This window comes from Typopeltis vanoorti, chromosome 19 (genome assembly GCF_054136105.1).
Source record: "Typopeltis vanoorti isolate ZY-2024b chromosome 19, IOZ_Tvanoo_1.0, whole genome shotgun sequence".
NCBI lineage: Eukaryota > Metazoa > Arthropoda > Arachnida > Uropygi > Thelyphonidae > Typopeltis > Typopeltis vanoorti.
The window spans coordinates 890298-962386 of NC_143567.1; the positions used below are offsets into that span (position 1 = coordinate 890298).

The following is a 72089-nucleotide window of genomic DNA, read 5'->3' on the forward strand; positions in this document are numbered from 1 at the left end:
TTCGTTTAATTCTTATTTCGCGGCCTGCTAGTCAACTCTTACATTGGGAGAGCATACGAAAACAAACTCCACTTACCAGCTTGGAAGAGGGATATTCCTCATGGCGTATGTGAGCGGCTTCTTTTCCTAATAATGCCTGCTTTCCATTGTTATCGAAGATGACCACTTTGGAAGAAAAAAAAAATAGCGTCCATGTAAAACTATTGAAACGTTTTAAACACCTAACCCCCCCCCCCGTGTAACTTTTCGCTCTTTCTCTCATTCCCCTTAGTCTTCTAAGCCGTCTGCTCAAACCTAACAGTATTCTTTCTGCCTGACTACCCAGCTGGAAAATAGCTCCTCAGCTCCCGTATTATGCTTACACTGTGGCGTCACGTTTCCATACTTGCGAGTGAGGGAGAAAGTGAAAATTTTACAAACGAAAGTATGTTTCAAAACATTTTGTATCCAGTGAAGATGGGATGAATAGTTGAAAATTCTTAAAAGTTGAATGTTATTGTACAAAACTGGAAATTTAGCATAACTGACCAATGCAGGCCTATACGTGTGGTGCCATCTATCGTAGGTCGTTAGATTTATAACGACCTAACGACCTACGATAGGTCGTTATAAATCTAACGACCTACGATAGATGGTCGTTAGATTTATAAAGTGAGATATATTAAAACCCCGCTACCTGCCAAGATGTCCATAGACGTCAAGGTTATCATGGATGCGAAGTGCATATTAAAATTGTAATACCATTGATATTACATTGAGATATGTGATGGATACGAAGCGTATGAGGATGCGTATATTTGATCCATAATGGCGGATAAGGTGGTTAAATAAACATACTACATCGCTAGAAAGGAATATTCAACTTTACTGCTGTAGTTCGAAGACTAAATACCAATATTTCTGGTCAACTCTGGTTTACAAACATATAGACAGCTCTCCAGCGACGCAAGAAACCGAGACTCCTGGAGGTTGTTGTGGAAACATGGAAGATTCAACCCGTCCCCGACGGAAGAGGACAGTAAGTAAGTAAGTAAATACCAACATCGACAAGTGTTTCGTAATGATCAACTCTAAATTAATGGGGGGGGGAATGGAAGTAGAATAGAGATAATTATATTTCAATAGATTTTATTAAACTCGATTCATCAATCCAAGAATCGATTTTAATTATCCTTCTAACTTTTCGTTTAAGCTTAAGAAAGTAAGATTTTGCGGTGTTAAAGGTTAAAGATTTCAGCAGTGACATTCGTCACTGCTGAAATAACGGAACAAGTGACATATGACACTTGTTCCGCTTTTTGCAGCTCAGTGACGAGCTCTATCCTTCTACTACATTGTGCGTTCGAGTCCGATTACGCCACAGAATATTATTTCGAACTGGGAGAGGAGAAGATGCGATGTTTTACCACTCTGTGCAAGCCACGGGCGGCTAGTTTCAGTTTCAAATAAAATGCGACACTTCCCAATTGAAATCCGACGAGGAACACAAATCATGACCAAACCTGAAATAGAAAACTCAGACAGCCGGCATTTGCCAAACGCACTCGGGTGGTTTGGTCGCCCGAATAGCTTTAGATTTAATTATGTAAGAAGCACGATTCAGATGATGAGTTTTCTCAATAATAATTTTTAGAGTAATTATAGTAGCATGAGCAGCTGCCCAACTTTCATTTAAAGTAGCAGCTAACCACAGAACCCCCTTCCCTAGCTCGGTATTCATTCTGTCTACAGTTGTTCTCTTGATCCTCTGGAATATTATTCCCCAAAGATCACAATCTCCGGCTCTCCAAAAACATGAACAGATTCGTTCTCTCTTACCTGCTGTTCCCTCTCCCCGACACACACTGCATTAATTTTCTACAAATTCTGAAAAGTCTCATGCTTGATAGTGATATACGATGGGAGGGGGGGGGGGGCTGAATAGTTCTGACATGATTCTACCGCAATTCTTTCATGGTGATTATCGCAACTTTTCAGCACGCCTGAAAATAGTACGTAGCTGAACTCTAGAAAGTTTTTAAAATAACAAAAAATAAAATAAAATAATTAATTTTTAAATTTACATTTTCACGGGATAACTGAAAAGGTAATGTCTTATCTTTTCCGTTTCACTTATTAGTTTCTTAAACTTTAAAATTTAGTTTATTATTTAATCATCTTTAATCATTGAATACCAAAACTGCACATTCTCGATGGATTTTTTTTTAATGTCTAAATTTTTAATGTTTAAATCAGTGCGAATAATTCGTCTTAAATAGTTGAATTTTTGCCTTCGTTACAATGAATTGTTGGCGAAGAGGTTGTTGAAGGAAGGAATGTGGAAGATAAGGAAATATATGCGCTAACATTGGTATAACATATGGACTTCCTTTGCCTTACTCCACTATTGAGTTACTTCAGATTCACGCTGTTGTGTTTTTTTGTTGTTGTTGTTTGTTTGTTTTTGTTTTAATATTTCCTTCTCCATCTTCTTAAATTGCATTATTCGTAGGGAATGGCGTCACATTGAATATTTCATTATACGAACGCTTTCATTCTGTTTCACTTTTTTTTTTCTTGAATGTTTAGTGTAAGGCTAGAAGTTGGTTCTTTTATTTATTTTTTTTTTCCTGTTAATTTAATACTTACTATAGTAAAATAGGTGAGAATATGGTTGTTAAGTAATTTCACAGAAAAACATTTGATCTGTTTTATCATTTTTCTTCGACGCCCTCTTAATTCCCGGTCCAAGTAATTTCATCAAAATATTTGACGACATTTTCATTGACTTGCATAATTTCCCGAACGGATCGCGACTGCGCCTAGAAAGATGGAAAGCGTGTTCATAATTTAAGGCACGCAAACAATGCGAGTATGTTGTAATTAGGTTTCCGAGCACTTTTCTTTTTCAAATCATGTTTAAAAAAAGGTTCGGGTGAACAATTCGAAATAACGAAGTTAGAAGAATGTCTCTGATTCGATTCGGCACGAATTATCTGTAAGTTACAGTAAAAACTCCTTAGTGACAGAATGCAACTCCTTAGTTGCATTTTGAATCAAGTAAAAAGATAAAATGTCTCAGTATTATAAAGGTTGGAGTTCGGGAAAATAAAATACGCTCTAAGAATTTTTGTTCTTCATTGTTTGTTTTTCAAAACGACAAAATTTCAGAGAGGGGATGCTGAAGTTCCCGTCTCTATCACTGCATCTATCGTACTTGGAATTAGCAACTTGTAAGAATAACTACTTTTATCTTAAGTATAAAGAGTTAATAAGCTTCATTTCGGCAATGAAAACATTACTTAAATTAATGGGATATTAAATCCCGCATAGTTTTAAAACCGCATAAGAAACTCAAAGATCGGAATCAGAGAGTTTCTTGCCGAATATAGTAAACTATAAAGTATCGGCGAACACTTAGCGTGAGCTAATGCAAGTGACCCTAGTACGTAGTACAATACCGGAAACTATAAAGTATCACCGATACTTTATAGTTTACTATATTCGGCAAGAAACTCTCTGATTCCAATCTTTGAGTTTCTTATTCGGTTTTAAAACTATGTGGGATTTAATATCTCCTTAATTTAAGTAATACTTTTATCTTGTTATAAAATTATACTCATAAAAGTATTGTTTGTAAGGGTTTGTAATGGTTCTGTTAAATTACTTAACAACCGAATTATCACCTATTTTACTATAGTAAGTATAAAGTTAACAGGAAAAAAAAGAAAAAATATTAAAGAACCTACTTCTAGTCTTATACTAAACATTCAAGGGGAAAAAAAAGTCAAGCAGAATGAAAGAGTTCGTATAATGAATAATTCCATTTTAATTAAAATTCAATGATAAACATCCAGCAGTAAATAAGAAAAGAGAGAACATCGAGGGAATTAGTTTATTACAGGTTGCTCCTCACATTAACTATTTACATCAATTCATTTACAGAACAGGTGCTTCGATAAAATGCCAAAGGTCCTCAGTCCCAAGGCTCACCGTACACAAAACTTATTATCTCCGTTCAAAATAGCTTCGAATTCGTTAACATCGGTTCACGCTGCTGCTGCAACTTGAAAAATGTCTGGGATTAAAGTTACATCGATACACAGCTGCCTTTCTTGTTGATGTTCATTCTCTCTCTCTCTCTCTCTCTCTCTCTCTCTCTCTCTTCAGTTCAGTTTAACGTCTGAATTTGAAAAAAAAAAAAAAAAATTCCCTCCAATGTAGTTTAAGGCAGAAATAGCCAGTCTTAGACAGAAGTAGGTGGATTTCTCTTCCGGCACTCATACAGATGGAAATGAAAGCAGGCCCAGCTGATCTAACCACTGAGGACTCCTCGCCAGGATTGCAGAATACTCGGTGTTAATTTAAAACCGACACAAGAGTAAACGTGTCTGTTTAAAATTTAAAACGTGTACTCATGGAGAAGGAGTCACATTTTTGATCTCAGTTTGCCGCCTAATCTGTTGCGAAATGCTGCTGCTTCTTTCTTTCAGCGTCCCGTCGATGGCATAACATCACTCGTGTCAGCTACCCATGAAGGCGTTGGAATCGATTTCAACGTCACCACAGTTTCCAGTCTCATCTTGCATCTAGTTTTGCACAGCATTCAGACCAACTGAGCAAATCCACGTTAATGTGGTGACTTGCACGCTTGCTCTCTGCTAGAATCGCAATATACGGATGGACGCAATAATAATTACAAACTGTACACTATACACATGAAACATCTATCTACGAATGACGTGCAACTGTTCTCCTGATCCATCTCACGAAACTGGATACCCTTGCGTAAATGCCGTACCTGTTTTTACGTCCGCATCCTTCCCCAAAACTCGTGATGCCATGGATTTCCCATCGTCCGTTCACCATATATAGCAAAGGACCCCCGCTGTCTCCGGCACAAGAATCCACGCGTCCCATCTTGTATCCCGCACACATCATGTTGTCCGTGATGGAATAAATGTCGTACACAGAGCGACACTCTTCGCTGTCGACGATCGGAACTTCTGCTTGATGAAGGACGTCCGTGCCGAACACAGCAGCATTCCTTCTCTTTCCCCATCCGAGTATCGTCCCCCTGCCAAATGTCGGCAGAATCGATCCTTGAGAAGGCAGACACGCGGGTCGTACATATTTACCGAGAGTTAGCGGAGCTTTGAGCTTCAGAAGTGCGACATCGCTATCTACTGTTACGGGATTGTAGTCGGGATGTACAAAAGAGTCCGCAATCCTCTCTTCTTGCTCGCTTCCGTCTCTGTCAGATAGATCATGCTCACCAGCCCTTACAAAGAGTTTACGCTTGACGCAGTGAGCAGCTGTCAGCACCCACTGTTCTGCTATCAGGGTCCCTCCGCAGAATGGCTCCTGGTGCTTCGTTAAAATAACTACCTGGAAAAAAATATATAATACATTAAGATGATGCTGAGAAACTAACATTCTTCTTAGTATCCTAACATTCATCAAATAACTTCATTCTTTACTGATATAACAAAACAAAATGATATGTAGAACATCCCCCACCTTTCCCGAGTGCAGGCAGCACAGATGATCGAATGCATGTCTCACCGTTCGATTTTTTTTTATTTCTGCTGAAAGTAGTCAAGGTCGAAAGAGCGAGTACAAATTGAGTCTCAACATCCAACACACCCAAAAATATTTCAGTTTGTTTTCTTTTTTTTTTTTAACTACATGAAAAATGTGAAGCGAAGCATTTCATTATCAGCACTGCTTATAAAAACTAGTAAATGTAGGAAGCCGTCCCACATTGGTCGATGCAGCGAAGAACACGAGGCTATATTTTTCTTTTCTTTCTTATTTACTTTAAATTACAACCACTTGTCAGAATAGTTTCAAGTCTTTTTTGGATTTTTTTGGTTTTGTTTTTGGCATGAAAATGTCAACTCATCCATTTTCTAATGGATGACTTGAATTTACTGCGGAAACTATTCGTAGAGAAACAAAGAAATCTAAAAGGTTGCCTCGGTGACCAAATGGATTGCTTACCAGCTTGCTGACCTAAGAGTTCGAATCACACTGCGAGATGGATACTTGTAAAAATCTTTAAATGGATACATCGTCCGATATGAGGCCACTACTTTGCTTATCGTAAGCCTGAAGTGGCTTAAAAAAATTTCATGTTTGGTCTCAAAAACAATTTTTGGAATAGCTTAGACACCAAATCATATGGTCCTTATGGTATCCTCCCACCATGTTAAAACCCGTGCTCAAGAATTAGCACCTAACCTATAACACCTCGACAATGTTTCCTGCTCCAGTAACCTCTGTCCTATAGCATAGAAACTATTCAGAAAAAAAAAGGGTCGCCTACATTGCGCTTACTTCTGTTCTTTTGAGAGACCGACAGAAAATCATCACAGCCGAAGTTTTCATTTGGAGTCTCACTAACTAATTAGCGACCAGAATACGTATTCGTGACTCCCAATCCACAGCCGATCTCCTAGCCATCGCCACCACCTTTGAACACAGGCTGAAAGGTTGATTTAGAGAAATTCCGGTAGCCGTTCCCGACATTTGTAGGGCACTAAATCGGTCTGGCACAGAGATCTGCTCAGCAAACATCTATCTTATGAACAAGGAAAAGAAGAGATGAGAAATATCTTTCATAGCCACGTAGCGAAACAAAACAGCGTTGACTTTTGAAAGTTGCAAACGTGACGGAAGAACTTGGAGTATTAAAAGACCTTCTGCATGACAGTTGTTTTCGGATGTACGGCTGTCAGGTCCCCAATAAAAAGCGCTAATAAATGTCGACTATACGGGCAGGGTTCATTTCATCATTGAAGTGGTACAATATAATGGCGACCCTCACGTCGAAGGCTTTATTCTCGTAAGCTCTTGGTCGCTGTGTGGGCTGCTTGGCTAAGAAACAAAGTGGGTTATCCTGTCTTTAAATTAATAATAATACTTACAATTAAAATTTTAAAAAGTTTTTTGTTATCGATTTGCCTTGAAGGTGTTTTGTGTTATTTATTCTTGCACAGCCTCTCGAGAAATCCTCACAAGTTTTCTTGTCCACCGAACGCAATTTGACATTGCATCTTCACTGCAAAGAGGCGCCATCAGCTGTACATTCCGATACTTGCACGCTTTCTTATATCGACAATTTTTAGGTTGTTGTCGTTGTAAGCGCGAATAGATCAGTAAAACAGATTGCATGGATATCCGATGAAATTAATCATTTCAACTCAATAGAAATCTGTAGATCTATCTATTAATAAATTGGTTACTGATTAGGGAAAAAATAATTTTTTTTATTTTTATTTTGTATAGGCAGCATCCCCACTAAAAATTCACTGGCCGCACTTGAAATTTTCAAGCCTAAAAGAACAAATCTGAACAAAAAAGTGCTTTCGACATGCAAAACATGATGATATTTATGTTAATCCAATCCATAAACCGTTGGAAGGTTTATAGAGCGTGAGACTAATGTGCTGTAAACCTTCTGCATAAGCCAAGATAAGCAGAGAATCTGTTCTAGAAAACAAGAGCACTTTCGACGTACACTTAAAACCTGCGACAAGCAACAAGGCAGTCACGTAAAAATCATTTTTGACCTAATGCTCGCAAAACAGCCGTGCGACAGGGAGATTCGAACCCACAGGTTGGCAAATGAGAGACACGCTACCACTAGAAGAATAAAAAAAAATAACGGAGAAGGAACTATTCTGGGTACTTAAGTGGCACATTAGCTCGTTCTACGACCTAATTTAGAGACCACTAACTGAGATTTGATTTCTAGAAAAGACAGCATTAAACATCACTATATCACTAACCGTTGCCTCATATTAAACATCAGATTCATTGTATTAATGGATGGTAGACTTTTAGGCAAAATTCTCATCATATATATATATATATATATATATATATATATATGTATATATATATATATGTGTGTGTGTGTGTGTGTGTGTGTGTGTGTTTTAAAGATACCAAGCAATTTTATAAACTTGGTTTTAATCATTTTTCCCAAGTAAGCAAACAAGTAGTAAGTAAAGGTTGCGCCTGAACATAGTTCAGGTCTGAGGCAACTCGTGGTAAAGGTGGAGTAAGCTCTGATCACTTTTCTTAGTAATATCCTTAGTACCAACCACAATGAAAAGCACATCTCCTTGCAAACATGTATGATGCTATGCTTATATGATTAAGGGAAGGACCACAACCCAGACCGGTTTCGGTCTTTATTGAGGTCTCGTCAGTGGGAGCCAGACCCTGAGATGCCAATGTTGAAGTAATGCAGAACTTATAAATTTTACCTATACAAGTTGCCACAAGGCGCTTTGACCTTATTAAATAAAAATCTCGGGATGAGAGAAAGATGTGGAAGGTTTTTTACCTTGGGTGTACTCTACGTCATGTGCTTTGTTTACTTACTTGGGAAATAGGATTAAAACTAAGTTTATAAAATTGCTTGATATCTTTAACGTATAATATACCCAAGGTAAAAATCTTTCTATACACACACATATATATGTGTGTGTGTGTGTGTGTATCTTAGGATTAAATGACTGGGAAACCGAGATGAGAAATAAAAAACATATTTTAATGGCACGACTAGTTTCGTCTTTAACAGACTTCTTCAGGTGCAATATATATATCTATATACACGATATCATTGACTTTCAGTTCATATTCTCCGACTGCATCTGCTTGCGTAAATTTTGGCATTCTTGGCCATTTTTTTTCACTTTTGGTACAAAAATAAGGTATTTTGTGTGGTACTTTTTAATCATTTACCCAGCGGTTATCCCTGGGAAGTGACTTTTAAACAATTCTTCAGCTACAATTCAATCGGTGCCTGATGATTTCCTTAAAGTTTCTATGAACACATAAAAGTATTAACGCAAAAATTAAGTTTTTTTTCTACTGAGATTTGTTACTCGATGGGCATTTTTTAATGTGTAATACTTACTTGCCACGGCCAACTTCCCTTAGCAGCTTCACGTCCGCCTATAATGCGAAGTGCCAACTGGACATCGATTTCAGGAACGCCGCACTTTTGCGAATCCAGAGGATTCGCGTTGGCTTCTTCCTTCTCACCTGCCAAACAAAACAGCAGAATTACTAACGCGAATTATCTTTTCTCTCTCCTCATAGAACAACCTTCCAGAATGCATTCAATGTGATTTGAAAGACTTATTTGTCGATCTCGCAACAGGGTGGTATGTTGTACTGAATAGCAGTTACCGCATTTCCCCAAGTGCGTGCTACTTAAATTACTCATATTCAGGTCGAGTCCTCTTCACCGACGGATCTTTTACCTCAAAAAACAGGGGGGAAAGAGCAGAATTTGAGTATTTTCTAAAATCAGAGATGTTGTTGCTCGCGTAAAATGACATCAAACCGAAATGAACCGCAATCGTTAATGAAGTAAATGAAAGTATGAAGACAGCAAGCAGGGAAGGAAATGTTGCTGCATTAAAATCAAGCATCCAGTGAGGCAGAAAAGAGGAAATTAGAAAGATAAAGAAAAGAAAAAGACGGAAAGATTTAAATCAGTAAAATTTCAAATAACTTAGCAAGAACTCGCGGATAATTTAAAAAAAAAAAAGTCAGCATCTTGAAAAGGAACAAAACGAATTAAATGAGCAGGAATCAAAGCAGCTCTCCACTGAAAGAATTAGAGGAAGGTTGTACAAAGATGCATCAAAGGCAAGGAAATGTTCTTATGTTGGTTGATTGTAAGAATGTTTATTTTTTCTGCTAGAATAAGAACCTGCCCTATGATAAGAGCCAAAGAAGAAGAAGAGCTTGTGTTCGTGATATTCTACATTTGCAGAGTAAAAGATAGAAATGCCCACACTCGGGATAATAATTTCCCCTAAATTATAAATTTGCAATTTATTTTCCCCGTGTGAGAGTGGAAGTGGCACAGAAAAGCGTAACCGATTCATAATTAGTAGTAATAATATTATTTTATTACTGCAAGGAGTGACTTAAAAAATGAGGGTTGAATTCAAAGTGCTCAACTTTCTAGAAGTATATGAATGTATTAGCACGTGGCATTCGTTTTTTTTTTTTTTTTTTACTTTATAAAGTTCTCCGCTTTAGCCTTATTAACCATCGTAAGAAGTTATTAATACGAATCAGAATGACTTCGGCGGTTTTTTTTTTTTTTTTTTTTTTTTTTTTTTTTTTTTTTTTGAATATCTCAAAAATGTTCAATTGGATTGACCGGTTCCCACAGCGAACTCGCATTGCAAGTAGAGATCGTATGCATTACTAACCACAGGCTGAATGAAGGGCGGCGGGGTGGTCGATAACGAAAGCCTGATGGTCTCCGAAAAGATCATTCCTGATATTGCACCGATGTGTTGAAGGTTTTTACTTTCACGGGGGTTACATTATCATTTTAGGGGGGAAAAATTCATTCAATTAGTGTGGAGACGAGCGGTGCTCTGAATAAAACTTCCTCTGCCGAGGCAACACTTTCGCTTGTTTTTTATACATTCTTTTCTTCTTCTTCTTTCCAAGCAAAGGAAAGGCAAGCATATTAGCCTTTTCCTTATCAAATATGCATTCGCTTCGAGACTTTTTTTTTTTTTTTTTTTGCGAGGCGAAAGTAAACCAATATTTCAATTTTATACTTCTATTCGCTGCTCACAAGCTTATTCGGATCAGTTGGGCTATTTTGCTCAAGTGGGTCCGTGAAACGAGTTGTTTTTGAACTTTAACGGGATTTTCTGACGATTGCTACAGTTCCTTGTGCCAAACGGAATGTGATGTTATTCGCAGAGGATCCACTATTCGAAATTTGAATACTAGATTACTAGATCACTGTTGAGAATGCAACATGAGAATGCCTGATCTTTTTAAAAAGACAAACGAAAAAAATCCCAGTCGGAAGAATGTAATGATGGTAAACCAAACAGAAACAGCAGCGCATTTTCTTCGTGATTTCAATCACGAAAGGACGTATATCTGGTGGCCTTCTATCGTATTTTTTAATTAATTGTATGTATTTTTTATTTTTATTTATTTCTTATTCATTTCCGAAATGCATCAAATGCGGGACATTTTCAAGTCAATTCAGGCCTCGAATAGTCTCGCGAGACACCAGACGGTGAAATTCATCTCCCACCTAAATATAGAGCATCACAAACATGTGATGCTCTACGTGGTGTTCGAATCCGCTGCCTGTTGATTGAATGACGGATACGTCAACCTGTCTGGGGGTCTGGTTGGCCGCAGTTAAAATTTCGATGCGTTTCTACTTTTAATATGCAATTAGAATACAGACTGAATATAATTTCATTACGCCAAATTACTCGCTATCCCGCTCGCCACCTATCACCCAATCAGGGCCGTTTCTACATTTTGCAGGGCCCTGTGCGAAATGGAAAAGCGGGGCCCCTGAAAGTTAGTAACAATTATGGAAATTTTGCATGGAAGGATATCTTGTTAATTAATTAATTAAATCAAATATGAAAAATATTTATGCACATAAATAAACAAGTATGCTCTTTAGCATCAATTTAAGTAAAGGGAAAAAATTAGTTAAAAAATAAATGTCTGTATGTACATGATATATTATTTTATTATGTAAGTACACATTATCATATAAATAAGCCAGAACAATGATTTATTTAATAATATACATAATAATATAAAAATATATCCATTTTTACTATAAAGAATGAAATATATGCATAACAACTTATAAGATTTAAAAGAAATCTTAATATGTTAAATTTTATTTAACCTTATCAATAAAATCATTTATAACGCTATCAAAAGTCAAATGTTTTGCAATTTCATGCTCTGTAGATATTATTGCCAGGGACGACAAACGTTCTTGAGACATAGAAGATCGCAAATAGGTTTTTATTAATTTTAATTTGGAAAATGACCTTTCTGCTGATGCGACCGTAACTAAACTGGTCAATGATATTTTAAATGTCGTAGTAATATTTGGATAAATATCCGACAAATTATTTGCAATTATGAATTTTTAAATATGAATGGGTGCATCTTCTGGAACGATATTTCTAAAAATAATTAATTCATCGTAAAATTCAGATTCATCAATATCTGTATTTAATTTTTGATACAGCTGTTTGCAGCAAAATTTTAATTCATTTTCTCTCATTTTTCTTATTAATTTCATATCATGAAGAAATCCAAATGCTTTTTCGTGAATTTCATACAATTCAAATATTTTTTGACAGATTGTACAGCAGTATCTAAAATTACAAAAAAGAAATTTATCCAAAAATTATCTTTGTTATCACCTATGTGTGATTCATCAGGCGTTTCATAATCAAAAAAATACTTTTCTTCGACGTACTCGGCTTTCTTTAAATTTAATTTCTATTTCTAATAGATTTGACAGTTCTTTAGCAATCTCAAAACAGCTATCAAATCCTGATATTCTCTGCTCTTCAAAGTACTGCACTAACTGTTTAATATGCTTAGTTGCTACGCCTATGGGAATTTTTGCATTTTGTAATACTTTACTTACTAAATTAACTTTTGACAAAAGTTCATACCAAATTACAAGCCTTAGTATAAACTCAAATGAATCTATTTGTTCATATATTGAAACCACTTCTACTTGGATAGTATTATCTGATGCAGTTTTAGATAATTCTTTTAGTGCATTTAAAAATTCTGGAATTTGAAAACGTACAGCTCTAACTGATTTTATTCTATTTCTATTTCATTCCCATCTTGTCACATAATGGTTTTGGAGTTAATTGTTTAACGAATTTCTTTAATATGTCCCAACGTGAAGTTGAGGCAGCAAATAATGTATATATTTTTTGTATAACATTAAAAAAATTTATTGCTATAATTGATGATTTTGCGACATCCTCTAAAATAAAATTTAAATAATGACAGGCGCAAGGAGTATAAAATGCCTTTTCGTTTTCATTTAAAATGTAAGCACGGATACCCCTTTCACATTCGCTCCGTTATCCCTTGCCCTCTACAATCTGACAACTTAAGATTTAATTTATTCAAAAGTGATTTTATATTTTCAAATATACCTTTACCAGTCGTGTCATTAGTTGTTAAAAACGTCAAAAAGTTTTCACGAATTTCAATATCTGCTTTAAATATATGCAAAAATCTAAATATTAATGAAATTATGGAATAGTACTTTGCCTGTCGTATCATATTTACAATATTTTGTTGAATTTTGGTTCCCATATCACCAATTAATTCATTTTGCACAATGGGTGATAGACACGAATTTTGTTTCTTACCTATAATTTTTTTTCCCGAAGATCGCATTAAATGATCTTTTAATAGTGGATCAACTTCTGCAATTAATTCTATGATTCCTAAAAAATTACCATTATGGGCTGTGTACAAAGTATCAAAATTACCTCTAAAAGCTAAATTATGTTCTGATAAATAAAGAATTGCTGCTACTATTCGTCTCAAAACATTTCTTAACCGTTCTGCTTCAAATTTTGTGACATTTTGATTTGCCAGATCAATTGTATTGTGATTTTTTAAATTACATTCCATTTGTGTCCACGAATACATGCATTTCATGTGCACTGGATTTCGTTCGTGCGACTTTAATCTTTCACTTACACGTCGCCAGTCAGAAAAGCCATTACTAGATAACAAATTATCATCAGAAGAAAATAATTTGCAACAAAAACAAGAAATAGAGTTGGCAGAGTTTGAATATACAAGCCATCTTCTGTTTTGCTTCTTTCCGTTTGCCATTGTCCTAACATAGTGAGCTGTGCAAAAACACCTCTTGTTGTCATCTTTTGGAAAATCATTTTCAGTCGGAGGAGACGGTGGACCACGTTGTACAATTTGTGTTAGTGTTGCGTTGTTCAAAATTTTGGGCCATGTTGCTGGATCATCAATAGCAAATAGTTCACCTTCCTCTGGTGTCTCAGTTTTAGGATCTTCAATACTCATTGTTGGACCAAACGCGTCATGTTCTCCGCTTCCTTTGAGTATTTCAGAACTCTCATTATTAATTAATGTTGAAGCCAAAGAACTGTTTGTAGATATTTCAGAACTCCCGTTATCAACTGGTATATCTGAACAAATATGTGAGTTCAACTTCATAAATTTAAAGAGTGAATTTCTTTGACGTTCCTCAGCCGCTTTTTCTTGTTTTCGCTTTCGTTTTTTATGGAAGATTATTATGGAAGAAAATACCCACTTGGGTATTTTCTTCCATAATAATCTCTCTCTCATGACTAGTCATACTTTAGAATTAAATACGATAGATTTAATTATAAAATAAGTTAATAAATTAAAACAAAATTACTTACCTGATAAATAAAATATATCTAAAATAGATAATATTAGAAAATAAATAAATCTAATATAGATTGAAAACTGCTATTGAAGAAAAATTCTGATGTCGGATAACCTAAAACCAGTTTACAAAATACACTTTTTTAAGATGTTGCCATGACAGTACGTGTATATACTTACTTGTTCATAAAATCATAAACTGAAATCAAAACACTCCTTAAAATTATTAAAAACACCTGTTTTAAAATGCACTTTTCCCTATTTAACACTGTGTTGTATGATATTGTTATATCTATTGTCATAAATACTACCGCTCTAGCGCTACGATCTTAAAATTTATTCCCTATACCAATTACTGTTTATCCTAATGTTATTTCATCGAACAATAGAGCCAGACTCTGGCTCCGGCCATGAGATACTGGACAAGCAGAAACGCGGTGCAATGCCAACGAAAGAACGCGCGCCGTTATCAGTATAATTTTAATGTATTTTCATGAAAAATTCGGTGTTTGTTTTACCAAGAAAATACATAAAAACTGTGCGGTGGCACAGGGCCCCGCGCTACCGCACAGTTCGCACACCTATGAATACGGCTCTGCACCCAATCCAAACGATTTATATTTGTTCATACTGTCGTAGCTCACAAGCAGGTAAACCAACGGCGCAGCCCACCCACTGACACTATTTCTCCGTTGGCGGGTGACGATTAACTACGAAATTAACATTGAATGAAAAATTTCTTCGCTCTCTCATTAATTTGTTCACGGGTAGGAATACTGTAAACATCGAAATAACAGAAACAATTAATTTAGTCATCGATTAAAGAAAACTAAATAAATAAGCAGCACATCATCACCTTCATTGTAAGGGTTCGTTTTTTTTAATTCTGACGAATTTTTATGGTATTAAAGTAAATATGAAATAAAAGCGATTTTATTTTATTTTATTTTCCAAATCGGCGGAGCTCTTGTAGCCCTGGCTTTTAGAAACTGGGAGCTGTTGGCAAAAAACTGCTGTCGATTCGTGATGCTAGACTTTCTTAATCGTAGTTGTCCTCCTATGAGTTTTACGGTCGATTTTTTTCGAAATGTGATATTCAAAACCCATCGATAACTCGCAAGAGAAAAACTTCCTCTAGTCGGCGATTAGAACCGAACCAATAACGCTCTTAAAGGAAACATGCCGCATAGGCTACGCGGGGCAACTCAGATTCAGTCGGGCAGCCATGCGAAGGTTTCTCCTTTCATTTTCTCGTGTGTTGCTCACTTCGGACTTACATAATCGCAATATTTAAGTGGATTAATTTGTTAATCTACATGGTTCAAAAGGATTGTATATCGTAAGTGGTTTAAAGCTATCAATCACGTGTGAATGGTTGAGGGGGGGACGAAACTGAACACTGTAAGAATGCTGTTCTTTAAGAGAATAGTGTGAAACATATTGAAAGAAATATATAAATCCAAAAATGCGATTATGAATGGACTGCCTTCGGTATTGGAGTTGCTTGTTATACTACCAAATGAAATTGATTAAAAAAAAACTGTTATCCCTTTTTTCTTATTTTCTGTTCGCTATACTTGTATGGTCTTAACTGATATCTCTTAAAATAATATTTGAAGCAGTTGTACTCGTAGAAGTCTACGACTCAACGTACTTCTATACTAGGATTGTACAGAAGTATGTCGATTTCTTTTTATCCTTCGCACGCACACAAAACTGAGTATCCCCAGTTTTTCAGAACATTCGCTACTTTTCCCTAAGGCATGAGGCGCAAGATGTGACTGATACTTTAGAATAGCAACCTGCGATGTTTTTCATCAGGTGGATTTAAATACTTTTTTAAATTCATAAATATGAATCGAAAATCACAGACCCGAACGCGCATTTTAATATGAGCTATTCTAACTCCTAATGTAACGATATCAACTTACCGCTAGAATCGTATTCCTCCTTGTGCAAGTCTCTTTTGTACTGCACTTCGCAGGTACTGCCGTGGGCGTAACAAAGCGCGTCTTCTTGAACCATGCTGTTGCCGCAAACATTGGCCATTTCGCACTTACGGAACCTTTTCGTACGACAGGAGCGACTACACGGAGTCCACTCAGACCAGTCGGAATACACGAAGTTCTGGAGATGGTAAAGAACTCTGAACTCGGCAGGTGTCCCGACTTTTGCAGTCAGTTCTCCGCTCTGGGGCACCACCGTGATCCTCTCCCGACAATTGCTGCCGTGACAATTTTTTTCTTCCTTAAGGATGTTGGAATCACAATACTCCGGCAAAGTGCAGTAACGGGTGCGGACTTGTTTGCATTTTCGAGAGCATTTGGTCCACGTCGACCATTGACTGTACATGTCATCGTAAGAAACCTGCTGAGGCGCTGTTGTGGAGACGTTCTGTTTGTCCTCTAACCCATAATATTCATCAAACTGCAAGAAAAAAAAATTAACTGAGATTTAAGGAGTATTCATTCTACTAAGATAATGCGGAATGTGCACCATAAATAAATACTCTTCCTCACTAAAAGAAATGTCTGAGTGTTCTGAGAAAATTAAAAAGTTACATTTTTATAATGTGGTAATTAATTATTATCAGGCAAGAATATACCAAACCTTATTAAATAACAGTTTTTTTTCTTCATGCTACGATTCTTCATGCTTCTAAATTGTTTAATTGGTTCTGTTTGTACCAGGTCGGCATGCTCTTCTTCATCGTTAGCTTCAAAAATAAGTTGTGAGTATTTTCAAGGTCAGCGAAAATTTTCTGGTTTTCTAACACCAAGTAGTTTTATGTTCGTAGAAATTATGCAGAAATGAAATCGCGTGCAGCATCTTATAAAAATATGCTCTCTCATATACATAAAGCATGCAACCGAAATAAATTGTGTTCATTGATTTAAGACTGATGATCTCCTTTGGAGGGTGGCTACGGCGAATTTGGAAAACATGAAATCCCAGTGCAACAAATTGCTCATTTCAAGAAAACAAATGCGATGTTCTTTTACGACACAATTAAGTTACCAAAAAGGTTCTGCCATTTGATTCGCGATCGCCCAAGCGGCCGCTAGAGGAGGCCGCTTGGGTTTTGTGTTCCGTTGCCATTTTCTGCCACCTTTCCGATTAATAATCATTTAATTTTTATAAGAATAACTAATCCATGTATGCAGCATGTTATTCAATTTCAGCTTGGTCGCATTCGCCATACGACGACTTTTAACTGTTTGCATTAACAGAATTCAGGCAATTCCAAGAATGCATTTTCCCCAAGAAGCGTGTTAAAAACGAATTCAAGTTTCAGACTTCACTTCCCAGTATGGGCGGAATTTGCAAATACACATTTCGTTTCGTATGAGATGCAACATTCAATGCCTAAAAAGTAGTTCGTTACAAAACATGAACATTTTCGCTTGTAACAAATTCAAAATAACGAACTAAAAAAAAAAAAAAAAGATTCTTCATTTTTGTTTTTTTCTTTTAATCTCGTTGAGCCTCTTTTTTTAGGAAATCAAATTTCTCAAAGAATATATTCAAGGATGGGCGAATACTTTTAAGAAATCCATACCGGACGGCATTTCTTTACATAAACTAAAATACGTGATGCGTTTTCAAAACTCTGTACCATCCTCATTTACACGTAAGGCAAACTTAAAAGTTGTGCACCACGTAAGTAGCTTCCCAGGAACAAAATTACGTCGGGATACTTTAAATATAAATCACTTACCTCCTCATATTCAACTTCTGAGAAACTGGAGTCCACTGGAAGGCTGCTGCGATTCTCCATACAAATCATTAGTAATGCTGTCACTATCACCATCACTGGCTTCATATTTTTATTTATTTATTTTTATTTATTTATTTATTACTTTTATTTATTTTATTTTATTTATTTATTTTTCTTTTTTCTTTTTTGACACTTGGATGCGTGTGCTACAGTGAACAACAATCAGCCAGTACTGAGTGGAACGATCTGAAGAAAGGCGTGCTGGTGTCTGTTTATATCGTCCTCGCCTCGAGCGTGACGTCATAAGGCAACCCATCCGAGTCGTTTCTCAAGGCCACCAGCTTCTTTTACACCTGTACGCATTATCCAAGCTCATCTTATTAGACTAGATTTTGGGGACTTTCGTTTTCGCTTATACCAGGAGCTTTTATGTATCCACAATAGTTTTTGAATTTCTGACTGAGACCCTAATACGCTAAATAATAATAATAATAATAATAATAATAATAATAAATCGTGAAAATATAAATTCGCCCACGCAGGTTATCCCAGAAGAGTGACACAACGATTGGCACTGTCGCACCTCTGACCTCTGTGAAAGTGCTTCTTAGACCTGATTTGTTGCATTTCGTAGATGAGCCGCATTTTGTAGACATGCTGAGCCCAAAAATGACATTATTAACACCCATCTGTTTCTTGCTTCAAAACAATCTGGAAAAGTTTTTTCTTCTTTTTTTTTAACGCATTCAAAATTATATTTCAGCACTTTCTTTGCGTGGATTCTTCAGTACTTTTTTTTTTTCATCCTCGTGCCCATCGAAATCGGTGGTGCACCATCCCATCTCTAAATCATGTTTCTCGACGTTAATTAAGATACCAGCCGACATATTTCTTCTAATATTAAAGCAACGATAACAAACGGTGTTGGTTGCCCAGTGCCCAATAGGATAGAAACGACATCTAAGCTATTATCTCTCATTATTATGAATATAGTTTTATAAAAAAAATCACTTTTTTTAAATTTAAGTAGAGTGAACTGAAGAATCGAGGCCTTTTAAAAGAATCGGATATAAAACGCTACAACTTTTTTAAGACTGGGGTAAGCACTTTTGCCGGATGTAAAAATAATTTAATTTGATGCCAGTCAAATTTTAGTTTTCATTCAAACCGAAATGTTTACCGGTAATAGCAGCAAGTTCTTCTCTGATGAGTACTTCAAGAAGTCTTACATTTAATTAATGATTACGAAACCAAATAATGCGGCAGATTTAAAGAAAGGTAAAGAGAATTTCGCACACTTACACAAAATGGACACACCAAAAAGAAATGACTTTCTTATCCGACAGAAAAGCGTTTCTTTTTTTTTTCTTTTTTTTTCAGGTTAAAGGTATGGACGAGTGTGGGCAGATTAAAAAAAATGACAGGAAGGAAACAATATCGCAACAAACCGATTGCAATAAAGGTATAAACATTTATTGCAATCGTTTTGCTGTCCGCAAGCATGTGATAAAACTGCTTTCCATTTTTTTTTAATTTTTTTTTTAATGAGTACCACGGGTGGAATGAGGGGTTAGATAGTCGGGAATCCCTACTCTACAGAGGAAAGCTTTTCAGGCGTCCAATGGGCGGGATGGTGGTCTCACGCTGAACTATGAAAATCGTTTCCCACCGTAAGACATCCATGCCTGTGTCGGATCGAATACAGCCTGTTGGTTGGAAAGAAAAGACGCTGCTCACTTGGTCAATCCCAACCAAGCCGGAAAATATTTCGCAGACTTTGATGAAATTTGGCCTTTGGAATCTTCCTTTCAAAGTTGAAATTTGTATCCTTTCAAATTAGCTTCAAAATGGCAGCTATAGTCAAGACTCTTGACTCTTGCTGGGTGGCTTCTGGCGAAAGCTTGTATTTGGGGTTTTTAATACAAATCCATCGAAGCGTTTGGATTTTAGTTCAAACTGAATAAATCTGGCAGAGTCACAGCAGCGATTCGCACGTTTTTGTGATGATACTCAGAAATGGGGGTTAAAACTCTTCTGTAGGGACGACCATTCTGGGATTTCCATTTTAGCTAAAAAACTAAAAATAAACTATCTAATCCTAATATTCTATAATAAATTAATTAATAAATTTAATTATGAATAAAACTGAGACAAGCAAAAAATGCCGCTCACGAACGTTGAAAAGTTTTCCAGAATTACTTAAGAAATGATTTATTAAAAAGAATTTTAAAGCATCGGAAAATATGCATTTTGATTTACGTTGTGTGTGATTTTAAGATGTGTAATTGTGCGCTTTTTTTAGCGTGTGATGACCAACGAATATCTTTTCGACTAAATAACTATGCTAATCTTTGGTCTGGTTAATTAAGTAAATGCGACTAAAGAAAATGAATGGCAACGCTGACGACAGAATTTCGGAGTCGTCTTAACTAATAAGTGAGAAAAACATGAACCCTTTTGGTAGGGATGACTTCGGTTTTAATCAAGTCTATGGATATTCAGAATGGTTTTTCGAGTGAGACTAAGTGGGCCGGTTTTAGGTGGTGATATTTCTTCCTCCCTACCTACGACGGTGATTTTTTTTTTTTTGGTTCCTATCTGAACAGCTGACAGACACAGCAGATAGAGATTAAACAAATGGAAGAAATGAAATAATTTCTAAAAATTGCTCGTAGCTGAGTTGATAAGAGCCACTGAAACAGGTTTGAACCTCACCTAAGGTGTGGACGTTTTGTAAAAGTCTGCTCAGAATGTATAAGAAAGCCGAGCAACTTCTGGATTTCTATGGCTTGTCTATCTATTCGTAAAATTACAACATTTGTCCCCAGATCGTGGTTCGCATAAGTACTGCCAACGGATTTTTCATGGATAGTAGATATTAATGTGTCTTGTAAAGTAGTCGTTTTCGTTTGCAAATCCTCTTATTCTGAACGTATGACATTTAAAAAGGAAGACTGCCGCTTGATTAAAAAGGCCTTTCTTCAAATGATGATGAAATTATTTAAAAAACAAAAAGGTGAACAATAAGAATGAGTATTTTTGAAACCAAGCTTCCAAAATCAGCGACTGTCGATCTCAGCTTACTCCAACACATCCCCAAAAGTGCTAAAGATAATGAATGATATACAAAACGGATTTGAATTTAGGTTTATGAGAGAAATTATTGCAGGAAGAAGTTTTCATTTTTGTTATTCCCTTGGATTATTCTGCAAGGAAATAAAAATGTATTCAGCAATACAGCATCGATCTGAATTTATTTCTTATCTGGATTCATACCTGAACTCAGCTTTTCATAGCGACCACCACGAAACTTAAATTGGTTATCCTTGAAAAGACGAAATGTATTCTTGTTCGCACTAACACATCTTGGAAATAACACATCGAGGAGCCCCCTCCTCCTCCCTTGTGAAAGTTTCCGAATCGAGACAAAATGGAATACGGACATCAGTAAGGTTGCGAATGTGCTGCGGGTGGTTACTCGTTTCTCAACTGAAGGCCGTACGTTCGAATCATCCCACTGGAGGATGACTTTGGACAATTTGTTGGTAGGCATTTTTAGTAGGCATGCCCATACCACTGGAACTGGTTTTCACTGGAAGTATCGTAGTGTAATTCTTTTCTTCTCTCTTGATTGGTTTTCATTTCAGTCCATCATGGTATATTTGTTATTCTCAAACACTTGCTTTCAAAGCATGTCAATCTTTGAATTGATTTCTTCTGTTTAATAACCCAAGTCTCTGCACCACAAAGAACTGTGGGGAACAACATTGAACCCTATACTTTGATTTTACATTCTTTGGAGAGATGTGTAAGTTTAGTCATAGTAGACCACCCTAGGTTTATTCTGTGTTTAATAGTCTCTTCATGATTTAGCCTGTCTCTGATCAATATTCCTAAGTAAATGCATATTTTGACCTGTTCCAGTTTATTTCCTTCCGTTTCTAAGTTAAGCTCTTCTTCATTTCTTCCTATGCCATCGTTTTCAGCACTGCATAATCTTTGTGGTTTTTATAAGTTTTCAATCATGTATTTTAAGTTTTCCTTATTATCTTGTAAATAATACTACATCATCTGCATATTTTATGTGATGTAAATTTTGTCCATTCACAGTTACTCCCATGTTTTCTGTAATAGACTGTTTTACTAGTTCTTCCGGGCGCCTTAAACAAATATGATGAAAGCGGACATCCCTGCATGAAACCTCTCTCCACTTCTCCTTCACAAGTTTCAACTGCTCTCCATTTTATTGTTGCCATCGTATATTCATAGAGGATGGTATTTTTTTGTTGTTGTCGTTCTCAAAATTATTTTTAGAAAAGCCCACATGGTTTAGAACTGCGCGGACTGCTTTTCTACATTTTTTATAATAAGTAATAATAATAAAATAATAAATAATAATAATAAATAAATGCAATAAGAGTATCTGCGACTTTATGACGAAAAATAGCGGGGGGGGGCTTTTAAAATAATTTGAAATGAGCAGCTGTCAGCATCAGACTTTCAGATTTATTAATCACATACACAAAATAGAGAAATTCTCTACGTAGAATTACACAATTATATAGACTACCAGAAATGAAACCTTTTTCAAATACAAAACTGAAAGAAGAAAGAAAACGTGTCAGAATAGGTAGAAAGTAACCGGTGTGTGTGTGTGTGTGTGTGTGTGTGTGTGTGTGTGTGTGTGTGTGTGTGTGTGTGTGTGTGTGTGTGTGTGTGTGTGTGTGTGTGTGTGTGTGTGTGTGTGTGTGTGTGTGTGTGTGTGTGTGTGTGATCCCCCCCCTTATCTTTAAAGACTCGGATTTTCTTCAGCGTTCAGTCAAGTTTGTCATCATCAGTTCATACACATGTCGATTCCCCCACCAACCAAAAAAATATAAAAAATGTCTTTTTGAATTAGTTTACGGTTAGCTTTGCTACCACCACGAAAAGAAGCAGAAATCGTCGTCGCTCATTGCGGAATGTCAGGAAGCAGAACGCCATCAAAGCTGCACAGAGATTTCGCTAATTATCTGGTGTACGAGAAGGGGCTGCTTTCCATTATAAGCCGCTGGTGTGAGCAGCACGACTCCTTTGTCTCTATCTTACGCCGACATATGCAGGTGCTAAAGTCGGTCGGGTCAACACAGGTGAGGACTTCAGGTGAAACTCCAAGGTTGCGCAGGTGACAACGGCCGAGACAGCTAGACTGCTTGGTGCCAGTGTTACAACACGAAGACAAAAACACCTCGGGTCACTTATTGGCCACCTCGGGGAACCGTAGTTAGGGATTAACAGATACGCTCCGGCATTCCTCAAGATCTCCGACAATAGCAGGTGCGGGCAGGCTAATCGCTGCTTCTGCCCTTTATATGCTGTCATTTTCATTACGGAGTGCAGATGGGAGTTTTATTTAGGCACCGAAGGTTATTCTTTGGAACGGTAAACAAAGAAAATGGCCTCGATATAGATGTCAAATATATGTCAGGGAGACGATCCCCGCTTGTTAGGTGCAGTCAGCTGCAACAAAGAAACGATAGCCGAAATTCTGGGAGGCTCAGCTTTATAGTAAATAACACCGCCTTTGAGGTTTAGAAGTCAAGAAGTAATATATCATCCTCATCACTGATACAAAAACCTTTAATTTCAAGCGTGTGGAAACTGAAAACAAAACAGAAATGTGCTGAAATATCAGAAAGGGTTTATTTTGTAGGCGCGATACGAAATGCATATCAACTGTTATCATTGATTACAAAAATCAGAAAGGAAATTTGATTTGTATCAGTTTGAATCCATCGAAATAAGGACGTGCATCATGCAACAAACTTGTGTAACAATCTGTTTATTTGCCATCGATCGATAACGGTGATCACCTTGAACTGTGGTGTCCCGACTTGCATCGTTTGTTCATGAAACGATGGGTAGGGGGTGGGAATCAGTAAGGGGAAACTGGAATAACAATTGTTATGAAATTTTCCCCTTATAAAGGATTACTGAACCTAAAGCTAACTCTAAGAACTGGAATGTATTTTTGCAAAACCCTGATGAACGAGGGTTTGTTTCAAAATAAAGGGAGAAAACGCAGTGGCGTAGCTAGTGGAGAGCGCAGAGGGCGGTCCGCCCCCGGGAGGCACTTTGAACCTTTTTGAACTTTTGCAGTTAATTCTAAAATACAATCTCGAGACCTCAGTTTCAAATATTGTAATACTACTGCGAATTTTCCTCACAAGTGCTGTAAGTGTGAGAGGGGTTTTTCTAAATAAAAACTGATTAAGAATTACCTCCATTACTATGAAATAGACTTCGCCAATGTCATTGACGAACAGAAAAGCAAGAAAAACAACATTTTAGAATGTTGGAATTAAAGTTTTACTTCAAAATTAAACATAGTGTTTTAATTTATTTTCCTGTACGTCGTTTTGACTTTTTGTAGTATTTTTGATGTGTATTGAGAGAGCGGCAAACTCAAGGACCGCCACGGGAGGCAAAAGATCTAGCTATACCACTGAGAAAAGGTGAATAAAGAAGGGGAAAATGGAGTTAGTTCGATGACTTATTGGAATAAGATAATAACAGTGCTCTGTATAAACAACACCTTATCTTTTATTTTATGACCTTCGCATTTCAGTCTACCTTCTGGAACATTTTCCAGGACTGATAGGTAAACAAGCATCTATTAATACCAAAGAGGGGATAGTATTAATATATTATCCCTTTAATATTAATAACATGTGATATTTATTTTTTTGTATTATACATTGAAATGTCTTTAAGTGGAATGAAGCCGTTACGGTTGGTTAGCAAAAAAGTTGCACAATTGGCAGATTTATAACATATAGTACTTTTATTCATCCACGTGGAACACAGGGTAAAGATTAAAAAGTGACTGGATTATAGAACCAGTCCAGATGAATGATTCTCGTAGATGAAAACGAAAAATATCCCTATGAGTATTTTTTTTTTGTTGTTGTTGTTTTCTTTCACGAGCATTAAGTCTATCCGAGTATCATGAATGAATCACAAAATAAATAAAAATCACAAAAAATGAAAATAAAAATAAAAACTTTGTAAAGTGATATCGAAATTTACCAATCAAAAATACTAATAGTACGCAAGTGGCAACCACGTAAGCTTCCCCGTCTAGCAACGTCTCGGTCTATAACGACGATGGCCATTGGATAGGAACACCTAGGTCGAGCTCCGTCTAGGATGCAAAGAACCTTCATGGTGACTTTTTTCCTTTTTTATGTAAAGGTCTCGTGGTTGCTTCAGCAATCAATCCGCCCGATCCCTACCCTACTTACCAGAAAAGAAATGAACTGACAGCTTCAACCAGCCGTGAATGTTTCCATCCAAAGTGCAAACATTTTATTCTCCGTCGCATTGCGAAGTGAGTTGTCCTTCATCGAGTTCTACTGAATTTGCTAATACATTGGTAACAAATCTCGCAAATGGCACTCCAGCATTTGGGTTCTACTCCACGACAATTGTCCTGTCATGTGGCAGTGTGTCCAGAATTCTTGACAACTCTGTGATTTCTTACCTCCCACTTACCAGGCTTACTCTCCAGATTTTTTCACCGCTTGTTATTTCTTGTTCTTTTCCTCCAGGCTGAAAAACATCCTGAAAGGAGGGGTCTTGGACGATTTCTGAAGGATACGCAGTTCGATATGACACTGATGCTGAAGTCTGTATCCAAGCAGGCTTAGCAGAGGAATACTGAAAAATCAAAAGATATGATGAGGGATCAAACTTTGAAGATTGTGACTTGCACATAAATTAATTTCTCGACAATAAATAAGGATCTGAAATATTTTCATCGGAATTCGTATTATGAAGCCACTATCGTCATGAAACGTGTAATGATAATAAAATTGCATAATCTTATCAAAGATGACACAGTAGAACACCGCCAATGTACAATCCATGAAACTAGTGCTCCATTAAAACGCATCTCGCACTTTCATCCCATGCTTCATAGTTTGGAAAGTGTAAATTCAGAACCGGCAGCATAGAAGACGGCAACTGCTGTCTTTTATGCATCTAACTTCCTAGGTGATTCTGCCACATCTTTGGTGAGATTTACCACTCTTAGATCTCTTTCTGTAAAGAAAAAAAAAAATGAAAAGAAAATGCGAACGACCATTTCCAGTAGGTTTGAAGGTAGCCACCTGTTTCTCCTCTTTTCTTCTTGTTTTTCTTTAAAAAAAAAATGCAATACTGTTTTTAAATATACAGTGTATTTAATTATTTCGGAAGGAACGGGTACGATAGTTCACGTGTTGGTCCTGAAAGAATAAACAAAAATGAAAGACTATTAAGTAAAAGCTATTCTTGTGAATCGTTATTCATGATAAATAATCAGTTTTATTTCAGTTTATTTAGTACAGAATCACCTCATTCTCTCAAGTGTGTAACGTTATAACGGTGGGCCGAGATTAAAATTATGGGAAAGCTACAAATCCCATTATTTCAATTCCCTGGCGAGTAGAGAAAGCGATTTTTTATTCTGTCCTCCCTACTAAAGATTGATATTTATAGTACTGTGGGGATAGGGTTCAATAACCCTGGAACCTTCCTCTAGAGACTAAATAGAGAACTTTTGGGGGCCACCAATAGGTGTTCTCGTACTTGGCGACGAAATGTCACATTCACAAATATTCAAGTCCACAGTCGGACTGGAACCCAGAGACTTTGGTTAAGTAATACTGCCATTCACTGCCAACTTGGTGGCTAGTTTGTTTTTTTTAATCGTGATGTCGCTAAATCTGCTTCCAAGTTCGTTGAAATTATGAGGAGGAGGAAAATTGTACAGTGCTGGATCTGGAAAGTAAAGAGCATGCTGTATTTTAACTGAACTCCTGAAATTGATGCCCAACGCAAAGCAAAGTGAGAGGAGACGTTTTTGCATTTAATCACGTATCCAGTTTCAAAATGTTTTGGCAGATCAATAGGCGAATCTTAACTATTGAGATAACTCGAAGATAATGATGTGTCTGTCTTATGGACGGATGCCTCGATCTGCGTCGCATTTTCATTCCTTTGATTTCGTTGATAAGCTTCCCCAATGTTCAGTATCATCAACACACGTTCCTTCACTTTTAAAATTTTCAAAACAATTCAATGTTTGAGTTCTGCCCATTGCTAAAAATTTAATATTCGGATTGTTTCAGAAGATTTTCTTTTTCCAGTTTAAGCAGAACTTAGTACTCGAGTACTGATCTTTGAAGTATGCCATATTTTGATGGAACAAATCGCAACAGGAACAAAATAACACAAAGTCGCGCTTCACAAAGTTTTATTTCTCTTTCAATGCAAGCTACAATTTTGAAATAAATGGCGAATGTCCAACAAATTATACTCTATCTACACCTAGGGGAGGACATTTGTGCTAACTGCAGCAGAGCCATCTAATGATCAGTCCAGAAGATTTTTACTTCCGTCCATATTCAATCATTTCAAAAATAAATATCTTGCATGTGAATTTTAATACAACACTTTTGTTGTTGTTGTGTACCATCCAGTCGTTTTCAACTCTTTGTGATCCAGCGAACAAAGGCTCTCCATTCCACTCCGCCTCTTGTCCTTTCTTTCAGCAAATGTAAGTTCACTTTATCATATGCTGATTCCAGATCTTGAAACTTCAATGAAGATCCTTGTCATGCTCCCATGATTTCTCGTCTATATGTTACGAGAAAGTAAAAAGTGACTACATGATCCTGGCTACTTATATTTAGCCTGGATGCAGTTTGTTATTCCCTATTTTTCTTCCATAATTTTTTCTTATCTGAATCTCAAGTATGCCTTGCATAAAATTTACTTGGAGCACTCAGCAGGGAAAAATCCTCTGTATTTTTTTTTTTTTTTTCATAGAAGAATACTATGAGTTCCAGTGTAGCTGATGTAAAACTTATACCTCAAGATTTTAGTATTTCTGGTCTGCATTATAACCTATTCCAGCCGCCTTTACCCGTTTTTGTTTCCTGGTGGCTTTTTGTATAAATACTGTACTTCAGGTATTGATATGTAATCTTCATTCCATTTCTCTTCAGTATTTTCTACTACTGTTTATTACAGACATGAAGAACATCCTCAGTTTTCATTTCTGAATTCCATCACTCAGCTCCGGATTGACATTTTGTGTGATCCTGGGATAGAAACAAGTATGAGGCTGTACTTTTCGAAAGAAACTTATCTACTATTAAATCAGTGTGCTGTGAAACAATTTCAGCAATATTATTATTATTATTATTATTATTATTATTATTATTATTATTATTATTATTATTATTATTATTATTATTATTATTATTATTATTATTACGGGTGACTCCAAGGAGTCCTTAGACTCATCGAGGGAGGTCCAAAACATCATGTCCATCACAACTATTTGACATTCACACAGTATCTATCATACTTTGCCTTGAACTCATTCACTGTCATAGCACCCACAACAGATTCAGTCAGCTTATTCCACTCATTCACCACTGTAAAAGTAAAAAACCTAGCTCTAACACCCTTGCTAACCTAACCACACTCTTGCCCAACTTCCATGGATGTCCCCTAGTCCTCCCACCACAAGTCCTGTTCTCAAAAATATCCTCTGAATTAATCTTATAGAAACCCTTCAGCAATTTGAATGTCTCAATCATATTTCCCCATTTTCGCCTATGAACCAATTTCTGCAACCCACAAATCAACCTATTTTCATAAGGTTCATTCCATAGACCTGCTATCATCTTGGCCACTCGCCTGTGGATCCTCACAACCTCCTCCCCATCAAGAAAAAACCTAGGTGACCAGATCTGGGCACAGTAATCAAGATGGGGTCTTATCAAGGCTCGATACAGAGGAACAATAACTTGCTTATCTCTGCTCGTCAAAGTATTCTTCGGCATCCAAGTGATTTGATGAGCTGATTTAGCCGCTTTTGCGATGTGCCCCCTAAACTTCAACTCCCTATCCACCAACACTCCCAAGTCCCTGGCCTCATCAATCTCCTGGAGTACAGTTCCACCAATGTGATATACTGCTGCTAATCTTTTCACCTCAAAATGCGTATCCTTACATTTTGCCACATTAAATTGACATTCATTCCCTTTAGTCCAGACCTCCAATCTATCCAAATCATCCTGCAAAATTTTGACATCTTCTGCATTCACTATTGCCCTACCCAACTTAGCATCATCAGATGATAACAAATGAACCGTTCCTCTCAGATCCTTCCCTATATCGTTAATGAACACATTAAACAGCAGTGGTCCAAGAACAGAACCCTGCGGCACACCACTAGTCACAGGCCGTCTTTTGGACTGTACTCCTGAGTAAACTACTCTCTGGTATCTCCATCAACCACCCTCCTATCCATCTCACCAGCCCTATATCCATTCCCATATAGAATCCATTCCCATTATAAAACGGGTTTATTTATTTATTTTTATATCACATCCCCACACGATAGGCCACGAGACCTATCGTAAATAAATGTCCTATGTAGGCTAAATAATAAAGATTATGTATTAAAACTTTTTTTAAGAATTAACACTTGCAAATTTATTAATGATATCAAGTGATAGGTTTGCTACAAGAAAAGGATAGCATGTAGAAGAATAACGTGGGATACGTAAAAGTTACCGGCATGTGTAAATCGTCGCGTATAAAACTACTGGTAGGCGGCATAATGAATGGGTAAAATTAGCTTGTTCTTGATACTAAGCGCTACGTCATGTGTGGATATAACAGGAAGAGAGAAAATAGACAAATCCGTAATAAAAATAAATAAATAAAGGAAAGACATGCGCACGCGAAAGAAAAGATCGTAACATTGACGTTATGGTGTAAAATAATACATTGAGCCTCTCACTTTGATCTGATACTCAACATTTATCAACTCGAAAAATATGAAGAAAAACAATGAAGCTAAAATTACCAAACGCAAAACTTATAAGACTGATAATGTTATAAGACCCTAAAATCCTGGTGCTCTAGGATGCAGCCTAGTTTCCCCATGGATAGATTGGACCCTCTTTCCCTCATTGCTGAACTTAATGTAATAGTCTGCAGTTCATTTTTGCCACCTTCGTGATATTTTCTCATATATTTGCATCGCGGTATTCCCATGATATATCTTGCTATTTTTACTCACAGCTTTCCTAACCTATTGGCTTACTTGCAAAGAACTTTCGATATGATTTCTTTATTCCTTGATTACCTCTTTAACTTCTTTAATTCTGCAAGTAAGATTTTTCTTATCCTTGCCAATAATTTTCTCAATTCCTCCCTGACTTAATCAATCATGACATATTGATGATGGTGTAAAAGATTTTCAAATGGATACCCAGTTGTTAGCTAACGCCCTAAAGATGAGTGGCATACATCTTGGATACAGCATACCCAAGTATGACTTAGATATATCATAATAACCTAGGAAGTAGCAAAATACATGGATGTTCCCATTAGGACAGATCACATGCTGAACTAGAAAGCTGTAAATTTGGACAATTTACAGCTTTCTAGTTGAAAGTTGGCCTGTATCGCCTGACTTCCGTTAGAGTCACGTTTGATTGACGGCACAATCGCGGTCGAACTGCTTGCATTAAAAGTTTAATTGCAATAGTTCGAACCACGATGTCGGACTCTCAGCTAAATTTCATCCGTCTTATTAATTTTTTTTTATAATGAAATTTTTTAATTTTATAATTTTTGTTTATACTATATGTATATTGATTTGCAAAACTAAAAATTTATATAATAATTCAAAATAAAAAGTTTCGCTTGTTTGTAATTTATTATAACGCAAATATTAAAAAAAAATAAATTAATTAATTAAAAATAGAGTAAGTGGATGCTGCTTTTGACAAGGTGGTAGACATTGAATCAGACCTGCTAATGGGTGACTTCAATGCACATGTTGGAATAAATGACCAGACGTGGAGGTGGGTGTGGTTGGGAGGAACGGAGACCCTGACCTTAACGCGAATGGGTTGAAATCATTGGACGTCTGCTATACTAACAGCTTGTCCATAATGAATACTTTCTTTCAGCACCGAGGTCCATAAGCATACCCGGTACAGGGATACACTTAGACAAAGATCTCTGATTGATGTCTTTAGACCTATTTTCCTCAGTACTGGACGCTCGTAAGAGGAGAGGGGCAGAACTGTCAACTGACCACCACCTTGTTTTCTGCACTCTACGGCTTCAGAAACCAAATGCTACCATCAACGCTGGTTAGCCTAACAAGCTATACCGCGTGAAATCGGAGGCACTGGAAAATGAGGCTGTGAGGAAGAATTTTGCAGATGGCATTTCCTCCAGGTTCAAAGAGATTCCCAAGCATAGTGCAGATGTTGAGGAGCAGTGGGAGCTGTTCAGAACTGCTGTCACTGCCTCTGCACTCTCATGCTGTGGCAGAAAGCGGCTCGGCGTGGCGACGAGCAGTGAGAAAACGACACCTTGGTGGAACCAAGAGGTCCAAAAAGCTGTCCGCACAAAAAAGGAGGCCTACCTAACATGGCTTAGGGTCAGGTCACCTGAGCCTAAGCTCAGGTGACCTGACCTCACACGTTTGCAGTACACTGAGGCACGAAAAGCTGCTGTTGAGGCAGTACAGACAGCAAAGCAGAAGGCTTGCAGAATCCTTTGGAGAAAGTTTACACTCATCCTATGCAAATGCAAACAAAGTATTCTGGTAGACCATTCGGCGCCTTCGAGGGAGGAAATCATGCACAGCAAGGGCAATTAAGGCTTCATGATGGTGCACTTTTAACGACCGAGAAGGACATCCTCCACAGATGGAGGGAACTTAACCCAGGAGGGAACTTAACACTCTCTGCTCAGCCTGCCTGAAAAAGTATATGCTAGGTGCTTGGAAAGAAGGTGCAGGAGCATAGTTCAGTCAAAGTTCCAGGAAGAACGATGTGGCTTTCATCCTGGTAGAAGCACAACTGACCAAAACTTCACTTTAAGGCAAGTCTGAGAAATCTTGGGAATATGCCAAGACTGTCTACACATGTTTCTTCGTGGACTTTGAGAAGGCATATGACTGGGTTCCTCAGGATAAGCTTTGGCAAGTAGTACAGGAGTATGGAGTGGATGGCCAACTATTAGCTGTCATCAAGTCCCTGTATGAATGCCCGGAGTTTTGTATCAAGGTAAACAGCACAAAGTCTGAACCTTTCGCAGTCTCCGTTGGCCTCTGCCAAGGGTGTGTTCTGTCACCCCTCCTTTCCATAATATTTATGGACTGGAGTGATAGGCACAGCCGAGGCAGTGAGTGTGTCAGAATTGGAAGATGTAGCATTGGACATCTGCTTTTTGCAGATGACCGAGTCCTGCTTAGCTCTTCCACAGATAACCTCCAGCGGACCTTGGAAGGTTTGTAGCTGTTTGTGCAGAAGCCGGAATGAAGATCAGTGTGGCCACAACTAAAACATTTGTGGTCTCACAACAACCATCCCAGTGCACTCTACATGTGAGTGGAGTCCCATTGAGGCAGGTGGAGAAGTTTAAATACCTTGGGTCCATATTCACGAGTGATGTAATTGGGACAAAGAGCTAGTTACTCGGATTGGCTCAGCAAGCGCAATATTGCTGGAGCTTGGCCGTTCGGTAGTATTGAAGCGGGAGTGAAGCCAGAAGGCAAAGCTGACTGTCTTCAATACAGTCTATGTCCCCATCCTCACCTATGGTCATGAGAGTTGAGTAATGACCGAAAGAATGCGGACACGAATCTAAGCGGCTGAAATGAGGTTCCTTCGAGGGGTTGCAAGGCTGACAAGACTTGACAGCGTCAGAAGCTCTGCAATTCGGGAAACCCTCAATACTCAACTGTTTCTTCTCTGTGTTGAGAGATCACAGTTACATTGGTACGGACACCTGGTCAGAATGCCATAAGCGAGGCTCCCCAGCAAGCCCTCTTTGCCAAGCCAGAGGGTGGGAGGTGGAAGGCTAAGGACTCGTTGGATAGATTATATTCAAAACCTTGGGGGGACACGTTTGGGAGTCCCACCAGAATACCGGTGCTTGGTGGCGGAGGATCGTGACCATTGGAAGTTCCTCTTGCAACTGCTGCCCCCCACAACCCAGTTAGGAAAGATAGGTCTTGAAGATGAATGAATGAATAAAAAATACCTTTACAATTATTCATTGAAATGGTATCAAATCAAAATCGAATCAGTTAACGTCTGTTATTCCCTTATAGGGAGTAGGCAAGGGAGTTTTAGCTCTATCTAACTTTTTGGAGAGTGAGTGTAGTTCAATCTACTGGTAGACAATCAGAGATAGCTGGCCCAAGGCTATTACTAATTTAAGCGGCGCACAGTGAAGAGACAGCTCAACAAGTGCCGCCATCTTGGTTTCTAACCCTAACACAATATTTTTAATGTCTGAAATAGTGTGAATATAAGGAATTCCAAAAGAAAAGAAGAACATTTAAGCACCATAGTGCAACTGATTTGCACCAAAATCGGCATTCCAGTCACAACCACAGACATTACATTTGTCAATCGAGGACCACAAAAAATAAAGAGAGACCGCCACCTGTCATCACTCGTTTTACCAGCAGAAGTCTGAGAGACCGCATTCTAGGCAAGCAAGGAAACAAGGCCGACAATATCGATCCTAACCGACAAGAAACTCCCAACACCAATCTCTATAACTGAACACTAGGCTCCATACTTTAAAAAAAATTTTATACCAGGCAACGAAAACAAAATCAGTGAAAAACTACAAGTTCCAGTGGACTAAGGATTCACAGATATTTATGAGACAGATTGAAAATACTCGAATTAATATAATTGCAAGAGAATCCGACCTAAGCTGTCAACCACTATAATATATTAACTCTTCCTATCCTTAAGAGCAAGATTTAAAATTATCTCTCAAAACTATAGCATGGAGATTCCAAATATGGGCGAACATACCCAGTCACAAAATATAAATTTCAAACTCTTTGACTCTGAAAAAATGCAGAGACCACACTTCCACCAATACCGACTTCACCATCATACACACAAGCATAAGAAGTATAAACAAACACCGGTTTACATTGATAGCACTGCTCATCTACACCTTGACAAACACATGACAAACTAATCCTGACCGAAGTTGCAATAAATGACACAGAAACGTATGCACACAACATTAATAATTACCAGTCCTACAACTTATGTAGACCAAACAAAAGAGGAGGAGGCATCATAGCATTAATCAAAGAAAAATACAGTGTTACCGAAAAACAAACTCGTTTCAAACATACGGAAACGCTAATATTGGAAATCACAAATAACGACATAGCTTCAAATACACAATAAACATAATATACAAACCCCCAGATAATAATCCATTCAGCTTTCTACATGAATTAGAAGTATGGCTAAGCGGCATTGAACCCCGTACATTGGCTCATCCTAATAGGATATATTAACATAAATATTAACATTAGCATTAACATAAATCACCCAATAAATACAACAAGAAAAGTCCTTGAAGATTTTCCACACAACCAACATCACCCAGTATTGGTAGAAGCAGGAATACAAATTCCAATAATATGGTCTATTCCACCACCAAGATGGAATTTTAGAAAAGCGAACTGGCAGGATTTTTCACAAGAACTGGATAAAACAGTAAGATGGACACCTCCTGTGAGTGAAAACTACAACAGATTTATTGGAGCAGTCATATCAACAGCGAAAAAATATATTCCAAGGGGTTTCCGAAAGGAATACATACCTGGCTGGAATAAAGGCTGTGAAGAGCTATACCAAGTCTATTTAGAATCTGGCGACTGTGACATAGCTGACGAATTACTCCAGAAGCTTGATAATGAGCGCAGAGAAAAATTGATAAAAACTACAGAGGAATTAGACTTTAAAAAATCAAGTAGAAAAGCATGGAGGCTATTAAAGAAGTTTGGTGGAAGTTTGGTAGTAACCCAATCACTCGTAAAGATCCTTTGGTGACTCCAGATCAAATTGCCTGTCGAATAACCTCGCTGTCTAGAGCCCCTCGAGATCATCCACACACACACACACGGGAAGTTAAACGAACACTCAGAAACTTACGACAAAGTGCAGATGGCAGTTCCCAATTTTCAAGAGAAGTAACCACAGTCGAAATAACTGAGGCTTTAAAGGAGGTGTAAACCGGCAAAGCATCGGGCTTTGATGGTGTTCATCCGTAATTCTTGGTAAACTGTGGAAAAAAATGGTCGTCAATGGCTAACAAGATTCTTTTTCACATTTTAAGGAGGGGAAACCTTCAAACAGCTTTTAAGAGAACCAAAATAATAGCCATATTAAAACCCAACAAGCCTCAAGATCAAGCAGAGAGCTATCGCCCAATTGCGCTCCTCAGTTGCTGTTATAAGCTCCTCGAGAGACTCCCCCTTAACAGAATTGGGCCCAAAATATCTGAAGTTATCCCTGTTGAGCAAGCAGACTTTAGGACTCAACGTAGTTGTACGGACCAAGTACTAAGCCTTACTACCTATATCAAAGTAGGTTTCCAGAGATGTTTGAAAACCTCTGTTGTGTTTGTTGACCTTACTGCTGCATACGACACGGTATGGAAAGAGGGGATGCTATACAAGCTGATACAAGTCATACCATGCCAATCATAAGACTTATTGGTAACATGCTTTCTGACAGGTTCTTCCATGTGGTACTGGGAAACAAAATGAGCAAACTAAGAAAGCTGAACAATGGGCTCCCACAGGGTTCAGTATTAGCACCAATATTGTTCAAGTTAACATCTGACCTACCGACAACTAGGTCAAAAAATTTGCTTATGCTGATGACATAGCCCTCGCCATCCAACACAAGAGCATTAAAGTAACTGAAGATATTCTCACAAATGACCTTAGAACCTTTGGGGAATATTTTCATAAATGGAGACTAACACCAAACCTCAATAAGACCGAGGTTAGCTTTTTTCACCTAAACACCAAATTGGCAAATAAGAAACTTCAGGTCAGCTTTAACAACACAATGCTGCAGCACCAAGATTTCCCTAAATATCTGGGTGTTACCTTGGATAGAACACTATCCTCCAAAAGATATTTGGAGAATCTCTCTTTAAAGATCAGAACCGAACCCGTAATAACATCATACAAAACTGTGTGGTTCTACATGGGGTTCTTCTGCTATTACACTGCGATACTCCACGTTGGCCTTAGTCTACTCTGCGGCAGAATATTGTTCACCAGTATGACTAAACAGTCCTCATATCAAGAAAATCGACACTCAAATAAATACAGCGATGAGAACAATAACAGGTTGTGTCAAATCCCCTCCCCTCTACTGGCTTCCAACTTTGAGCAATATTGCACCACCGAACCTGCGTAGACAAAATGCTCTGGTAAAAGAATACAAAAAAAAATAAACAGCAATCCCCTTTTGCCGATACATGAAGACCTCCCATATATAAATATGAATCGCCTTAAATCCCAATGGCCTCCACTAATACTGGCTGAAGAACTAGTCAGTAGCAATTTCAATGTTAACTCGAAATGGCTAGAATCTTGGAAAGAAAAATCGCCACCAGACTTAAACAAGTATATCCTTCCCAACCAAAATCCAAAAGAGATTGAGCTTCCACGTCATCTATGGAAAAGCCTAAATAGGATACGCACAGGACATGGTATCTGACTTGTAAGACAGCTTACACAAATGGGGAAGATCACCTACACCCAATGCGACTGTGGGGCCATAAACCAAACCATCCGGTATTGTGGAGGACTGCAGCATAAGAGCCTACCCTGAGAGACTTTTTTGAGGCAGATCCTTCAGTTCTTGATTGGTTGTCTATCTGAACTTGATTTAAAATTTTAGACTTTATTTAATTTAATTTAATTTTTTTTATTTTTTTTTAATCTGATATTTGTATATGTGCATTACTTGTATCATTTTTATTGTCTGCACAAATATGTATTTATATATTCTGATGTCATGTGTCTTTATTATGCCATATGCTAAATAAATAAATTAATTAATTAACATAAATATCTTGACCGTTCTTATTCAACCACTAACACATACCTTGATATATTATTATTATTAGCTAATACCTCCAGGGAGTCCAAAGACTCATCGAGGGAGGGAATGTGCTCCACAACTCTCCGTCTCCACCACTCTACTAACTGCAACTACCTCCATCTAGACCATCGCCATCTACCGCCGATTATCACCACTGGTATTTTCACAGACAATCACAAACATCCATGCCTACGGTGGGATTCGAACCCGCAGCCTTTTGGCTGGAGTGCGGATACGCTAACCACTCGGCCAACCAGGCCGGCAATACTAATATACTAAGACAGTACAACATAAACCCTGCCATAAACTCCCCAACAAGAGAAGAAATATTCAACCCTTAGAGAGTTACACAATCGTGCATTGACCATATCAACATATGGGCTCCCAGCCATACACATACCTCCTCAGTAATTAACGCCAAAATCGCCGATCTCTACTTTGTCTCAGCTTCGTTTCATTATGCCGCCTACCCACTCCTCTCCCAACACCGCAAAACTCGACAGAAATCGATCATATTAAAGAGCATTGTCGACGACCTTATAAAACAGACTGGGATTGCCTACTCAAAATAAATGACCCTGTAACATTACTTAAATTAAGGGGATATAAATCCCCTTAATTTAAGTAATGTTTTCATTGCCGAAAAATGAAGCTTATTAGCTCTTTATACTTAAGTGACCCTGTAACTTTATATGAGAACTTCCAACTAATGTTCATGTAAATTTACAATCAAAATTTATGGAATATAATGAAAACATGAAGTGAGCATGAGCTACACTTAACGAATTACTAACTCGAAAAAAGGAAACTTCACCACAAGATTTTATCGCAAAAATCTTCGGTCAGGATATGAACAGAGAAACTAGCAGACTCATTCAACCACGCGTTCACAAACAATATCACAAAAAGTTCACAAACTCAATAAAGATAATCTACCAAAGATAAGAAAAAAATTACCAACGCAAAGTCAAGCAAACTATGTATTTTCCACCTTTAACAAAACAGGAACTGAAGGAAGCACTCTTACAGCTAAAAACCAAAGACGACTCCAGGAATAAAATAAGACCTTTTAACACACTTTGAGCAAATAAATCCTGTACTTCTGAGACTCGTGAACATAATATTCGACACTGGTATTATTCCACAACTAAAAACTACGATAATTACGCCAATTTACAAACATGGCAAAAGAAATGGTACAGTAGCTAACCTACCAATCATCTCCAAAATTCGTGAAAAAATAACACACACTAGACTACAGAACTATTTACAAAAGTACAACATTATATCACAAAACCAATACGGCTTCCAGAAAACAAAAAGCACCATTACCTTATTAGAAGATATCGCCAACCCCATAAACATAGCTCTCGATAAAAACAAGTTCGCTGTGTTTATACTTATTGACTTAACTAAAGTTTTTGATACACTTGAACATGACAAACTGCTGACCACACTATATTCAGTCGGAATAGAAGGAACACTGCATACCTGGTTCAGGAACTGTGTCTCAAACAGAACACAAGTAACAAAAATAGGAGCATTTTACAGCCGGGATATACAGATAAAACATGGAGTCCCACAAGTCGCCATATTATCACCCACTCTATTCAACATATACGTTAAAGACGTTCACAACCTGGACACACGAAGTCAAATATATTAATACTCAGACGACACCGCGCTACTGGCAGTCCACAAAGACATCAACATCGCTCTTGACAAAGCATAACAAGACTTAAATGAAATCACAACATACTTCTACCAAAACTCAATTATAATGAACAGCATCAAATCACAGATGTTAATTATACAGAATCCAAGAATCACGCGCTCCTCACCACTACCGCTGTGCTGTCACACATACCGCTGCATTAACAACAAAAACAGCTGCCAATATCCCGAAATCACACCCGTAACACATGCAAAATATCTTGGCCTTTACATAGATGTAAATCTATGTAAAGGGACACTGTAAATGGGCAAAACATATAGAATATCTACATACTAAATTCCGCATCATTGCAGCAAAACCTTTCCAAGTAAAAGGCATCATTTCATATAACGCAAAAAAACTCCAATTGCGAATCTCTTCTCAGGTACGGTATAACAGGCTACGCAAACACATCAAACAGCCATCTAACGAAATTAGTAACATTGCATAGGAAAATTACTTCAACAGTGGTTTGGAGGCCTCACATACAACAGCTAATAACCGAACCACTTATGGCGATACACAAAATCCTGAGCATTAAAAATCTAAAAAACTACATAATGTCACACACTAAGTGTTACTAAGGAATTACTTCAACATCACATATCGTAACAACAGGGACACGTGACACATAACACGACCCACAATAACACCCCTAGATCCTTCAACAACTCATACGATTCTGCAGTGAGATTACATCTCATACCCATGCTACTCAACAACCTACAAAATTTAAAACACATACACAATTACAGAACATTAAAACACGAACTGTGGAAGCTAAACCAACGCAGTTAATACTCGTATAGCATTCACACCTATATACACTTCACAAATCACAAGCATCCAACGCCTATATTCCATTCATAAAAGTACCCATTAACATAAACAGTGTATGCCAATCCCACTCTCTTCATGAAAGCTCACCCTAGCTTCGAAGTAGGTGGGATTAGCATGGCTTAATCAACTAATCCTCATTATCCAATCACTACAATTAACTTCCGATATCATCTACTTGATCCTTACAGATATTATTTACTCCTACGGTGTTTCTCAACCTTCTTTCATGTGTGCCCCGTTTTTTAATATTCATACAAATTTAATACGTCACCAAATCTTTCGAAAATTGTATAGATTTGGCATCACTGCACAGACTGTTGAAGCGTGTCAGCCGTTTGGACACATTCCCTATTTCATCAAGGAAGTCTCGAATGTGTAGAAATGTTTCTGCGAGTATAAATAAGGCTTGAAATGGCAACACGACAGTACCACTGCAACGTAACCAGCAAGAAGCCGGCCGCGTAGCAGGATTTTTTGCTCGATCAGTGTTCGCTTTAGTGTTTTACCAGTGTTGGCTTTTTTCTACTAACATTATTATATTCATTTTGTTGTTAGTTATTTCTTATTAATTGTTATACTAACGTCACTAACTGCTGGTAGGATAAGACGCATGAGTAAAATGATCCCCGTCCCTCCAAGGACAAGGACTCTGAATCGAGATTCCAGGATTAGAGGATCCCAGAGTCCTCATTAAAACCATTAAAGATTTAGTAGGCGACCAAAACATCTATTCCTTCACCCCCTACGGTGGAGGACGATTTTGGATTGTTGTAAAAAATATAGGGGTGCTTATGGGTCACAGCTATATAACTGAGAGGAGACCTCCACATAGTCTTTAAAGGAATGCGGAGAACCGACCAGGGCTTCTGACCTAATGCCCAATCCCCACCTTCTCGTGGTGCACCCTGTTGGGTATCTACTTGGATACTGAACGAACGTGGATGGGCTGGCAATTTGGGATTTAGCCGACCAAATTGTATTCTTATTGGTTAAACCAAAATAAAAAATGATGGCACAACATGACAAAATTTCATGCCGGCTGGGGCGTTGCCCGGTTAAACAACGCCCCCGTTGTTTTCGCCAGCGAACCAGGGCGAACAACGAAAAGTCAGCTACAGGAACAAATCAGAAAACACACCCCAACTCAACATCACCAGAGTTAGATCGATACTATCAACGTAAGAAGCCTGAATGGCAAAGAAATGGAGCTAGCTGAGGAATTAGATAAGTACTAGATTGACATAATAGGTGTGACTGAAACAAAAAAGGTAAAAACTGGTGAGATCTTCCTGAGCAATAAATACAAAATGTTATATTCAGGCAATGACAATCAAGGAAAAGAAGGAGTAGCCATGGTATACAACGCAATTACGAGGCAAATCTTCTTGAATGGCAGTCAGTCTCAAGTAGAGTAATGTGGGCAAATATGAGAATGGGGAACTCGACAATGAGACTTATTTGTGCCTATGGTCCCACAGAAGGTTCTACTAAGGTAGAAGTGGAGGAATTTTTTGAGGCTTTAGAAAAAGCAACTGACACAATGAAAAACGAAAAGTTGGTCCTTGTTGGGGATCTAAATAGCAGAGTAGGAAATGATTGTGAGACATACAAAAATATTTTGGGAAAATTTGGAGAAAAGGGAAAAGCTAATAATAATGGCAAATATCTGTTGGAGTTCTGCTCAAGACATGAAGTGGTTATTACTAACACATGTTCCAACATAAAAATGTGCACAAATTCACATGGAGAGAAGAGACAAGGAATAAGAAAAGTCTCATTGACTATGTTATTGTTGATAGTGATGTTTTCTCCCGGGTGCAGGACACCAGAGTGTACAGAGGATTTGAAATTGGAAGTGATCACTATTTAGCCTTGAGCAGAATAAAATTGAATTTCATATTGAAAAAAATAACATGTAAGAAGGTTTTAAAGCGAATAAAAGTTGAGCAGCTCTCAGATGTGAACTGTAGATGAAAATACACGAAGATTATTGAAGAAAAAATGAAAGTGTTTGAGAACAGGAATCAAACCTTGGGGATTCAGCAGAAAGCCCTGAAGAAAGCCCTGAATGATTCCGCTAGAGAGGCATGTGGTTAAATTGTCTGCAAGGATACAAAAATTAGAACACAGGATGTTAAAGAGGCACTGAAGGAAAAGAAGAAAGCATATCAAACGTTCTTGGCAAATAAGTCAGCTTGTGCTCATAGAGAATACAGAGACAAATGTAAGAAAGCTAAACAGTGTGTAAAACTAGCTAAACAAAAATCATGGGAGGACTTTGGCAAGAACATAGAAAATAAATATCACGAAGGTGGCAAAATATTCTGGAGGTTGTTGAAAAAGCTTAGGAATGGAGGAAAGAGTGTTGTAAAAGGAGTTAGAGATGATAAAGGTGACATGAAAACGGGATAAAAGGATAGCCTTGAAGTATTGAGTAATTACTTTGAAAAACTGCTAAATGAAACAAGCAGTGAGGACACCACAGTGGTAACAAAACACTGATCAGGCATGCAGTCAGGAATACATATCATATTGAAGTAGAAAACGCCATCAAAAGGCTTGAAATGTGGAAATGCAGCAGTAGTAGATGATATTCGACCTGAAATGCTGAAATATGGCGGTGTAAGAGTCTTACAGTGGCTGCAATGCATAGTTCAGAAAGCCTGAACAGAGGGACGAATTCCCGATGATTGGAGTAGAGCTCTCATAGTACCCATATATAAAAAGGGAAATAAAACTGAATGTGAGAATTACAGAGGTATTTCCCTACTGAGTGTTCCTGGTAAGATCTATGCAAGTATAGTTGAGAAACGGTTGAGAAGAATTGTGGAAGAAAAGCTTGGTGAAGAACAAGCTGGATTCAGGCCAAATAGAGGCTGTCAGGATCAGATCTTCACTTTACGACAAATAGTCGAGAAAGCATGGGAATATAACAAAGATCTGTATTTAAATTTTGTCGATTTAGAAAAGGCATATGACAAGGTGCCAAGCGAGAAGCTATTCAATACGCTACAGTTATATGGTGTCAATGGGGCATTATATCAAGCAATACTTAGTCTTTATTTGAGTTGTAAGTCGGCAGTTAGAATTGAAGGAAGTACAGGAAGATGGTTTAATGTTAAATCTGGTGTGAGACAAGGATGTATATTATCCGCTCTGTTATTCATTATCTATATGTATCACATAATGAAGGAAAGTGGCATTAAACATGATATCAAAATTGGAGATGTTTGTCAGCTCTTTTCTTTATACAAATGATATACTTCTAAATAAATCCGCTACAAGTTTGCAAGATTCTCTGACTAAATTGAATAATCGTTGTAATAGATATGGTATGAAGGTCAGTAATAAAAATACAAATACAATTAAAATAGGCAGAATCATTGAAAATGTCAACTGTGTTATGAATGGAGAACCTGTGGAACAAGTAAAACACTTCAACTACTTAGTCACGATTTTTAGTGAAGATGGTAAATTAAATATAAAAATAGACAACAGAATCAGCAAAGCTGGTATGGTGGGAAGTCAATTGAATAAATTCATATTGAATAAGAGAGAAATTAGTCGGAACACTAAATTAGCTTATACAAAACAGTGTTCAAACCAGTTTTAACTTATGGATCTGAGAGCTGGGTCAGAAGTAAAACACTTGACCAAAGACTAGAGACCGCAGATATCAGAGTCCTGAGAAAGATTATAGGCGTGAACAGATGGCATCAATGGCAATATCATATTAAAAACGAGGATATTAGGCAAGAACTCGACATGGCCAGCATACAGGAATGTGTTAGCAGAGCTAATCTCAGGTGGTGTGGTCACTTAAACAGAATGGGCGAAGAAAGATTAGCAAAACAAGTGTTCTCTGCCAGGTTGGCAGCAAAACGACCCAGAGGAAGAATAAGTTATAGGTGTATTAATACGGTACAAAGTGCCTCAGACGATAGAAATATAACATCTGATAATGATGATATTGGAGTCTGTAACAGACTGATTTGGAGGAAAATTGTAGATAAGAAGTTAGTACTATCATATCCTCTACACCCCTTGAGTGCACATGGCAGGAATTTGATTATGATGATGATGATGATGTAAAAAATATATCTTTCAGAGATAAACTTTTAGACAGTTTCCCTGTCCAGGGGAAGCACGTGACCCCAACCATGGTGGGGTCAGAAGTGAGACCAGTGGCACACCCAGGATTTAATCTTGGGGGGGGGGGGGCCGAGTTGAATGGATAAAAATATTTTAATACAATGAATTTGTATTAAAAATATTTTTATCCGTTCAACTAAAATTCGTAAAAATTTCATTCATTAAATAAAATTCATTAGGTGATTATAAAAATTCATTTAAAGAATAAAATCCAGTTTTCTTTTCTTTTTACAAAGCTCTTGAATTATTTCAGTCGTGATGGTTACATTAATCTCTCCGTGTGTGTGTGTATATACATAGCAACGCCAGTCCGTTCAATCGTGATTGTGTCATCGTAGATCATAAATAGGTTTTTAAAAGGCGTAAGTTAGAAAATGACCTTTCACTGACGCATGTTGTTACCGGAAGCGTTGCAAATATTTTTAATAAGTTAAAAATGTTAGGATATATCCTTTTGTCACACTTTGAAACTGCATCAACAGCATTTTTGCATGGCGCTATTGTAAACGGTTTGTCAAATTTCTTATACCACAGCTTGAATTGGGCTTTCAAAATTGCTGGATTTGTATAAGGCAAGTCACCGGCATAAAATTCACACAACTGACGAAAATCTTCCATTGCACTTGCTGTTGGAGCATCTTTTCCATTTGGTAGAAGAGATTTTTTTTTTCAAAATGTTGCGGTGTCGAGTGATACGATCCTGAAGTTGAGTCAATATTTGATCAATAAATGGAATGAAAATAGTTCTCCTGAAATACTCTTCTACAGAATCGGCTGGAACATTGGAACTTAATGTTTGATGTAGTCATTGGCTTTTTAATGTCAATATTAAAATTATTGGCTTTTATACATGCTTCATCGTAAATATCTTTAAATGAAGAATATGGTGTTTGACAAATGATATTTAATTGAGCCACAACATCATCAACAAAATTTAGGGCAATCAGGAGGTCACTGTCAGGTTTTTGCATTAATTTAGACAATGGTAAGTTGTACGCAAATATCTTTTGCAAGCTAAATTAAGATAGTATAAAACCAAATTCACACAATGAATTATTCAAAAGTTTTACATTAGAGGACGAATCTCTGTCTTCCCAAGAAATGATTGTTTCAAGGTTATGAATCACTGCATCATATAATTCCACCATGGTCATGATGGCTTTATGACGTTCCTCCCACCTAGTCGGGCAAACTTGGCGTAGTTTCTGTCTCTTAGTATCCAGTGTATATTTATCAGTGTTGTAAAGAAGAACGTCCTGTCTCTTAGGGGTATTGAAGAAATTGTGTACCTTTTCGATTATGCGAATTCAATTTCTTATTTCAGTCACAGTTACAGCATTTCCAATTGCCAAATTCAAACTATGTGATGCACAATGAACATATAAAGCTTGTGGATATATAGCTGATATGTGAGATTGGACACCATTAAACTTTCCGCTCATTGATGTGGCAGCGTCGTAACCTTGCCCACGTAAATATGACAAATCGGTGCCATAATTATTTAAGCTTTCTAAGATATTGTCGGATACGTTTTTTCCTGTGGTGCTTGTTACAGGAACAAATTGTAAAAATTGTTCACAAAGTTTGTTGTCATTTTCTTCTTCTATATACCTGGCACACAAGGAAAGATGTTCAGTAGTAGAAATATCAAAAGTTTCATCGGCAAGAATTGAAAAACATTTCGCCGATGTCATTTTTGCGACCAAACGGTTCAAAATGATTTCATTACATGCACTTATAATTTGATTTTGTATGTTCCAGCTAATGTAGGTAGCGTTTTTGGCACAATGTTTAAAATGTTCAGCCAAGTTTTTGTCGCCCCCATCGATTCTTGTTCTTAATAAAGCTCGAAAATTGCCTTCATTGGCGATTGGCTCCTGTTCAAATGAAAATTCTCCATAATCACGATGTCCTCGCAAGGGTATATTTTGCCGACCACATAAAATTACTGTTTTTATAAACGGCTCTAATCGTTTCCGATTAGCTGTAGCTTGTGATGCACTATCTGCATCAATTTATCGATTGATTGGAATACATTTTCCATCTTGAATATTGTTTAGCCTTTCGTAAGTCATAACAGCCGTTATATGATATTTTGTTTTTTGATGATTATTAAATTTTTCAATGGCTTTCTTCCAATTATTATAACCTTGCGTAACTAACTGCCCAGGTACTTCAGATTTAGATTTTCCAACATTAACAGGTGCTAAAAACACACAATATTTACAGTACGCACTATTTTCAACTTGAGAGTACAATTTTACAACTTGAGAGTACATTATCGTATCTATTTTTACAATAGATACGATAATGAGCCTGTGTAGCTCAGTGGATGTGGCGTTTGCACACCACCGCGCTAGGCCGCACGAAGGAAGTCTTGGTTTCGAGTCTAGTCGGCGACTAGAGGAAATTTTTCTAAGCCTTTTTTCGACCGGTTCCCGAGTTAGTCGATCTCTGGCACGGGCAAGCAGGTTTTTCCTCCCGGAAACTCGGGTTTTTCGTCCTGTAAACTCAAGAAAATCGACCGTAGAACCCACATTATTTTTCAGACATTAAATATATTGTGTTAGGGTTAGAGACCACGAGATGGCGGCACATTTGAGCCGTCTCTCTTCACTGCGTACCGCTTAATTAGTGATAGCCTTGGGCCATCTGTCTCTGATTGGGTACCAGTGGAGATTGAATTGCCCACTCAGTCTCCAAAAAAGTTAGATAGGGCTAAATGGCCTCGCCTACTCCCGTATATACGGGAATAAAAAGGCGTTAGCTGATTTTTTTTTTTTTTTTTTTTTATAATTTTTACTTATTTAATTTTAATTTGTTTTGTTTGGATAATTAAAATATATAGATTTATTTGGTTACTGAAATACTGCTATAGGGTACTCTCACCTTATGTGACTGCTAATTCATGAGTAGTATAGAAATAAAAGACACGAGACAACATAAATAAAAAAATGAATTTTAATTAGGAAAAGTATTTTGGAAAATTTTTTAGTGTATTTTAACTTTTTCTTTTTTTGGGGGGGAGGGCCCCCTTGGCCCCCTCCCTGGGTGCGCCACTGAGTGAGACAACTAAAAATCGAGCGCTTCCCTATAGGAGTACTTAGAAGCCAGAGATGACGTGCTCGTTCAAACTTTTAGCAAGTGGGGGAAAGTGAGCAACATAAAGAAGAGCGTCTCCAAGGAGAATCCCGCTTGGTACTCCGGTGAAGCGATCCGGCACATTTCCAGCCAGTGCCCACACCTCTGCTGAAAGTGTTCCAGCACGGAGCATAAAATAACATCATGTGCTCTGCGCACATTCGCAGAGCCGGCAGAGGTGCCGATTGATCTGTCAAAGACGCCAGCAAATTTCCAGAACTTCCCAACACCAAAGGCAGGAAAGCATTTTCCCACGTTGTCTTGGGTAAAATTAAAAAGCGTCCTGCAGCAACAACAGCAGAAGAAACCGTTTCCTCCCCAGCAACAACAATCCCTGAGGAAACTGTTTTCCCCTCAGGCACTTCCACTCTATACCACCTATGGAGGAACAGTTAACAGCCGAGGATACAGATGAAGTGAGCATTCCACCAGCTACAACCTACTCAACAACAGTGGAGGAGAGTTCATCTGTAATGGACGAACCCATGATCATCCCCGCAGTAACAAACGTTCCTTCTGCACAAGAAATGAAAATAGAGGAGAGGAGAATAACAACTTCCACCTGCCAAGGAACCACCAAAGAAAAGGAAGGTGGAGGCTCCACCAAAAAAAGAAAAGAAACACCGAAGCCATTCTCGAAGAAGCAGACACAGAACATCCGAGTCCTAAATAGAGGTGGAAACCCCTCCCCAACGAAAAGAGAGTATCAATGCAAAAATAAAAAAATGCACTGACTCCCAGTTTAATTACTATGATTTCACTAAAGCAAACAACAAGATCACCGGCTTTAAGATCAGAAACAGCCGACAGGAGTTCCAGGTCCTCTCGAGTTCGTGCTCGAAACTGGAAGCCAGTCTGCAGGGTGGATATTCTGCCTCCCCCTACGAATCGAATCTTTAATTCATTACGTTAGACAGCTGCAAATAAAGGATCTAGGCCGGATATAACATCCTGAAATATCATAATGCCGCCACGCCTTTCTGTGTTGCCTCGCTTAACATCAGAGGGTTCACCATCTAAACAAGAGGAGGTGTGGAAGCTAATACTAGCGTTTAACTTCCGGGTCTTGTTCTTGCAAGAGATGCACTTTTTCCACTACAGGGACATGCAGGAACTAAGCCAAAAGTACCCCTTGATATTTTTTGGGAGCTTCGCAACAGAAATAGCGCCGGGGTCGGGGTGCTTATGCTATTCCCCCCCTTCCTCGGAGCCTTCCATAACATCCAGAGGGAGGCAGAAGGGAGAGTTCTCGCCATCGACTGGAAGTACCGGGAGCTATACCACCAGGTTCATCAACATCTACATCCCAGTAGATTGAACATCAAGATCAAACATCTTCCAGTCGCTTTATACCTATTTGTATGGCACCCATCATGTCATCCTGATGGAGGTCTTCAACTGCGTAACGGACCAGGCCAATGGCAAAGTAGTGGAAACTCCGAACTTAAGACACTGCTGGCTACAGGAAACTGGAAATTCATATCAGGAATCTTCAACTGACAGACATCTTGAGGGCTGACAACCCCTATTATCGGGATTAGACGTGAACACACGGCTCGACCGCTTCTACCTGTCACCGTCCCTTGTTTCCAGAGTCGAGGCAATAAGGGACGTTCAAATTAGTTCTGCCATCTCGGACCACAAAATAGTTGTGCTCACATACCATCCTTTAGAAGCAGTAAAAGTTGGTCTGAGCACCTGGAAGGTAAATACCACCAGACTTCCTGTCCCTGTTCTCGGCCAAGCATCAACAACTGTGCTCCACCTGGAGCACTGCTGACTGGGACTGGTACACGTAGGTACAACTGAAAACCAATATCAAAGAAAACATGATCAAATGAGGCTAAGAACATGTCTTCGTCAGAAGATCTCGGCTTCGTGATCTTTACAAGGAAAGAAGATGGTTCGTGGCCAGTCAAAACCAAGGCTTTCCATGTCACAACGACATCCTTGACATTAATCTCGACATCTAAATGGAGAGACAGAAACAGGGAGAAGAAAAGGACATGAAGATCAGACTCCACCTGTGTTCGGAAGATAGGCAATCGGCTGCGTTCTACAACAGGCGCTACGTCAATTTCGGCAGGAGCGAACCATAACCACAATCAACGAAGACGGGTGTGTACACACCACAACACCTGACATCCTGAACGCCTTCTGGGGATACTATACCCAACTCTATCAAGATAACAGTATCCCAGAATTACTCCTATTGGAACATTGACCTCTTCCTTGTGCACATTCAGGCAGGGTTGGATCGACCAATAACCGCGGCCGAAGTAACTTTAACCTTCAAACAATGCTGAATGAAGAGAGCGCCTGGGCCATACGGACTAGGCACAGAACTCTATCGTTAGGCCTGGGATTTCATCCTTCCCATTCTCGTAGCAGTCTTCAATAACTTCCTTAACACCGGAAACGTGCTACGAGAACTTTTGGAATGCTGTATCATCTTCATCCCGAAAGCCAACAGAGACACAGTCAACATCAAAAACTGGAGATCTATCAGTCTGTCGAACACGGATTACAAGATCATCGCCCATGTTCTAAATGATAGACTGAAGGTAGGGATGAAGTACTGTATGTCATCAAGTGCATGCTGGTGTATGGTGTTTTTGGTTGATCGATGGAGTTCAATCTCATCCTCATCAGAGAACTGCTACGTCTAGTCAACATCAAGAAGTACTCAATGACATTGCTGTCCATCGATCTCAACCGAGCATTCGAGAGCGTCCGGCACTCCTTTCTGTTCAACATCCTGCAAAACGTCAGGGTCAGCAGTGGACTTCTTTCCATCATTAGAGGAGGCTACAACAACAGCACCACCCACCTCCTCATCAACAGTCACCTATTGGACCCCATCAACATCCAGAAAGGGGGGTCAAACAAGGTTGTCCCCTCAGTCTGCTGCTTTTCAAACTAAACCTTGAGCCATTCCTATGGGTAGTTAACAACTCACGTGCTGTCAGAGGGATTAGATTACATTACCTCCCACCACGGATGACTCCAAAGTAAGAGCCTACGCGGATGACGTGTACCCTCAGGGACAACTACTCCGTACGGAAGCTCTTAAACATCCTAGAGGAATTCAAAGCATCAGGGTTAACTTCCAACTCCAACAAAACCAAAATAAAAACGTATGAAGTCTGGGACCTAGACAACATCCCTATGGGTCTCGTCCCTACCTTATCATCTTGGGGGGGGAGTTCTATTTGCACACAGCTCGTCCTCGACATTCAACATCTTATAAACGGAACAGTCGAATCTCAAGGACTGGACAAACGGACAGCTGTCACTCTCCTCCAGAGCCACTGTCATCAAAACCATCTTATGCCCTGCCTACCAGTACGTCATGAACATTACAAACATCAGCGAAGATCAGGAAAACCTGCTATACAGGAAACTGTTGAAGTTCCTCTGGGGAAGTCTACGCCAGGAAGTTGTATTATGATCATTCAACTTCCAGAGAAGCTGAGGGCTTTTGGCCTCCCTGTCCTCAATATCAGATACCTCAGTAATACTTCTTTCCATCTCAACAGGATACTGCAGACCGACCATCCCTGCAGTTATCCTGTGCGATATTTCTTAAGTTTCTAGCTTCTCCCTTTCAAGCGGGCATCTGACCACTGTGGAGCGTCGACGTCATTAAATTAAGGTTCACAGAAAATCACTCCGAAAGTAAAATCAAAAAAGTAAAATCAAAAAAGCAAAATATTTAGATTTCGGTTTAACAAAGACTAAAGTAAATGATGAACAAAGACCAATGTGTATTATTTGTTGGAAAATTTTGGTCCCTGATAGCATGAAACCGAAGAAACTTAAAAGACATTTGGAAACATTCATAAGAATATGTTAACAAACCTCGAGAGGTCTTTGCTGCCAAACTGAAATGTTTAGGAAAGCAAAAATCTAGCATTAAAAAAGCTTTGTAAATGAAAAAGCTTTGCTAGTTTCTTACAAAGTTCCATATAAAATAGCTACTGCAAAAAGCCCAACACTATCGGACAAGTCCTAATTTTGCCAGCTTCGATTGATATTGTGGAAACTATGCTTGGAGAAAGTTTTACCTAAACAAGAACAGTGCATACCTCTATCAAAGGAGACTGTTGCTCAGCGAATTGGTGACATATGTGAAGATGTACAGCGACAACTTTTGTCGAAGATTTGTAACCAATTTTTCTCAATTCAGCTTGACGAGGCAACAGATAGCAACAAGGATTGTCATTTAATTGCTTATGTTTGATTTTGCAATGGATTGCCAGCAGCTGAAGAGTTATTATTTTGTAAACCAATAGAAAGAAGAACCGCAGCATCTGAATAGTTCAAAATATTCGATGATTTTATATGTAAGGCAAACATATAATGGAAAAATTGCGTTGGAATTTCCACAGATGGTGCTCGAGTTATATCTGGAAGGTATGTTTAAAAGTTTACAAGTCCTTGTGAGGGAAAAATCCCCACAATATATTTGGACCCATTGCATGATTCATAAAGAAGCTCTTGCTGCAAAGGAAATGAATCCTGGTCTAAACATTGTGTTAACAACAGTTATAACCATGGTGAATTTTATAAAAATGAGACCCTTAAAATCAAGACTGTTTTCTGAACTATGCAAAGACATGACTGGAGGGGAACATTCAGCATTAGTATTTTACTGAGAAACAATAGAGTTATCTCAGGGAAAATGTTTACAACGTGTTTACGAATTAGGATACGAAATAGCAATCTTCTAGGGAGAGAAAAATCAAGAAGAAGAAGAAGAAGCGAAGTTTAGAGACCACTTATTTGTGATGAAATTGAGCTATTTGGTGGACATATTCGAGAAACTAAATATATTAAACCTGCAATTCCAAGGAAATATTACACATATCTCAGTTAATGCTGAGTGAGTTAATGCTTTTTGTAAAAATCTAAAGATATGGAACAAAAATTAGAAATTTTTGCAAATGTGGATGAATTTATCAAAACTACAAGACAGAAGAGCAACACATCAAAGTTTTAATTACTAAGATAATAAGCCGAAAGGCTATTCTACCGGCGAATTTGTTAATTGAAAGGGAGATGGTAAATCCCGTTTTATATTTTATAGCCGGGTCCGAAACTCGGATCGAAATCCATAGAGTTTCATGCCGAAAAAACTATCGGCGGGCCCAAGTGTAAATGATCATTTGGGTAGTACAACACCAGGGCATCTCTTTGCGAAGGTGGAGCAAGCTCCGTCACTAACTTTAATATTCTCTCATAATGTAAAACCCAGCTCCTAAGAGATGTATATACAGGGTGTTCGGGATAAATTTGACATATTTATAATTAATTATATTTTTCCGTAAGTTACATGTATTAACACACACTTCTCTTCATTTAAAAGTTTGGACCCTTCTTCATTCATATACAAGATGTCAGAAAGGATGGATAGCTGGAACCCACCTGAATCATGGAAGAGAATAACTTGTATCATGATGATTCGTGCCCGCCATCAAAATAAGGATATTACGACTGCTGCCCAATGCTCCCTGAATACAGTAAAAACAATCAGGCATGAACTAGAGACTTGCAATGGTGACTACGAAGATGTAGCAAGAAGAAAGATCCCTAGCAGACGATCTGATTGCGTTCGTACAGCAGAATTCCTCGCAAATCTGCAGGAACAGGTGTTGAAGAACCCTGGCATTGGAATTCGGGCTTTGTTCGTGGAGTTGCTAACTGTAGTCAAGCCCTGGATAACAAGGGTAGCCAATGGTAGGCCGTATGTATGGCAGCAGGATTCGTCCCCTTGACACACCTCTGGGAAAAGTCAAAAATGGTTGTCTGAAAATTTCTACGACTTCACCAGTCCAAATGTTTGGCCTCCAAACTCCCCAGACCTTAACCCCATGGATTATTTTGTATGGGGCGCAGTTGAAAAAGACACCAATCGCACTTCCAGTAATACAAAAGCCCAGTTAATGGATAAAATTAAAACAGTTTTTGCGGCCCTTCCCAGGGAGACTGTAGCATCAGCTTGTTCGAGGTTCCGAAGCAGAATTGAAGCTGTGATCGATGCTAATGGTGGTTATTTTGAGTAAATCTTGTTGATAGTATTGTAATTAACTCTGCCTGTAATGTTTTTTTGTCAATTCATTAAATTTAATAGATACAAAGAAGTTTTCTTTTTCCTTACGAAACTGTCAAATTTATCCCGAACACCCTGTATATTGCTTAAGTATAAAGAGCTAATAAGCTTCATTTCGGCAATGAAAACATTACTTAAATTAAGGGGATATTAAATCCCACATAGTTTTAAAACCGAATAAGAAACTCAAAGATCGAAATCAGAGAGTTTCTTGCCAAATATAGTAAACTATAAAGTATCGGCGACACTAGCGTTAGCCAATGCAAGTGATCCTAGTATGTAGTACAATACTGGGCAACTCGTTGCAAAGGTGGGGGAAGTTCAGATCGCTATTCTTAGGTATTTTCCATAATGTAAAAACACATTTCCTAGGAAATGTATGCTGTTATTACATTATGGAGGGAGGTCACTACCCAGACCGGTTTCAGCCTTTTTTGAGGCTTCATCAGTGAGTAGCTAGACCTAATACCAAAGTGTATAGCGAAAAGAACTTATGTACTCTGCGAACGAGTTTTCCAAACAGGTGCAACCATTAAGTTACTTAAGTATAAAGAGCTAATAAGCTTCATTTCGGCAATGAAAACATTACTTAAATTAAGGGGATATTAAATCCCCTTAATTAAGTCTATTATCCCCTTAATTAAGGGGACTATTAAGTCGCCGATACTTTATAGTTTACTATATTCGGCAAGAAACTCTCTGATTCCGATCTTTGAGTTTCTTATTCGGTTTTAAAACTATGTGGGATTTAATATCCTCTTAATTTAAGTAGTATATATATTGTTTTACATTATGAGAAGAGGTCACTACCCAGACCGGGTTCACCCTTTTTTGAGGTCTCATCAGTGAGTTGGTAGAATGGGAGTTCATGTCTTTCATCATCGGCCTTTGGAGTATAAAAGATTGCTGAGGGTCAGCAGGTAGTAATAGGGGAAGTTAAAGAAAGGTAGAGTAGGATAGTAAGAGATAATAAAGAGGCCTCAGTCAACTGTTTAGCTATATAACCAAGAGGTTGTGGCTAAACGGTCCGTACATGTCATCTCTTCTCACCTGTTCTAAAAAAAAAATACTTTAAACGTACTTTACTTTACCCCATAGTTTGAACTAGATTAAACCAGGTGTCTGAAGACGTCATCTCCTAACACCTATTGCTCTCTCTCTCTCTCTCTCTCTCTCTCTCTCTCTCTCTCTCTCTCTCTCTCTCTATATATATATATATATATATATATATATATATATATATATATATATATATATATATATATATATATATATATATATATATATATATATATATATATATATATATATATATATATATATATATACACGTGACTTAAATTAAATGAAACGAGATGTCTGTAGACGTCTCTTGTTCCTACAAGAAAGAGAAACGGAAAACAATTTAAACTTTAATTATGTAGGATTGAATTTTGGAACTTGACTAATTAGCTTAGTGCCGCATTAAAGGGATCCATTGTTTTGAAGGGCAACTGAGGGGAGAAAATCTCCTGACGTCTGTTCTTTACAGTTTACACTGTAACATATCTGAAATAAAACTTTTAAAAAAAGGAAAATAAAATAAAATGAAAATATTAATTAATTCTGGAGTTAGTCTGAGAAAAAGAGATCTGATATGACTTTGAAAGAAATCAATGTAACTTCAAATGAAACTCCCAAAATAAAAAAGGGATTGACAGAGTGGGGAGAAGAACCTGTCCCGAGTGATGCAGCCCACAACGGAGCTGCACTGCCTCGATATAAGCCTTCGCAACTCGGGTTCTCATGCCTGCTCCTTCCTTTGCGGACTAATAATCATAAACCTGTTGAGGCAAGCGAAAAAAAAATAAATATATATATATATATATATATACATTTTTTTTTACCCCCCTTCTGCGTGAACTAACTCAACTTTCCTAGCTGTCGTAACCTTTGGAAATATTTACGTCCAAACCACTCAGTGTCTTCTTTGATCTCTGACTGTTAACTTTCTCAAAGTTCTGCAGAGGTACTTACTCTCAGCCTCTGTCAGGCCCAGATGACCCGCTACCTTGTTGGGCACGGCCGTGGCTATGTCCTCGATATAGATATCCTTCCATTTCATACTTATAATTCCTTTCCGAAGAAGGAACGTTGACCCATCTTCTCTGCACATTGTTACGAATACACTGTCTGCGGATTCGATGGGTCCACTCCATTTCTTTATTATTGCAGTCCCATTTTTAAACATATTTTCACCCATAACTAGTTTGATTTCTTCTACAGAAATTTCTTCAGCCTCTTCCTGTATTGTTGTTTTGGTCTCCATTTCATCAGCTTCTGATTCTTTCGATGAGGTTGTGTTACCTGGCTTTGGTGCACTCCTATATTTGATTTTTTAATGTTCCCTTCTTCAGGGCTTCGTTACCCCTTTTGTGTACCTTCTTCTTTAGTAGTTTCCATTTCTTCCTCCGTTTCGCATTCTTCCTCTGCTTCGTTTTCCTTCTCTGTATCTAAAGTGGTAGTTTCTTGTTGGTTATGTTCCTTTATTTCTTCCACTGCGATTTCTGGGGTAGTGGCTTGATCCTTGGCTGTTTCTTTGTCCTCTGTTCTTTCTTTGCTGGTCGTTTCTGCATTCTTAGTTACGGGCGCGTCCTTCTTATTGCGTTTATGATTCCCTGTTGCTATTGTGCTATGTGCAGCCTTCAGGGTTGGGAAGTCTTCCCGTTCTGTGTCATTAATATTTACTACTGGTGTTACTGTGGCTGGCGTGATAGCACCTCCCATCCTTTCTGCCTGGTTTCTGGATGGGCAGGTGTCTACTTTGTGATCCATGGTGCCACATTTAAGGCAAGGTGCCTCACACAGAGCTAGGGCATGTCCTGCCGCCATGCAGTTCCTGCATTTGTTCTTGGGGCAGTCTTTACCTAGATGCGCCAGAGAACCGCAGTTATAACACTGTTTCTTAACTCCAGGGTAGTTAACTACTACCCTGGCAGAGCCTAGAAAGACAAAATTGGGGACTTCGGCCTTCATTTCCATATGGAAAGTTACCTCGCCAGTCATCCAGTCGGGGAAGTCTGTATCGTTAGCGATTTTTACGTCGCGTACGACTCCCCATTTCGAAAACACTTTGTTGATTATTTCGGTTCCCCCCTCAAGATATTCTACAGGGAACCTCTCTATCTTTATTGTCTTGAAAACACTCCCTACTACAAAGGGAAATAAATTTTTCCCTTGACATTCTAGTCCTTTTCTTAACTTGTTCCTGGTTTCCACATTCTTTACCACTACCTGGAACCTGCCTGCCCCATAATAGGTAAAGCCAACTATATTTTCTGCCCCTACTGCTTCGGTAAGAGCTTTCGCCAACGTCCTCTTCGGTATGTCGGCGTCCGCTTCGATGCCAAGGGTCCTTACTCACGGTGAAAACGAAATCATGATTTAGAGAAAAAACTAAGTGCCAGAAAGGAAGAACCTTCAGAACCAGGTCCAAGCGTTCCCTGTTTACCGAAATCTCCTGCTAGACTAGCTAGAGGCGGAAGACTGCGAAACAGGCACAAGGCAAAATTAGACAAAAAGTACAAAAAATAGATTGCAAATGATCTTACCACTAGGATCAGGGACTGGATTCTGGAACATGGAGCTCTCTCTTAGAGTCGCTGGAGATAGGAACTTCTGGCAATCAGTGAGTAGGTAGACCTGGAATATCAAGGTTTTTAAGTGAACACGAACTTACATACCTCTACTATCGAATTGCCGAAGTGGTGCACTCCTATATTGTTAATTATTATTAATTACTAAGATAATAAGCCGAAAGGCTATTTTACCGGCGAATTTGTTAATTGAAAGGGAGATGGTAAATCCCGTTTTATATTTTATAGCCGGGTCCGAAACTCGGATCGAAATCCATCGAGTTTCATGCCGAAAAAACTATCGGCGGGCCCAAGTGTAAACGATTACTTGGGTAGTACAACACCAGGGCAACTCCATGCAATTTCGCCAGTAAAATAGCCTTTCGGCTTATTATCTTAGTAATTAATAATAATTAACAATATAGGAGTGCACCACTTCGGCAATTCGATAGTAGAGGTATGTAAGTTCGTGTTCACTTAAAAACCTTGATATTCCAGGTCTACCTACTCACTGATGAGACCTCAAAAAAGGGTGAAACCTGTCTGGGTAGTGACCTCTTCTCATAATGTAAAACAATATATATACATCTCTTAGGAGCTGGGTTTTACATTATGAGAGAATATTAAAGTTAGTGACGGAGCTTGCTCCACCTTCGCATAGAGATGCCCTGGTGTTGTACTACCCAAGTGATCATTTACACTTGGGCCCGCCGATAGTTTTTTCGGCATGAAACTCTATGGATTTCGATCCGAGTTTCGGACCCGGCTATAAAATATAAAACGGGATTTACCATCTCCCTTTCAACATCAAAGTTTTATTTGCAACTATTGTAAATTATTTAACAATGTCGACAAAGAATTTTAGAGACTATTTTATAACTAACGAAAACATATGGCAATGTACGAGGGGGTGGGAAACCCATTTCAAATTACCCCTGAAGGTTACTCAATTGAAGAGGAAGAACAATTTATAGACCACGTCAAGAGGCGAAATCAAAAGAAAATTTGCAACTAAATCGCTGTTTGAATTTTCAAATGTTGATGATGAATTTTCTGCACTTTTGCCATTTCCAACATCTTATCTTTCTGAAATCGGGTTTTCTGCAGTGGCTGCCTTAAAATCATAATATAAATCACAGTTAAATATTGAAAGGAAACTAAGAGTGTCAATTTCAAATGTATCGCGATCATATGAAAAGCTTTGTTCTGCAACACAGGGCCAAGGAAGCAATTAATTTTTAGATTCATTGTTATTGTTTAGTTTAAATTATTTGCTTGGTATATTTTGCAATATTTATATGTTCCCCTAAGCATAAGTAATTTATTCAATACAGTGGATTTTATTATACATTTTGTTATTTTATTTTCAGAGTGTATTTCATGTTTTTGTATTTATATTGTTTAGTGTGTGTGTGTGTGTGTGTGTGTGTGTGTGTGTGTGTGTGTGTGTGTGTGTGTGTGTGTGTGTGTGTGTGTGTGTGTGTGTGTGTGTGTGTGTGTGTGTGTGTGTGTGTGTGTGTGTGTGTGTGTGTGTGTGTGTGTGTGTGTGTGTGTCAATAAATAGTTTAATTAAAGGCTTTAAAAAAATCAGCTAACGCCTTTTTATTCCCGTATAGGGAGAAGGCGAGGCCGTTTTATCTCTATCTAACTTTGGGAGACTGAGTGAGCAGTTCAATCTCCACTGCTGGCCCAAGGCTATCACTAATTAAGCAGTCCCCAGTGAAGATACGGTACAACAACAAGTGCCGCCATCTCGTGGTCCCTAACCCTAACACAGTATATATACTATATACAGTCATCCCTCGACTTACGTCCAGGTTCTGTTCCATCCGGCAGGACGTAACTCAAATCGGACGTAAGTCGTAAGTCAACAGAGTTATAGGGGTTAGGGACTCAACCGTAATAAATATACTGTCATTTTAATTTTTAAACCTTATTATAAAACTGTAATGGGTGTTACTGCCATTATAAAACAGGAGAATAATCACCCAAATCTTCCTCCACAATCACATCTACATTACCTTCCCAGTATGAACGATCAGGCTGTGGCTCTTTTGGTGGAACCTTTTTTTTTTTTTTTATGAAAATGTCCAACGCATCATGTACTTTCGATTCCATTATTAAGTAGTGTTCAACATTGGGGTCCATGTCTTCAGCCATTTTGAGAACATCACTAACTGCAAAGCACATTTCTGCAAGATCTTTCACTGTACTCTGTTTAATTACCTCTCCTGTTTCTCTTTTCCCCTCTTCTTTTTCTCGTTTTTTCTCTTCTGCAACACTTCGACCAATTCTTCGTTGGTCAACTCTTCAGTGTAACTTTCTATGAGTTGAATTATGTCGTCATCAACTTCGAGATTCAGATTGTTTGCTAAGCCCACTATTACAAATTTCCAAAATCATGCACAAACCTTTTTAATGTCATTTTCCATATGACACCCATATGTCATTGAGAGGTCACTTCGTCCCAAGCCACAGCAATATTTTTAATAGCATGATAAATATTGAATTTTTTCCAGAATTGAATGAGACTCTGGTCATTTCCTTCATTAGCATAAATGGCTTGTGAAAAAGTTCTCCTTAGATAATAAGCCTTAAACACTGCAAGAACTCCGCGATCCATCGGTTGGATCAATAAAGTAGTGTTTGGTGGGAGAAACATTACCTTGAACTTGGTGAAGATCACCGCTATAAGATGGATGACCTGGAGCATTATCTAGAATTAATAAAATTTTAAATTCTACATTTTCTTTCACACAATAGATTTTTATTTCACTCGCATAACAGTTGATTAAGGCATCCGCAAACAATTTTTGATTCATCCACGACTTCTTATATCTCTGCTAATGAACTAGAAGAGTATGCTTCCTAATGCTTTTGGAGGCTTGTGGATTCTCACTGCTGTTTATTTTGTTTATTCTCACAAATGTTTATCACAAATGTGATAAACATTTGTGAGAATAAACAGGATTAAACAGGATAAACAGGTGGCAGGATTTTTCTCCCGGAAATGCAGGTTTTTCATCCCGCATACAGACAAATCGGCCCTTCAGAACAAACGCAATTTACAGACATAGAATACCAGTTGTGATGAAAGCGGGCTGTAGATTGTATCAATTGTATCAGTTGTATCAATTGTAGGTGTCCTCCGGCGATGAGCCTTCGGACTCCTTGGAGGTGTCAGGAATAATAGTAATAATAATAATAAAACGCTGCTTGAATCTCATGAACCAACCGGAAAAAGCGCTGAATTCGTAGTCATAATCGGGTTTTGCTTTCTCCTTCATCATGTTGAAGAGACTTAGTGTCTTAGCGGTTATGGCCACAGTGCTAAGGGCATGCCCCTCACATCCTGAAGTGGGCCCCCTGGCCAGGATTTTTGGTGTACCTCTATCTGTGTCTCATGTTAAGGTCAATGCATTGCTGTACAGTCTACAGGATTTAGGATCAATTAGTTTACATGATAACATAAAAGTAATATTTACTTAAAAAACTATCAACATCTACATAATACAAACTAATAATAATATTCAAACTTACTTCAAAGTATATTTTCTAGCCTTAGTTGACGCAAAATTATCAATAATATCAGTAAAATCAAATCGCTTAGCCAAATCATTTCATTTTCGATGCACAAAATTGCTAGGCGATTAAGTCGTTCTTGAGTACTTGTGCTTCTCTGCCATGTTTTCAAGGAATTGGCCAGTCTGCTGAATGATCTCTCAGCTGAAGAAACAGTAACCGGTATTGTGCAAAATAGTTTAATGGCGAGGCAGATATTGGCCAATACACCTTGCAGGTTTTTGTCATAAATTACGTTCAGAAGTCTCACCAGACTTGTTTCTGTGCCAAATCTTATGAGTACTTTTAAGGTGAATAATTTCATTCAGTAACTCTTCTGACAGATCTTTTTCATTAACACGTTTTGCTGCTTTTTGTGATAAGTTGACCATCGTCCAAGTTGAGGAAATTTAAAATAGCTGAAATAATTCACATATATTATCTGTTGCTCCAAACTTTGTTTTTAAATCATTCATAATGAAATTTTGAAAACTTGTTCAGGTTCTACAGTAGTTTCTCGATTTTCGCGAAATTGAGGTTGCACACCGATTGCTTCAGCAACTACTTTTACTCCTTGGACAACACTTTTCCATGAGTCATGTAAGTGTTGTATCTCTTGCACTAATTCTCGTAGAAGTGCGGACTCGACCTTGAGAGATATTCTTTTACTTTGTATAATAATGTTCTTATTGTCAATATTTGCTAATATTTTGTTCCAAAACATTGTCATTAGCATACTTTTATAAGATCTGAAATATGTTTTTCAAGCCTTTGTGTTCAGTGTTAAAGGAATTAATTCTGTGTCCATCACTCTGAGAATGACATCTAACACAGGAAGTATACCGGGATAATGTTTTACAATTGGGTACACAGCTTGAATTCTTTCACTCCATCTTGTTTCTGAAAGACTTTGAAGAGATAGTGGTATGTGTTTTTTCAGTACTTCCCAGCGTGCAGGACTGTGAGCAAAGAGAGAGTAGAAACTCTCTATATTCGCAAAACACTGAAAGCTAAAGTAAATCCTTCGAATGGGAAGTTCAGAAGAGTAACCATAAGTCTGAAAAGATGGATGATGGGTTGGAAACGATTGCAAAAGCTAGTAGTCCATCACGGCCATTCATATTTTATAAAGTTTCTTTTTGTTTGTTAGTCTCACTTAATTGGCCGACTTGACAATACGGGGCCCCCTAATTCCGGGCCCCCAGGCTAGAGCCCTGTCAGCTCCACCCTTGTGGAGGCCATGGCTAAGGGGTATGCACTTTTGGTTCAGGTCTTCTATCCATGGTGCAAGTAGCCTTTCCATATCGCCGACAGGACCTTGTCGTTGCTTCGTCACTGTCGTCGATTTAATGGGAGCAGAACCTTTCACAGCCTCTACAACTTTATCCTTATTTATCAAAATGGTCATCACTGTAGAATGAGACCATCCGAAGTCATGTGCGATCACACTGACGGGCTTACCAGCTTCATGTTGCTTTATAAATTGTAACTTCGTTTCAAGATCAATTGCTTGCCTCTTTTTCTGTGATTCTTCATTAGGTTTTTTGATTGTGCGTGTAGGGGCCATGTTGCATTAAACAACGCGAAATATTGAACGATAAATACAAAAACAACCTCTTTCTCAAACACAAAATCAACAGAGGAACTGTTGAAGACACCTGCCGACTGCCGAGGGAGATTGCGCTGTAAGCGCTGTTGCCATCGCTTGCGTCTTGTTCGAAAGTATAGACGAAAATGTTATTTATTTCCTTATGGGATCACGGACATAAGTCGACGGATGACTGTATATTTTTTTAATGTCTGAAAATAATATGGGTTCTACTGTCGGTTTTTTTGAGTTTACGGGACGAAAAACCCGAGTTTCCGAGAGAAAAAACTCGCTTACTTGTGCCAGAGATCGACAAACTCGGGAATCGGTCAAAAAAAGCTTAATAAAAGTTCGTTTAGTCAGCGACTAGACTTGAACTCGAAGCCGCTCTTCAGGCCGTTTAGCGCTGAGAGTGAAAACTCCACTTCAACTAAGCTTTCAATAAAGTACTTTTTTAGTTTTTACTTTGATTTCCACTTTCTTCGCACCACATAGGTTGAGAATCACTGATTTAAATAATAATAATGATGATGATGATAATAATAATAAGAAGAAGAGGAAGAAGAAGAAGAAGAAGAATTTTTTTATCGTTTTCATTTTTATTATTATTTATTTTTATTTTTTTTTATTGATTTCTGAAATATTTACACAATTACAATAATCATCTTTAGTCACATTCCAACTTGTAATTTTTACAAAATTCTGCATATGTGATTCATTTTCTACATTGGATTTCCATTAAAATTTTGATAATAATACTTTTTTATTATCAAAATTTTAATTATATAATATTTTTTTTTGATATTGATATTGATATGATAATATTTTTATTGATCTGCTAAAATATTTACACATACAATAAACATCTTGAGTGACATTGCAACTTATAATTTTAGAGAATTCAGCACAAAGTGCTACATTTTCTACATTGGATTTCAATTAAAATTTTAAATATACTTTTTTGCCTCTGTATTATGTATTTATAACGCATGTTCTTATAATATTTACAATAAAGATTATACAGAATTTTTGAATATAGAATATACATAATAATAATAATATTATTATTATTATTAATATTAATAATAATAATTTATTTATTTATTTATTTATTTATTTTATTTATTTATTTATTATTTTTTTGTCTCAGATAAATTGCATACATAGATGCTGTAATAATTATATATATATATATATATATATATGACAGAATGATCATTGACTCGGTTAACATACATAGTTTTATGAAAAAAATTGAATGACTAGAAACGGATAATTCCTTGCCTTTTCTTGATGTCAAACTGACTCGCTCTTCTGGTAAACTAAAAATATCGATATATAGAAAACCCACACATACCAACAGATATCTGCACAGTCAGTTCCATCACTTCCCTCCTCATAAGGTTGGAATAATTTCCACCTTGGGACATAGAGCCCGTTCTCTTCTTGATGATCCAAATGAACTGCTTACAGAAATAAACCATCTGAAAACTTCTTTCGAAGTTAATGGATATTCCAAGAAAATCATTAACGAATTCCTTCTTAATCCTCCTAGACATCACTCAGAAGAAAAAAATAGATTCAAAGGCAATATTTCTATTCCTTACATAAGTACTGTTTCACATAAATTAGCAAAAGTTCTAAAAAAATACAATATCAGAACCTTGTTCACTCCACTTCCAAAGATCCGTTCCTTAATTAGCCACCCAAAACCTTGTCATCATCAACTCAAATACCCTGGCGTATATAAAATATTATGTGACTGCGATATTCCTTATTTCGGGCAGATAGACAAATCTGTCGAAATGCGTATGGAAGAACACATGAGAGACCTTACTTACAAGAGACAGCAAGCAAGTGCATTATCAAGTCATATCCTTTTCTCGGCTAATCCTAATGATGATAACCAAAGTCACAAAGTCTGCTGGGAAAAATCTACAAACATCTTCCGTTGCAGTGACGAAATAGAGAGAAAAATTGTGGAATCGAGAGAAATCATCTTCAATCCTGTTCATCTAAATAACAACTTAAGCTACAACCTCCCAGATAGTCATTCAGCTGTAATCATGTACTGGCGTTCACGTGATGCAGCAAGCACGCACTCTGTCAACAATGCAATAAATGGCTTCAAATAGAAATACAACGTTTTCATGCTAATTATGTATAAAGACTGTCTATGTTGTTCATAGTCTTTTAACCCTCAATGTTTAGTGTTTTTTCTTTTATAATGTCACCCGAAGAAGGCTGTTACAGGCTGAAACTAGTAGTGTGTTCATATTAAAACCTTTTTAATTAAATCTCGGTTCTAGTCATTCAATTTTTTTTTTATAAAACTATATATATATATATATATATATATATAATATTTATAACACATTACAATTGTGAAATAACAGATACTTGCAAGCTAATAATTTTCTTCCTCGAAGCTTAGCAGAGCTTATCTGAGGAAGATAATAGATGATATATGGTGGTGGTTTCATGGTTATGTTCCTATACTGGTCACAAGCCAGGTGTTGATTTTACTGTTTGTTGGTACGTGCTTGGAAGACTTCGACTGCTATTACAGTTTAGCTTTTTTTTCTTCTTTTTTTTTGTGCAAATAGGGTTGGATTTAGACATGGTGTGTTTGTTTCTTTGTGTTCTTGTAGTGATGGTTTTTGAGAGGGGATTTGTCATAGGTTTGTGTATGTGCATGTGTGGGGGAGAGAGAGAAACAGGAATTGCTCTAATTTTCATTCTCGCTATAATATTTATATAGCGCCTGTTTCAGCTCTCTGCTAGGTTTCTGTTATCGAACGGCAGTTTGTTTATCATGTCAGGTACATAGAAGTTTTGGGTGGCTTTGCTGTAGTGATTGTTGTACTTATATGTTATGTAGTTTGTTGACTGTGGTCTTGTTATTTAATATGTTGTTCTGGTTACTCTATATGTTGGGCTGTAGTAGTGTTTTAACATGACTCTGTAGTGGCGTAATTGTTTCACCTTAAATATTTTGTGTTTTGTCCATGCTTCCTGCATAAGAGTGGGTTGTTCCCAGAATATCAGTTTTACCATTTTATCTTGCAACCATTGTAGCCTGTTAAGTCTGTAGTCTGTGCAGAAAGTGTATTATGTGATTGCATATCTCAAAATATTTTCACATAATGCTTTATAGATTAGTATTTTTATGTGGGTTGGGGCAATGTCTTTTAATCTGTATAGTATGCTTGCTATTATCCTAAGCTTGGTATGTAAGTAGTTTGTATGGCTATTCCAACTTTGATCAGCATCAAAGTGAAGTCGAGATAGCGTGTTGTTTTCACCTGTGTGATGGTTGTGATTTTAGGTTCTGCACTTTGTGTATAGGAAGATGAATGTTGGATAGTGAGAAATATATTAATAATAATAATAATAATAATAATAATAATAATAATAATAATCTGCTAATGCTTTTTATTGGCGTATAGGGAGTAGGCGAAGCCATTTTAGCCCTATCGAACTTTTGGAGACTGAATGGGCAGTTCAATCTCCACTGGTACCCAATCAGAGATAGCTTGCCCAAGACTATCACTAATTAAGTGACAAGCAGTGAAGAAGCGGTTCAACAAGTGCCGCCATTTCGTGGTCAATAACCTTAACACAATATATTTAATGTCTGAAATAGTGTGGGTTCTACGGTCGATTTTTCTTGAGTTTACGGGACGAAAACCCGAGTTTATGTTAGTAAAAACCTGCTTGCCTATGCCAGAGATCGACTAGTCACCAGCTATATTCGAAACACCAAGTCTTCATTCGTGGGTCAAGCGCCGTGGTATGCAAACGCCACATCCACTGAGCTACTTAGGTGCTTTAATAATAATAATATTAATTTTTTTTTAATTTCTCAGATAAATTACATACATTATATGAAGACAATTATGCATAACCAATACTTTCTTGTGCATAAAGTTTTTTATTAAATAATACTAATAACAATACCTGTTTACAACATATATTATTATAATATTCATAATGATGATTATTACAGATGTTTCTTTGCAATTTTACACTCTGTATATACAATATCAATTGATATAATCACTCTATATGCATACTTTTGTTACAGTTATTACATACATTACATACATTTCATTACATACATTACTTACATTTGTTTACATATGATACTTACATTACATACATTTGTTTACATATAATACATACATTACATAGTTTGGTTTACATGTGATACATACATTACATGTACTTGGTTACATATGATATATCTTGTATGAGAACTAATTTCTCTGTTTTCATCCTCCTAGCTTATATGTAAGCTTATCTGAGGATGACACCAGTTGGTTATTTTTTTTTTCATGTGTTGGAAAGCTACAAAATCTATGATTGAGAAATTCGCACGCGTGCACTCACTCACACACACACACACACACACACACACACACACACACACACACACACACACACACACACACACACACACACACACACACACACATATACATACACACAATAACTTGGAATGTATTGATGTGTCACTGAACTGGAAGCCTGAACGAATATATTGTGTTTCATTAGGGCATTTTGGGTATGTGTTTCTTTTTCATAGTATGTTCTTAGAGCTCTTTTCAGGCTATTGTAGTTTGTAAGGTTTCTGAATTCAAAAGGTAATTTGTTTATCATGTCTGGGATGTAGAATTTCGCTTGGCCTTTCCGTAGGGATTATTGTATTTTTTTGTGATATAATTAGTACTCTGAGGTCTTGTTTTACGGTATGTATTTCTGACTGTCCTGTAGTTGGCATCGAAATAATGTTTTAGCAAAGCTGCATAGTGACATAAATGTTTTACTGTCTGTATTTTGTGTTCTGACATTGCAATGTATATAAGGTCGTTATTTTCTCTTTGTTCCCAAAAGATCAGTTTTATCATTTTGTACTGTAGTGACATTAATCTATTTAATTTGTAGGGTGCACAGAAAGCATACGTTGTTATAGCATATCTTAGTATATTTTGGCATAGTGCTTTATATATTAGTGTTTTTAGGAGTATGAGAACTATGTCTTTTAACCTGTAGAGTTTGCCACTTATTGTTCAGAGTTTCTTGTGTAGATGGTTTATGTGGCTATTCCAGTTCAAAACTGCATCGAAGTAAATTCCAAGGTATCGTATTGTTTCAACCTGAGTGATTGTAGTGGTTTTGCTGTTCTGTGTGTTTTTTATGTTGGAAAGTGGATGTTGGATGGTTATATATTTGTTATCAACTGGTCCAGTCAGTGGATTTCTGAATATCATTAATTTTGTCTTTTCTGAGTTTAGGTGTCTGGAGTATTTCGTGAGCCTGTCTATGATCAGATTTATGTCATGTTGCATATTTGTTTGGGCTATGCTTGCGTTATTATGGATAGATATTATTGCTGTATCGTCTGCATATTGGAATATCTTACCTTTGAGTGGTAGCTGATTAATATCGTGCGTGTAAATGTTGAATAGAGTTGAGGAGAGAGTACAGCTCCCTATGGTACTCCACAGGTTACTGGTAGCTCTCTGCTTCGGTTTGACCCGATACGTGTGATATGCTTTCTATTTTGAAGGTAGTTTGTACACCACCTGTGAAGAGGCCCATCTATTCCAACATGCCTCAGCTTTGCTAACAAAGTTTGATGTGTGAGTGTATCGAATGCTTTGGTTAGATCAATAAAGACTACCATGGCAATTTTGTTTTTATCTAAGGCAGTATTAATTACGTCTGTAAAGTCTTCCAAGAGAGATGTTGTTCCCTTATTTTCCTGAAAACCATATTGTGTTTTGGGGATAATATGATCGCAGTGTATGCTGTGAGTTTCTTCAGTATGACCCGCTCCATAATTTGATTGATAATTTGTAATGTTGCTATAGGTCTGTAATTGCTGATTAAATTTCTTTTTCCATGTTTTTATATGGGTGTGATTATGGCGGTCTTTAGCATACTTGGTATCTGTCCTGTTTTAAATATTTTATTTATTAATTTTAGTAGGATAGGACTTAAACTAGTAACATGTTGCTTGATATCCTTAGGTCTTACACCATCAATTCCTGGGCCTTCGTTTGGTTTGATTTGATGTATTGCAGAAAGAAGTTCTTCTTCTTTTATGGTTGGGAACCATAATGTCTGTTTTGATTGTGGTCCAAGTGGAGGGTCTCGTTTTGTGATTGGAGGAATATTTCTGTGCAGTTCTTGGATGGAGTGCGCAAAGTATTGGTTAAAGTCATTTGCTAGTTGTTGGGTAGGTTTTGCGTCTTTCATGAAGCTGTGTTTTGTGGTTTTGGAGGCGGTGGTGTTGGGAACAAAATCTACCATCTCATTGATCAGATGCCAGGTTTGTTTCATGTTGTTTTGTGCAGAGGTTAGTTTGTCTCTGTAGTAGCTTCTTTTTGCATTTCTGATTTGTGTTGTAAGATAACAAGGCATCGTATATTCAGTTTTTAAAGCTGTGTTATTTGGATATCGCTTTAATTCTTTCCATAAAGCGTCCTTTCTGTGTATTTCTAGGATTAAGTTTTGTGTTATCCTAGGATTTTGGGTTGTTTTTGAACGAATTCTGACTTTCTTTGTAGCTTTCTTATATATTTCCTCCAGTGTGAGTTTAATGTTGTTGTATACGATATCTGCTGAATCTGATGCTAGGATTTTCCCGGTCTAATTTTCTTATTTCGTGGTTGACTATTTCTTCGTCTATTATTGTTTTCTGTCGCTCTTCTTCTGTGGGACATTGCATGGATATTGTCTTGGTGTGCAGGTTTAGAGCGGTGAAGTGATGGTCTGCTACTTCGCACTTTATGACTGATGCAGTGTAACTGTTTGGTGGTGCTCGGGCGTTTATATGATCTAGACAGGAGGCAGTGATAGTATTTCCGAATATTTATTCTCTAGTACATGATGTTATTGTTGGTATTAGATTATACATGGATAGCGTGTCTAGGTATTATATAATGTTATTCTTGTTTACGTTTGCAATATATATGTTTATGTCGCCAATTATCATTAGGTATTCGGTTGAGCATATTTCTTGGCGTGAAAGCCAGCAATTGAGTTCGTGCAAGAATTTTATCATGTTTAGGTTTGGTGGCCTGTAAATAGCATTTAGTATTATGGGATGCTGTCTATTGGTGGTATTAGTGATTTCGAGGCAAAGGGTGTCAGCATGCTCAAAGTGATAGACCGTTTCTTTTACTATTAATTTTTGTTTGATAAATATTAATAATCCACCCCCTCTTTTTGTTTGGCGGCATGATCTATATTGTTGGAGCATGGAATTTGGAAAGCAGTCGCTTTCCAAATGATACTTCTGTAAGAATCATTATATCAATAATATCAGTGTAATTCCTCAGATAAGCCTGTAACAGTAACCAATGTTTTCGGAGGCTTCTGTTGTTAATATGCAAAATTGAGAGACCTCTCGCTTGTACTGTGTGTTGTTTCCATGCATCAAGCGATTTGTGTCTGTGAACTTTGAAGTCTGTGACTTTCTCAAGAATATTTTGCCGTCTTTAATCCATAAAAATTGATACTTTTTTCTGTTTTTTCTTTTCTTGCTTGGTTCTAAAGTTTCTGATTGAAAAGTGTTAAATACTCAGATAGAAATATTGGCGCATTGTCTTGCGATGCATTTAAATCCTTGACTACTGGTTTTATCAGTCTGCTGGCTTTTATGAGATTGTCTCTTGTAGCCTTGCTTGTCAGACGAACTATGGCTGGTGCGGGTCGTGGCGAGCCTTGTTTTTTGTTCTTCCTGGGAAACCAATTTATGGTCTCTGAATATCATTATGCTGTAGGGGAATGTCAATTGCATGGCCTAACTTTAAAACTACGTCTCTGAGATTTTCTGTGGATTCAGTTTCTGGAAGACCGTTTATGACAAGGTCTTCTTTATGTTGTTGTTGGTTTAAAACTTCGTATTATAGTTTCAGGGAATTAAATTCTTGACGGAGTTCCGATGTGTCTTTTATCAATTTCTGCTGCCTGTCAGGTAATGCGTTAATGCTAGTTTTAATGCCTTTTACCGTTTGTAAGACTTCTTCCACTTTTGAATTATTAAATTTAACAAACTCTTCATATTCGCTACTTTTTTTGTTATTTCTTTATTCTGTTTATCAAATAATTCTTGGACAAAATCTACCAAGCTGGCTTTTATATTTTCTAAACCTTTTTCTAGTAATAAATTTACGGAACTCAAATTATGAGATTCACCGGTATTTTGTTGTCTGTTCAGTTCATTGTCCGATTCTGCCTCCGGCGTAATCAGTTGCGCCATGGGTGGCGTCGTTTCTTTGTTCTCTGTACAGTTTAGGCACTTCCATTCTTCTCGTTTGGCATTGGATTTGCGTTGCCTTGTTGTTTCTGAAAGTCCGGAACATGTAAAGTGAAGATTCCTATGGCATTTCCTGCAGGTTATATGACATCCGTCGGACGGTAATTCCTTCAGGCACTTGTTGCACTTCATGACTCACCTTTCTTCCTTTGGACAGGTGTAAAGATGGCGACGTCGTTTGTTCTATACTCCTTAGCAACCGCGGTGTACGCTTCAATTTTTAGCACACTCAGATTTTGGATTCCACTTGGCTGATTTCGATAAATTATATGTCACTGTCTTCAGCATGACAAGTAGAGTTACTTTATGACACTTTTAAATTAAAAACAGGAGTTAGAATCACATTAAAACTATAACAAAACTATAAAAAATAATAAATAATAATAATAATAATAATAATTGTTTACAACACACGAGGTTGGTCTGAAAAATTCTCGGCCTAACAACAAAAAACTAATTTATAATTTCAAAATTATTTTTATTTTTCAGCCTAATCTCCCTTAAGACTAATAAATTTATTCCAAAAATACTCCACCCCATCATCCCGTCCCTGTAGTGGTACCCAGTAAGATCTGCAAAATACCCCTCTACAGCTGCAATCACCTCTTGATTGCAACTGTAGAGGAAGAGTTTTAGTTTGGGAAAAGATAGAAGTCAGAGGGAGCCACAGCTGGGAATAGGGTAGATGTTCCAACAATTCATAGTGCAGATCCCTTAATTTTCCCATTGCCAAAACATCATGTCTTGATGAAAGATGATTTTTTTCTTCTACAAACCGGGTCTTTTCTCACGAATTTTTTCGTCTAGTCTTGTTAAAAGATCGAAATAATATTCCCTGGTTATTGTTTTACCCTTTTCAAGATAATTAACACACAAAATGCCTTTAGCATCCCAAACCATCGATGCCATGATCTTTACTGCTGATGGAACCGATATTGTCTTCTTTGGCACTGAACAACCTGTCCACTGATTTGACTGCTGTTTGGATTCTAGTGTGTAATGATGAATCCAAGTCTCATCCATAGTAATAAATCTATGCACAAAATCAGTTTTATTATTGCTAAAACGCTCCAAGCACTGTTCCGAGATTTTCATGCGAGTGCATTTTTGATCAGCATCCATCTTGCGCAAAGCTTTTTCATTTGCAATTGTTCTTCATGCAAAATATATCCTACACGTTCATTTGAAATGCCTACAGTCTCAGCAATTTCCCGCACTTTGACTCGCCGGTCATCCAATACCATGTCGTGCACTTGTTCAATGATTTCTGGTGTTATTACACTTTTTGGAAGTCTTTCACGTAGATCATCTTCAAGGCTGGTACGGCCACGTTTAAACTCGGCAGTCCATTTCTTAATTGTCGAAAACGAAAGAGAAGACTGCCCATAAAATTTTGTGAACTTCGAATGTATTTCTTTTGGCATTAAGCATCAAGCAAACAAATAAATTTCTAACCGCACGATACTCGATTTTATCCATTTCAAGAGATACAGACAACACATTTGCTTCAGACAGCTGTATGAGACAAACTACTTGCAATTTCACACGGATGCTTATAACAGGAGTACCAACATAGAAAAAAAATTCGTGCCGATAGTGTTGCCATCTATGTTCGAGACCGAGAACTTTTCAGACCATCCTTGTAAATTATTATAATATTAACATTGATGATTATACAGGTTTTTTTTATATTTTTACAGTATATATACAATAAGAGATGTAATTTTTCTATATAATATTTTTTTTTTCAATTTCAATTTAGAGTTTATTTTCATTTACAATTTACATTAAAGAAACTGAATTCATGCATTTCACTTTTTCACATATGCTATTCTTAAATTTTTTATGGTATTTATATAATACCAATAAATTTAAAAAAAATTAAATATAAGCTAATGCTTTTTTATTCCCTTATAGGGAGTAGGCGAAGCCTTTAACCAGTATCTAGCTTTTGGAGACTGAGTGGGCAGTTCAATCTCCACTAGTAGCCAATCAGAGATAGCTGGCCTATGTCTATCACTAATTCTAGGCGCATCAATGAAGTGACAAGCAAACAAGTGCTGCTATCT

General features: G+C 37.5%; 1 protein-coding gene across 1 annotated transcript; it reads right to left on the minus strand.

Moving 5' to 3' along the window:
• Positions 1-4710: 4710 nt before the first annotated feature.
• LOC150095811 (uncharacterized) lies at positions 4711-55236 on the minus strand. The gene is made up of 6 exons (XM_090409537.1): positions 54945-55236; positions 34667-34752; positions 25487-25651; positions 16167-16662; positions 8912-9039; positions 4711-5367 (listed from the first exon to the last, which is right to left on the minus strand). The coding sequence occupies exons 1-6, from the start codon at positions 55234-55236 to the stop codon at positions 4711-4713; spliced, it is 1824 nt and encodes a 607-aa protein (XP_090265663.1).
• Between the last annotated feature and the right edge of the window lie 16853 nt (positions 55237-72089).

What these genes read in the sequence shown, in the direction of transcription:
- LOC150095811 (XM_090409537.1), bottom strand. Translation starts at nt 55,236, where the DNA reads ATGGAGACCAAAACAACAATACAGGAAGAGGCTGAAGAAATTTCTGTA. An exon ending in AAATCTGGAGAGTAAGCCTG is followed by an intron (nt 16,663 to 25,486) that starts GTAAGTGGGAGG and finishes TTTTTCTTGCAG; the next exon opens with TTTGATGAATATTATGGGTT. An exon ending in AGGGAAGTTGGCCGTGGCAA is followed by an intron (nt 5,368 to 8,911) that starts GTAAGTATTACA and finishes ATTTTTTTCCAG; the next exon opens with GTAGTTATTTTAACGAAGCA.